Source organism: Pseudopodoces humilis, chromosome 1 (genome assembly GCF_049639895.1).
Source record: "Pseudopodoces humilis isolate 2021_Gansu_Grassland_sample_001 chromosome 1, ASM4963989v1, whole genome shotgun sequence".
NCBI classification, from domain to species: Eukaryota; Metazoa; Chordata; class Aves; order Passeriformes; family Paridae; genus Pseudopodoces; species Pseudopodoces humilis.
Genome location: NC_142200.1, coordinates 69021804 through 69079541, shown reverse-complemented (window position 1 = coordinate 69079541; position 57738 = coordinate 69021804). Strand labels below are relative to the sequence as shown.

At 36.5% G+C, this 57738-nt stretch overlaps 1 protein-coding gene across 1 annotated transcript; it reads left to right on the top strand.

The window, feature by feature from the left end:
• The first annotated feature begins 17289 nt into the window (after positions 1-17289).
• Positions 17290-57067, top strand: SPMIP7 (sperm microtubule inner protein 7). The gene is given in 7 exon segments (XM_088051533.1): positions 17290-17443; positions 37535-37636; positions 37639-37852; positions 43152-43239; positions 44248-44340; positions 44778-44845; positions 56956-57067. Coding segments are annotated over 7 exon segments (831 nt in total).
• Positions 57068-57738: the final 671 nt, after the last annotated feature.

Genomic DNA, 57738 nt, shown 5'->3' with positions numbered 1-57738 from the left:
CTACCTGTTAAGGCAGTGGCTAAGGCTAAAGAAATAGAGATTTACTTTTAATCTTTTGCTGGAGAGAAGATTTCATGAAGCAATATCTGAAACCAGAAGACTATTGCTTAAATGCCTTACTCTTTGCTAATTTCTCCTATGGTATAACCTGGTTATAGGCTTTGAATCCATACAAAGCATGACTTTCTACTGGTTCTGAACACTAAGGGACTTCTGCCAGTGACTTCAGTGGATCCCAGTTATTACCTCATGTATTACCTTATTTTGATCATATTTTTATCATTGTGAGTTATTTGGGAGTTAAGGATGTATGTTTTGTCTAAGACTTATGGAAGAACACCAATCCATTTCATAAGAATCAGTAGTCATATGACAGAGGGGTAGCTCCTAAGTCAGTCAGAGCCATGCCTCATGGCCATGTGGGCTTCTGCTTACTGAAATCAAGTGTCTGCAAAGCTCTGAGAGAGTGTCATGAGTGCCAGTAGTCTTCCATACATGAATTCTCAAGACAAGTGGAAGTACCCATGTAGGAAGCAGCCGTGTAGCTTGAGCAGAGAAGGTGAACTTGCAACTCAGCACAGGATTGCCTTTCCAGCTAGGCTTTTTGGTGTCTATAAGAGACACAAGTGTTTTCAGTGAACTGTGAGAAGCTCATTATTTGTGTCTTTCAATGTATGGCCATAATGAGTAAGGTTTTGGAAATCTCACTTCAGACTAGTCACTCTTTGCTTCTCCTTCACTAAAGGTTCTTGTTCTGCCTTATACCATTTCCTAGGTAAATTTCTGTTCTTTTAGGCAGTTCTCTTTGTTGAAGTAGTGAGTACAAAGTTAAAGGGTTAGTTTCTAGTGTAGTTTTTATAAATATTTTCTATTGCACATTTTTTCAAAAATATTTTTCTGTCTTTTAGTCCTGGTACCAACATATTAATGCAGTTTTTACTGTAGTAATAGGATGGTCCTTTCAGTTGCAGGTGAAACTTCCCAGGCATGTTCATCTTGACATCCAGCATTGTGAGTGGTTTCTGAAAGAGATGGTATTTTGAGTTATGTAACGTCTTCTTTTTATTTTTTTTTTTTTTTTTTAAACAAACTTCAGGTATTTTCAGATATTTATTTTTTTTCTTTTTATGGAGTAATGTAGAAGTTATTTGAGTTTTTTACCTTCTTTATTCCTAGGTCATTGGCCACATCCAGCTTTGTCCTGTAGTATTACCACATTAGAGGTATGTCCCTGAGATCGGGAAATGGGCTGAGCAAATCTTTCTGAGCAGATCTCACCAGTCCACAGCTGGCACACAGTGTGCTGTGGGATAGCCCCAGAAGGGAGCTAAGCACCACACAGCCACTCATTCCCCAACTGCCCACCCAGGTGGAATGGGGGAGAAGAAAGGAAGTGTAAAAGCAAGAGAACTCATGGATCAAGGTGAAAATAACTCAGTAAAGAGAGAAGGGAGAGAAGAAAGAAGAAACAAAAAAGATGGCAATGGCCATCACTTGCCACCTCCCATGGGCAGGCCAGTGGACAGCCAGTTCCTGAGCAAAAGATAACCAACTTTACCTTAGCCTTGCTCCCCTCCTGTTGAGCAGAGCACTATATGGCATGGAACATTTCTTTGGTTACTTAGTTCAGGTTACCTGCTGGTTGTGATCCCTCCCAAGCTCTTACACACCCCTTTCTACCTACAGGGGATGAGTGAGAAGCAGAGAAGACCTTGACACTGTGCACGCCCTGTTCAGCAATAGCCAAAACACTCGTGTTTCAGCATTGCTTTGGTCACAATTCTAAACCACAGCACCCTACTGGCTATTATGGAGAGTTTATTCCATCCCAGCATGTGGTGATTCCACCAGCAGCCCCACACAGGCACAGAGGCAAATGCACCAATAGACCTCAAAAGCCAGACTCCAGCCAGTGACTGCACCAAGCAGCGTGTGGCAGCAGAGTTTGGGAGCTGAGATTTGCAACCTGATGTGTAATGCCACTTTACGCAGACAGGCTTAAAATTTTCTTGTTACTGAGGTTGATAATGAAAATAGGGAAAGTAAAATATTTAAAGTTAGTCATTATAGAATGCATTTGGGAACCATTTGCCTTTAAACTAATTTAATCTCAAAGCAATAAAAAAACCATCCCAGAACTGCTGTGGTGGCCACATGTACTAATCTAAATGTTACACTTTGGTTATGTAATATACCTGTTCATATGTAACATTAAAAAATAGGAGAAGAGCCATCTGCGCCATTTCCAGTGAGCTAAACTCCAGAGAACATTGTCTTTCCTACTGAAGCCTAGATACTCAGCTGGTTTTTGCTACAGTGCAAACAGGATTATGGATCCCTCCATGAGGAGTTCTTCAGCTTTGCACGTGGATTGTGCATGTATTTCCAGACACACTGATAACTCATGAATAACTTTGTATTTGAAGGTCTGTTGCTTGGGTAATGAATATTCTTCTCAGATGTTCTCGTGTAGCTGCATTGGCATGAATATGAGATTTCTGCTTCACTTGCTTCTGCTTATTTCCCAGTTGAAATCAAGACAAGCCGATTTTGTAGGAGTGCATCATAAATGAATTTGTCTTCCAACCTGTGTAAGCAGGTGCCTGAAGAGATTACATTCTAGATGGTTTCAGGTAATTATAAAATTGCACAGTTAGTGTGCAGTAGGATTCTCTGTACTACTCGTTTAAGCCACAAAAATGAAAGAGCTGATGTTCACTTAAATACTATGTGACATTTAAGAGGCAAAATGAGAAAATGAGGAAATATGAGAGACTGAGCATTACAATAGGAATGTTTTAAAAAAGTAAAAATAGCTTTGTGAAGAATATGACAAGAAAAGTAAATGAGAAAAGGATTTGGGCACAGATTAAAATACAGGACGTTCTAGTTGGCAATGAAAAAAAAATTATACAGTAAAGGTGAATGAATACTAGAGGATGATTCCCAGAAATATTTTGGACTCTCTATTTTAGAGGATGGGTAAATTCAACCAGGCACAGCCCTGAGCAGCCTGCTGTAGCTGAACTTGCATTCAGCAAGGTATTGGATGGGATGATCTCCAGAGGTACAAAATTTAAAACCAGGTTCTAGTGCCATTGTATTAAAGTCTTTAATACATGCAAGAAAGAAAAAGATATGAAAGGTTCCTTCAGTTTGGAAAACAGCTATTCTTTCCATCTGGGGAACTGTACTATCATGCTTGTAAAGTACTTGATCTTACTTTTAATAAATAAAATGTCTTGATAAAGACAGTAACATTAATACCTAAGTTATCATAGCTCTGTGATACATAGGAGGCTTTTAAAGGCACACATTATTTAAGAATCTAATGTAATCCAATTAAATGCTCCATTTATTCCCCTTATCAAGCAATGAGTTTTCTTCACAGCCTGTGTTAACATGGGTTTTCTCTCTGTGAAAAATACAAATTCCTGCTGCATTAGAAACCAAATTCAAACTGGGGAGACAGCACTGAACTGAATATCACAGACTATTTTCCTGACTATTCAAGAATTCAAATTTTTCATTACTTTTTGGTTGAAGTTGAGTGCTACTTTAGAAAGTACATAACTTGTTCAGTTTTGAGATGACAGCCACTCCTTCCCAGAATCCTCTTTCCTTTGAAAATACATGTAGGCATAACCACACTGAAAATGAAAATTTGTAGTCTCTTCCATAGCAGGCAAAAAAACCCCACAATTTAGTATTTTATTTATTTATTTATTTACTTACTTGCTTATTTAATATGCCTGTAAAAGAAGTAAAGGAAAACTCCAAACTAGTGTGTCACTCACTAGTTACAGAGAAGTGGAAGTAATTATATGGAACATTAAATTATCAGTAATAGGAAAAAGTTATTTTCTCAGCTAAGTCAGCATAAAACAAGAGTATTTCAGAGTCCCAGGTTAATACTGTTAACAGATCAGGATTTCTTCGAGAGGTAGAAATAAAAAAGTCTCTGTACTTGACTACAGTCAGTGAATGAGAGGGAACATTTACAAATCCTGTGTAAAGTGCCTTTGTTTGAAGCAGGTAGAATTAAAGACAAACCCTTATAATCATTTACTTTGCTTTTCCCAGTAAGTCCTAAAGGGTGTGCAAACTTTGTGAAAGAAAGTGAATTTCACCTATCAGGAAGACCACTATTTCTATACTCTAATAAAATCCATAAATGCATGGAGAAGAAATTCAATATTCTGGTGTATATAGTACCCCGGTGAAAAATACATCAGCTTTATTATTTTCTATCAAAGTATAGATGCAAATCTGTAAATGCCTTTAATTGATGAAATTGACTGCCAACCAGAGCTTTCAATTTCTGATATAAAGGAAGACAAATTATAAAAATGTCAAAGTGCTGCTTAACTTAAATGGCTGTTTCCTTAAATAGCTGCATCCATTTCAGAGGGAAGTACTCAAATTAGTTTGCTGTCCATACCTCAGTAAGGTCCATGTGCTGTAGTACTTGTTACGTTTTTGTTTAACAAAACCAAAGTCTGTATTTTCACAAAAGCATTTCTGCATATTATGTTCTCTCATTAGCCACTGATAATTGAAATGAATGCTAACTAATTTAGTGCTGTTGTGAGTGGGAAATCATGGAGATAACACAGACATGCAGTGCTTCTGCCTAATGTAATAACACAGTGGCTGTTCAATTCTGGTTGCCACAAGAGAATAAGGTGACCTTTAGTCATTCTAAGGGTTACAGTAAAAGAGAGTTCAGTTTCTTAACTGCCAAACATTTTGTAAGGTTCTTTTCCAGATATTTATTTTCAAATGGTATTTCCTAGAAAGAGTTATTTTATATATTCTGCTAGTTATGCCATTTATACTAATGCTGGGGCCATTAACAGTGTAACTCTGGAAATGATTGCTTTCCATTTTCTTCCATGTGCCTTAGTTGCATATGTTTTGTACAAAAAACTTATATATACTTAATTCCAACTAGAAAGGCAAGTAATACAGTCTTAGTAGTTCCTTTCAAATGTATTATTTTCAATTTCTGTCCTTCAAATCAAAATATATTTGGAGCTTCAGGCTATGTGACATTAACAAGCTATTAGTGGGAATCTTATTATATAGTATCTTAAGATAATGTATTATATTGAGAAATTACTTCTTAGATGTAGGACAGTATTTCTTCTTAGTCCATTTTTTCAGAGTTTCTGAAGACACATACCTACCTCATTGTCCATATTTATGCTTGAAAAAATAAATACCTGCAAACCTCATTTTCCAGATATGACAAAGAGGTAAAAATGGTGTCATGGTTTCACCCCAGCCATCAACCAAGGTCTGTGCAGCCATTTGCTCACTGCCCCACCAGCAGGATTGGGGAGAGATTCGGTAGTGTAAAAGCTGGAAAACACATGTGTTGAGGTAAAGACAGTTTAATAGGGAAAGCAAAAGCCACATGCACAAGCAAACCAAAACAAGGAATTAATTCACTGCTTCCCATGGGCAGGCAGGTGTTCAGCCTTCCCCAGGAGAGCAAGGCCCCATCATACATAAAGGTTACTTGGGAAGACAAACACCCTCACTCCAGATGTTCCCACTCCTTCCTTCTTTCCCCCATCTTTATATACTGAGCATGATGTCATATGGTCTGGAATATCCCTTTGCTCAGCTGGGGTCACCTGTCCTGGCTGTGTCTCTTCCCAACTTCATCACCATCATGGCAGTGTAAGAAGCAGAAAAGGCCTTGGCTCTGTGTAAGCCCTGTTCAGCAATAACAAAAATAACTTTATCAGCCGTTCAGCATAAATCCAAAACACAGGCCTATAAGAGCCACTGGGAAGAAAATTATTTCTACCCCAGCCAAATCCAGCACAAATGACTTTCACATCTAGGTCATTATTATACATTAACTAGATGGAAAAAAAAGAGTTAAGTGGAAGATGATTATAAACTCTGTAATATTTGTTAAAAACCAAGCAATTTGTGAATACAAAACAAATAAGATTTTAAATAGGAGTCCACTAATGAATATAGTCTTGGTGAATGATGATGAATGTGTTGAGTCAACCAGTCTGTAATTCTGAGCAGTCTTACAAAAGTAAAGAAGATGAGTGTCAAGGAAAGTATCAAAGGTACTTCATGTAGCTGTTTGTTTCCCTCAGGTTAGAGTAAATGTTTTGTGCTCAACCTGGTCTCCTAAAGATGGACAGATGACTGACTCAAGTGGACTGTTACATCCTTTGGGAAGAAGTTACCAATGGGTCAGTAGTGATAATGTAATTAACTCTGAAAGAAAGACTTTAGGATGTTTTTGCATTGGAAGCTACATGGCATCATCATGACCTTTCACATATACTACAAGCTGCTCACTCTAATCCTCTTAACCTACACCTGAATGGGCAGGGAGCTGAAAACTACAGTACAGACTCCTTACATGAGCCCACATGGAGAGAACTAGCACTAGGATTAAGTAAGCAAAATACAAGCTCCGCTTTTGTATTCAAATAGCTTTATGATTCAAATACTTGACTAATAGTATTAACCTAGCAGATATTTTGAAGACCTTAAAAATTAAGTAGTCGTAAGTGGCATGACCTGAAATATTTTACCAATATGATGATAAATCATTTCTTGAAAACATATGTATTCTATTTATATGAAAAAAACAAACTGTACACATTTAAAAATATTTATATTACTACATTAACATACATAAGAGCTTGTCTCATTAAAGGACTTTTGGATTGGGTTCTTTTTCCTTTTGAACTGAAGATTGACGAGAGGGAGGCAGTTTTCTCTTGTTCGGTCTCAGTAGTTTATATTTTCTTATCAGCATTACAAGGTACAAAGAGCTACGTGCACTAAGATAGAAAAGGGGTAAAATGGCCAACAAAGATCTTCTTCAAGGTCTTTTATATGTCCATTTACCCAATTAACAGGTGCCAACTAAATTGTTTTTCTTAGTGACCCAATGACCCAACAGCTGTGTGCTGCACTGCGGCATTTTTTACCCAATCACTTACTACTACCCAAAAACCCCTAGGAGAAGAACATGAAGAAGAAAGAAGAAGGACAAGAGACAACATCCTAAATCCTCCATCTTGTCTCCTGTTCTCTAAACTACTTTTTCACCCAGTGATTTAAAAAACTTTCTAATTTACACGCTTACACTTTTCTTATCTAACTTTAGCATTTGTTCTCATGTATCACCATGAAAACATGCTCATGAATTTCATATTATATGAAATTCAGTGTTTTTTTGAATTCTATAACTAAGTATTAGAAACCAGGGCACACACACTGTATCTCAGACTCCAACAAGACCTATTGCAAGAGTGAAAACCACTCAGATGTTAGTTTTGTTACTCTGTATGTCAAACCACCGACACACTGAAGACAGTGAATTCCATTACTGCATATAACTATGGTCAAAAAAAAAAAAAAAAAAGAGTGGAATTTCAGTGACATTAATAAATAATACTTACATTTAAAATGTTTAGAACTCATCTTTTTTGAAATAGGTTTCTTCAGCATTCTGAGTTGATGATGAAAAAATTGTATATATTTTATACATCATCCATTTCTTAAACCATACTTTTCCTCACTTTTTGTTCCATTTACATATGGGGGATATGTCCATCAATTACATTTTAACATAGCCTATATGCAGTAATATTTTAAATACACTTATATGCCTCCTTATATAAGTACAAGACAAAATAAAGCTGAAATTTATGTTCCAGTAAGTATTAAGAAGTAGTACAAAAATAATACATCAAACCAGAAATCAATGTATGATGCAGAACAAGTGTTCTGAATGAAATATTTTTCTCCTGGTCACTCATGTAATGCCATTTGACAAAGTCTGCACAGTCACCTGCAGAATGACTTCACTGTAGAAGACTAACTCAGTATTGTTCTCTTGGCAGAAAAAAGCAGGGTTTCACTGCATGGTTATGACTCCTGAATCATAACTCAATTTGGCAATAGTAGCCTTTCTTTGGGATAGACTTTTAATTAAGAGCATTAGCATTCAGTATGCAAAGATAATTAAGGCCTTTGTCTTCTTCTTCGTCTTCTTCTTTGTCTTTGTCTTTGTTTTCTTTGTCTTCTTCTCCTCCATCTTCTGCTGCTTCTTCTTTGTCTTCTGCTTCTTCTGCTGCTTCTTGTTGTTGTTGTTATTATTATTACTATTATTATTATTATTATTATTATTACTACTACTACTATTATTATTATTATTATTATTATTATTATTATTATTATTATTATGCTGCTGCTGCTGTTGTTGTTGTTGCTGTTTTTCTGTGGGCCCCTGCACCCTCTGTCCTGCCAGGATGTGTACCAGTGCCAGCCACCCAGATAGAGCTTCTGATACATCTTATCCATTGGCCTAAAATTTCTGCAGATTCCTGCTGTTCCAGCTGAGTGTTCCTCAGAGCCCTGCAGGAGCACCGGGACTGCCCGCCCGAGGGGGTTTGTGAAACAAAGCCTCTCCTCCATCCCGTCTCGGCCGACAAAGCTGTCACGGGGTCCCTGGTTCTCTTTTCTTGCTAATGCTGTAGTTATTGTTGTTTGCTTGCCTGGTTATACATACTAGTAGAGAACTGTTATTCCTATCCCCATACCTCTGCCTGAGAACCCCTTGATTTCAGAAGTATAGTAATTTGGAGGGAGGGAGTTTACATTTTTCATTCCAAGGGAGGCTCCTGCCTTCCCTAGCAGACACCTGTCTTCCAAATCTAGATAGAATTGTAAGAGAGAAGGAGTCCTCTGCAGGTAATGTCAGAACCTTGAAGTTTACTGTACATTAGTACAGGCACACCAAGATGGCTTAATTGGAAAGAGAAAGCTTTACAGGTAACTAAAGTTATTTTCTAACCTTTCAGTCTGAAAAATCCATCATCTTGTGTACCAGAGGAATAATTTTTCTCTTTTTATTGAAGATTATAGGTACATTTCTAGCAAATCCTTCAGAATTTTCAGTTTATTTAATTGTAGGAGGATGGATTTTTCTTACAATGGGATAAAAACTTTATTTCTCAGAAGTGTCATCTGTTTGCTATCTGTCAGAAAGCATGAAAAACATAAATGAATCTGAAGTAAGGACCAGTAGTATACTTAGCCAGCTACTGGAAACTTTCTCTAACTGTTAAATTGTTTCAATCTTTTCTCTAATGGAAAAGTCATATTTCTCTATATTTACATTGAAAGCATAAAAATCTTAACAATATACTCTTTACAGCATATTTTACATACTTGCCATATCACACCTCACAAACCAAAATGGACACATCCTAATTTTTTCTTGTATCCTATAAACTAAATAGTATTTTGCACTTTCTTCTGATTTTTAAGGCTGTTTCAATATTCTTTTAATAATGCTTTTCCTTTTGAGCTTTCAAGTTACTATATTTCTGCAACATAAATAATCACCATACTAGGAGAAAGAGCTGAAGAAAACCAAATTAGAACTGACTATTTAGTATCTAGTCTACTAAAAATACCATGGAAATCAAGCTCTGCAGAATAAAAGTATTTCATTAAGTTACTACAGCATCTCATATGAGATTGTCTCTCCAGAGAAGGCCTAAGAAACATATGACATTTTGTACTGTATTAATCTTGCAGCTGCATATGATTAATGTATATATATTTATAAAGCATAGAAATTATATTTAAAAGTTTTGATGACATGAAAGTGAGTCCATTGCTTATTTTAAGTAAAATGTAACAGTGGATCAAAAACGTTACCAAGATATTTAATTAACTTACTCTGAAATAACATTCTTTATTTAAGATAAAACAGTATTTTAAAAGCAGAAAAGCATTACAATTAATACAAAATTATAAGAAATAGCTTCTCAGATTTTTGTGCTGATCAATTCGTTTATTCAAGAGTGCTTTACTGAAGCGGAAGACTAAATGGAATTACTAATCATCATTAACTCTATGTCTTTAAGACATTGCCTCTACAAAATTGCTTAGTAAAGGGTTGGCCTGAGGCTTATCTAGTACTGGATGAACAAAACTTTGATATGTTTTACCACCTGTGTTTTCTGCCAAAAATATTTCTCGATAGATAGGTACAGCACACAATGGCTAATTGAGATAACACATTTAACTAATTCGGAAAGAGATTTAGACTATAAAGCAGGAGTAGAAGTTGAGACAATAGTTCAATATTTCCTGCTAACTATGTTAGTAGTAAACCAGAGATGGAAAAACAAATCAGGATATTGTTTGATACCGAAGAGTATGAGACTGATGAGTGAAGAAAATGAATGAAAGTTCTGATACAAAGATTTAGATTGGCAGATGATGCAGTAAGTGAAAAGGGTTTATACTTAGTGCAAAGATTGTGTGACAGCAGTGTGAAATAGACGATGCATTTCACAGCAGAGCACTGCACAACGGTATGCAGGAGCAGAACTACTGAAACACCACATGGAAAGAGATATTCTAAAAATCCTAGAGGAAAGAGAACAGGTGTAACTGAACACCAAGCTATTTTTCTGTATTAAGAAGTAAAAATAGAGCACCCTTGGTTATGAAACCTGCAGAGACTATGCATAGTTTTTTTAATTTTTCCATGCTCCTGGGCCTACTCCATGACCTCTTTTGTTCTGTCATTTCCTTATCAAGACATGGAGACTAGAAACAGATGCATTATTCAAACTTTAATGTACTTTAGAAAGTCTGAGTGACATCTGTTTGCATGTTCCAAAATAGAACTGACCCACAGATGATAATATGAGGTTTTCAATGTGTATGTGGTGATAGTCTATGACTGGTAAGAAATGTAGTATAAACTTTTCCAAAAAGGGAAAAATCCAAGAAATCACAGACCAGCTGATCAGTCTTGTATAATATGTAAAGACTTCATGAATGAATGCTGAAAACCATGCAGGTAAGCATAAAGCAATACAGTTTGATGTCTTTTTTAAACTAAGATAAACATGTAATGAATTTGAAGGTGCCCAATATGGCAGCACATGCAAATCTAATTAACTAAAAAAAGACAATGTTAAAAAATATTGCAGAATTTTTCTAAAAGGGAAATGAGAGTTAGAGAGAATTTGCTAAAGGGCTTACTCAGGAGCTTGCATTTAGAAAGACTTACTAAATATTTCCACTAACAAGATTATCAAAAAAAGTCCCAATGGACAATGCTGACAATGGAAGTGTGAGAAGCCATGAATAAAGACAATGTGTAAATAGGCAGGAAGAAACAGAAGAATGAGAGTGGCCTGTATATTTGTTTGATTAAAGAGGACTCTGAGCACAAACAGTCCCAATGGAGAAGTGTGTGCTGTGACATCTTTTGTGGAAGAGGTTCTTTGGACCAAAAGCAAAGAACTAATGATGTAAAAGGCACTGGTAAGAGCTCATATGAAATACCATGTTAAAATCTAGTGACTCTTCTGTAAGGATACTAAAATAAAAAATGACATGTAGGACAAAGGTTGCTTTCCAGTGGTGAGGATATGCAGTAGAGTTTTATTTCCTCGGGAGTCTGTGTAGCCTCAGGTTTTTAAAGATTGTGGAGGATGCATGTCTCAGATATAACTGAAGCTCATATCTTGCCTTGAGGTAGAATGATAAGCAGAGGATGATAAGCAATGTGATTGGGATTCTGGGAAAGGAAATTCCTGATTTTACCAACAGGTAAACCAGGGAAACTAGTGGATTTTTGAGCATGCTGACACTCAAGCTATGGGACATCCTCAACTATGGGAAGTAGTAGCAGTTAAGTTTCAGGACTAACAGTTTCAGATTCTTGGGTTCTTCAAATGTGAAAACTTGCCAAAGCCTCTCCCAAAGATGTGTCTAGTCCCTGCTGAACAGGGATCAGCTCCTTGAGCTGATACTGGTGTAGGGCTGTGTAATGTTTCTGTCTCTGGTGCAGGAGGTACCAGAGCATAGAAGCTAAGAAAACAGTATTATTTTTTGCCACTTATGTTAAACAGCCACCAGAGCTAATATGAAAGTTGAGTTTTGAAGAAAAAATAAATACAAGTTAATTTAGTCTCAAGTAAAATATTCTGAGGGAAAGACCAAAACAAAACTGAAGTCCATGCAAAACAAGTATCCTACTTTTTAAACTTGACTTTCAAATTAATTTTGTTTTTGCAAATTTATACAGAATAATTATTATACCTATTATCCTTACTTTACTTAGATTTGGAATGGAACATTTGAATTTGTAATTAGATGAAAACATTGCATTATCATGACCCCCTTTACAAATTTAAGAACAAAAATAATTACCTTGCTTGTCTGACTATAAAAGAGCCCTTGAAACATACATTGTCAGATTACAGATTTTATATCCTAATTACAAAACCCCACCATTGCTACTTAAGAGGTCTGAACTCAATCTATTGCTTTTAATTTGAATCTGGCCATAGAAATTTAGGGTCTGGCTTGAAAGCTAAATCAACAAGGTCTTATTAAATTTCTAGCTAAGTACTAACCTGATCTAGTGCTTGTTACCTTGACAGACTTGTCCAAAAACTGTCTGGCATAATAATCTTATGAAGTTAAATATCAACGTACTGAGTCCAATCAGAGCAAAAAGCATTGCAGTATTTAGTACTTCATATGATAAATTAATTTGCCACTTAAGACAACAGTATGGATGTATTAGAGCATTCATTCCATGGATATCCCCAGGATACTTCTGGGACAGTAGCAATCAACTCATACCATTCGCAGAGTACCTTCAGTGTGGTGTATTACAGGGAATATATCAGGACTTTCCCTTCTGACTTCAGGCAGTTCCACAATGAAAACATCTATACAGTGTTTTGCCTAAATTGAAGCAAACAGGTTTTTTCAGAATCTTTGATTTAAAGAGGTCAGAATACAAGAAAAGACAGAAGCATGTAGGTACGAGTTAGGATTAAAACATAAACAATGTACCACTGAATCTTTGGGCTGTAGCTAAATGGAAACAGGACAAGTGATATTCTTGGATATGTTTGGTTTAGTTTAGATAAACCTTGTTCAAGTAGTTCAAGTCTTTGATAGTGTTCAGGATTATACAAATAGAACTTTCAAGGCTAATCTATGGCAACTTTGCCTGCACTAGACAGCTGTAGTACACCCTCAGTAGACTTGCAGCTTTCTCATCTGTATTAATACTGTTGTTTATGTCCAGTTATATTTCAGAAATACTTTCTATCTTTATTAGCTATTTCTGTTCAATGAAGAGAAAATGCCAAATGTCCCTTGAAGCCAAGTTAAATTAGGATGATGATAATGGTGATGATAATGGTTAATCAGTCAAATATAATCATGGAAGACTAATACCCTTACTCAAAAATATTAGTACAAAACCAGTTCTAGATAGGAAAAACATTAATTTCAATCAGAGTAGAAAACTGCAGCACAGAATCACAGAAATGTTGTAATACAATGGAGCTCTATTCCATCTTCCTAGCCAAGGGCAATGCTTGTTTTTAAAAATGCTTTATTTTCTCATGAATTTTGGACTATTTTTATACACTATTTTTCATTTGAATATTAAAGGTTTAAAGTCATAGCAGTTAAATTTGAAGATGTGACTTCTAACTGGCCAAAATACATAGGATACAGAAAAAAAAAATAGCAATCTGACAAAATTTAGCAATAAAAATTGTCAGTGCTTCATATCCACACTGTGGATATTTGTATAAAGGATCTAGTTATACAGAGAGAAAGCTAAGAGGAAAAAGAAAAAAAATGTCTTTATAATGCTTACAAGGTTCAGTACACACACAAATTGGCAAAACAAAATTTATTCATGGTCTCTTAACTTCATCCCTTTGTATTGAAGAAATGCACTTTGGTCATGAGCTCTCCCTGCAAATTCGGACTTTTTTCAGTGGATGAGATAAAAGCTGCTTAATGACTACAATGTCATTTTATACTCCCTCACCTCTCTGTTGGAATCCCAAAGCACAATAGATATACAGAAGTATACTTCTTTGTTGGTATTTCCCCATACTTTCATTTTGTCCTTTCCCCTCTAAGAATCTTTGAATTAACAGTTAACTTGATAAGCAGGACTCTGGCTTGTGATTCTTGAGTGTAACAGCCAAATGCCCTCAGGCAGCTAAAATTCTTCCCAATTAATAATAAAATCACTTTGAAGTGATGGAAAGGCACTCCCATTGCAGAACAGCATGTTGGTTATTTATAAGATAGCACATGTTCAAAGTTTCCTGGTTGGCTTGCCACTTTTCATACTCTTAATATAGATTGAAAGTGTGATCTGCCTTACGTGTGATGACAATAGATTATTAGCAATTGTAACTGATAAAATTCTGTATCCACTAGGACTTTTGTATCAATTTAATAATTTACTAAACAAAGTAAGTTTCATTTTTTTAGTGCTCTTATTCTTTATTGTGAGAGTAGCTTATTATGTTAGGTGTTGTTTTATTCTTCCATCTACAGTACCTTCCTTAGTCTCTAAGGTGCATCACAACTGCTCTGCTGACATAGGCTGATTTTTTTTCTCTCTCTAAGGAAGCAACTATAACAAAATATAATCTGGTTATAGAAGAACAAAGTAAATGAAATAATTTATTTTTTTATTTGCTTGTTCAAGATTCTAGTCAGCTTTGATGCAAGTATTCAGGGAATTCATCCCTCTAGTAAGTATCACACATCTACACCTAATTTTCAGTGTACTTAAATATTTCATGGGAACTGTCATTTATTTGCAAATTCTAATGGCAAGGAACAGTATAATTCTGGACTCTTCCCAAATTCATACAATCAGAATTGCTTAAAAAAATAAGCTACTCCCTCTCAACTTCCCTGCTGTTGGGGTTTTATGAAGATTCAGCTTTATAAACAGTCATACACGAACCATAACAGTGTCAGCTCCTGGCTGTTTCTGTTATGGACTTGAGTTTTCCCTCAAGAACAATCAATCAGGTTAGTATCTAGTGCTTTTAAAAACTTTAACTGCTCCAGCCCCCTACACAAACATTACAGTTCTTGAGCCTCCTTCACTCAACACTTTACATTCTCCCTGGAATGTCTCTGATACATAGGAAAAAAGGGAGATTTCAAGACAGACTGAAGGAGAAGCATAATTATATTTTAGTAATCCATTTGCATGGGTCCACACTCCTTATCAAGCCAACTAGTTCCAACATGTTGTCGTCAAGACCTGGGGAATTATTAACTAAGCTGCTGGACTGCTCTCCAGGACTGACATTAGAGTAAGCTGTTATATTAACAATAAAATAAACTGTTAGCATTGTGTTATAGATATACAGCATAATATTGGCTTTTCGCATGTATTAAGATGAATGCTATATGTACAATGTTAAAATGGCTTTGCTGTAATAGTCAATATAGTATGTTTGAGCTGTCTGCTTAGTTAGGATAACATTCAATGAACAGACGATGAGGACCCTGCTGATTATCAACACTTGCCGTCTGCAGAAAGAAAGAGCCAAGGCCCAAATTAAAAGGTGATAAGAAGAGAATTAAAACCACAAGCCAAGAAACATGCATGCTCTAAAAAGGTGGACCTAAAGAGTGGCCATGCTAAACAGTTCCTGAAAAGTGTAAACTAGTTAATATTAAAGTTTGAATATGCATAAAGTCTATGAATATGCATCAAGTTGATGCAATAGAAATGGTATTTAAAGGGTGTTTCTAAAACACCAGGTGTGCTCTTGGTAGAGTGCCCTTTGCTTTATTGTCTTTGTTTCCTATTGTCTTTCATATTAAACATTTTAAAATTTACCAGAACAGTCAACATTGTTTTTCACAATTTCAATTTAACTCTTTATATTGCAAGCTTTACCTACCTCTGTCATGGAAGTTATTCTGAAACACCAAATGCTATGTAGAAATCAAAAAGTACTTTCTAAGACTTGAAGCTGCTTAAGACCATGTAGTTTACGACTGGCTCATATCGAAGTTTACATTCATTAAAATCTCTCACTGAAGAATTTCTCCTACTAACATTCCAATATTCTATAAAGCCTGCACATTGGCCAAATCTCATTTATGTAGTCTCAAGAACCTTAGAATTAACTAACTACATATGAGAGGAAACATTTTTTGGGTACATCGGCACCATCCACTACAAACACAGTTTTCAAAGAAACACAATAGACTAAAGATTTCATTGCTTTAATAAAAAAAAGCATAATTGGTACACTTTGTTCAGAAAGAAATCTTTTCAAATTGCGTGTCTTGATACATAGTGACTAATCTAATACAACACTGGGAAATAATGGCCTTTTTAGAACCAAAATAATTAGAAACAGCAAGTCCAAGAAAATACTGCAGATGTTCTTATGTACAGTCAGTTTAACAATTGTAAGTAGCACCTCCTTGGGGTTTAGATATCTCTTTTAATAACAAAGTACTTCAATGAACTGATTGTATACTGGAACTCTGTTATAGGTTTGTTGGGGGTTGGGTGTCCTTCCTTTTGTTCCGTCTCTCCTATGGAATTTTTTTCCCATTAGTTGGGGGGAAACCTGATGGTACTTGTTGGATGCTTGAGAAACACAGGGAGTTTGGCTGGGCCCAAGGGGGAAGTGGGGGCATGGGAGGGGAAGGGTAGAGACAGCTGGGGCTGGCTGGTTTCTTAGGCTTGAGAGCGAGACACTCTCGGAGCTGTTGCGGCTGGGAGAAGGGAATTCGCCATCACCCAGACGGAGCTGCTGCTTCTTCTCCTTCTTCCCTCTTTGTTGGTGGCCTCGCACCCCCTGTCCTGCCGGGACGTGTGGCAGTGCCAGGCACCGCCGCGGAGCTGCTGATACACCTCAGCCACCGGCCCAGGATCTCTGCTCATCCCTGCTGTGCCAGCTGAGTGTTCCTCAGAGCCCTGCAGGAGCACCGGGACTGACTGCCCGAGGGGGTTTGTGAAACAAAACCTCTCCTCCATCCCTTCCCGTCTCAGCCGAGAAGGCTGTCAGGGGTCCCTGGTTCTGTTGTCTTGCAAATGCTGTAGTTATTGTTGTTTGTGTGCCTGGTTATATGTGAGATGTTACATAGTGATTCGTGTCATTATGGAAACACACCATGGGATCAGTATACTGATCTTAAAGATCAGTATAATATAAGATATAAGAATACTGATCTTAAAGTAAAACATGGACATGAGACAAAGGAAAATATGATTTCATTATTTTTGTTTAAATCCCTTTGCTGTGAATTGCTAGCTTTTGCTGTTATGTATTTTTGCCACTATGTAATTGCTTTAATTATGAATACTCTTTATGTATAAAGAAACAACGGGCTTGTGCGAACATGCAGAAACTTGTCACTGCTGTGACCTGCTTGCTAGGAGTGTAAGCTGACCACATGTTGGAGCTTTGTCCAGAGCTGGGCGGGGCTTCCAGCCACTGCTGCTTAGGAGATAGCCAACATGTTCGGGATTGCCCGGACTTGTACCCCAGCACAGTAGGCATGACACAGCCCCACAAGGAACTGCCTATAAAAGAGCCAGTGACCAGGGGTAATGCGGACGTGTTGGTGGAGCTGAAACTCCCCACGTCCCCAGCACTGCTTGCTCATCCCTTATCAATGAATTAATAAATTGCCTTATTGATTAACCAACCTGATTGTGGTGAGCTATTTTTAACATTATACATACTAGTAAAGAACTGTTATTCCTATCCCTGGATCTCTGTCTGAGAGCCCCTTGATTTCAAAATTATACTAATTTGGTGGGAGGGGTTTACATTTTCATTCCAAGGGAATGAAAACTCCTGCCTTCCCTACCAGACACCTGTCTTCCAAACCAAGACAAGATTCCGTCAGAACTAACAGCATAAATGACACTTTTTTTATTCCAGTACTCAGTATTTAGAATGAAGGGTTTAAGAGCAAATCTCAGGGAAAAAAAAAATCTCTTTTGGATTGACATGGCAGTGAGATTTCTAATTTCCACACTTCATGCCTTCAGTGAAAATCTGGTAATGAAAATATTTTATAAAAGAAAATTCATTTTGAAGCAAAAATGTATTTTTAACAACTTTATCAAAGGAGAATAAGTAACTAAGACACTGACGTTTATGTGTAAACTCATTCATATTCAAACACCTAAATATCTGGATATCAAATATAAAGTTTTATAATTAATACAATACACAATGACGATCATTAAGACTCCTTAAATATTCTGTTATTTGATGGCCTGTTCCCAAGAGAGCTAATCACTTCCTATAAATCAAGCCAAGTCAACATTTCTGGCAACTCAGTTTTACCCAAGTCCCCTTTAGGCTCCTTTTGTTTTAAAGAAATGTAAAATTATAAAATATCTCTCTTTGACTGTTGCCACTTAAAGAAGGAAAAGAACTTAGGTTCATTTCATTCTACTTTAGTTCTTGAAAATCAGACATTCAGCCTTAGTCTGTCATTTGGAAGCTGTTTATAAAGACCAAGGCACATCCATGGAGTGATTTATATACCTGCTGTATGTGGCTGGATGAAAGTTATCGGGGCAGTTAAAGAATGCACTGTATCACTTTCCTTCCTGTGTTACTGTGCAACAGGGGACATTATAATGGTTTATGATACAAAACTAAAAACGTCTTGATCTATCTGGAGCTATAAAAAGTTCTAAAGCTATTTGAAATAATGTCAAATATGCACTTTTGAGTAGATCAACTATCCTTTTGCTATTGACATGAATTTCATATTTAATACTTGGAAGCACTTTTACAGTTGAGAAACTTTATTATTAAATCTTTACGTTATTTTCTGCATGTTAGCAGTAAATACTTTTAAAAATGAAAATTCTAATCATGCTTTTAAAGCAAGGTGGATTTTTACCTAAAGATGTAAAATTCTGTAGACCTCTCTGCATTTTTACATGATGGCAAGTTGACTCAATGAATGGCCACTCACAAAGTTCAGAAACTACTTTCCTTAATATCAGCAGCAATGCTTACTCAGAAGTGTTACAGAAACTGTTGCAGGGGCTGTTTGATAACAGGTTATGAACTCATGGTAATTTTTAGAATCAGATTAAGCTTCAAGAAAAAATATGGAAGATGATGAGGAACATCATATAAATATCAATATTATATTTTGTTATAAAATCAAAAGAAGAAAAGTATTTGCATATTTGAAAATAAAATTTCCAGTTTGTTTGTTTGTTTGTTTGTTTGTTTTGCACCCATACAGAATTTTAAATTATGAAATAGCATATGCTGGGTCAGTTGGAAACGCTAAAGAGATTTTTATTCAACATTTTTATTTACATCCATAAGGAAATCTTGCTCTTTATTATTGTATTTTTTTTTAATAATTTTTAAACTAACAGAAGATTACAGTTAGAGAATCAAGAATATGAAGGTTAAGAAGCTCGAAGGTTAAGAAGCATACAAAATACGCTTTACTGTGTGGCACAATATTTCATCTCATATATTTTGGCCAGTTTTAATTATTTGACTACATTTTTAGTCAACTATCACAAAAGTATTTTCAAGGGTGTAAAAACAGAATCCTATTCCCCAGAAATCAAGAAGATGAACTACTAGATGAACTAATAGATCAACAGGAATTCCTTCTCTGTGAGCAGAAGCAACTGAAAGAGTTTCTTTATAGTTAAGAAGTTTACTTTTATGGATGGATTGACTATTTCACATTTACTGTGAAGCTAAGTGCACATCTAAGCGTCTTTCACAAGTAATCCAATGTACCATGTACATGTTTCTAGTTATTTCATGATAACCACTCTACTTATCCAAAGCTGAAGATCAACAGAACACAATGTTAAATAGAAAATAGGAATAAAGAAATGAAGCAGAGGTATCCTAATGTGGGTACAATATCAAAAATGAGAAGGTATGGCAAGGAAGAAGGAAGGAATAGAAACCAAAAAGGAGAAATAGAACACCAAAAATATAGTACCAAATTAAGGCAGCTCATTAGAACCTCCATCTGAAATATTAATGTTTCAGAATTTTTTTTGTATTTATGTAAACTGTAACTGTTCTGTCAAAACTATTTCAAAGAAACCTTTTCCTTCCCTGTTCTGTCAAGGAAGCCAGGTGCTAAAAGTCATGATTATTCTGACTGAAGGCTACACGACCAAATTTTGAACTTTCTCAGAGGTTAACTAAAGTTATTGGGCTGTCCCATGTTTTTAAATGAGCACTAGTATGCATTGTAAATTCAAGAACTGATGTAGTTCCTGGAGGGCAATACCTGTTGCCTACATCACCCCAAGAAGAAAATATATTTTAAAGAAAACAAGAAGAGCTAGTAATTAATAAATAATATTGCCTTTGCAGTCTTTCACTTTATCAAAGACTTTTTACCTACTGACAGAAGAAAATGTAATCAGAGCAGGAAAAAAATAAGCTACAAGTATTACCTCATAAATTATATGTTCTTTAAAAACACAATCAGATAATAAGGCATTAACATGTGTGAAATAAATTCATATGTATGTGCTAAAATTAATCTCATAAAGAATAATTTTAAAATTACAGTATTTTAATGTTATTAAGGATTACTGCTTATTCAATTTGCTACATTTAATGTTTTCTCTTTCTTTTTTTAGTCAAGAACTGTATTGTAAGTTTCTCAGTCAGCCACTGAGCTTAAGGCTCTGTAAATGGCATTGAATTAACTGCCTGGTAGTGACTAATATTAAAAATGATTTCTCAGAGAAACAGAATATTCTTATCTCTGTATATTAAATTCTAAATAAGTCCATTAATTTAAAATCAGCAAGGCATATTTTAAAAAGTAAAACTTGTTCAATGCAACACCACCCCACTTACCTGGAGTCAGGAACTCAATATAAGCAAAGTAGTTTATTAGGAGGGTTCTATCTATATTAACTGTTGTTAATTTATAAATAATGGGAAAAAAGGCAGACTCTACTCAAAAATATTACTGGAAAAAGAGGACAACATGTGTAAATAATCTCTTTTTATACCTCTGTATAGTCAAAGAGACTAACAACCTTTCAGTCTTCAGAACTGCTTCATTAGCTAGCTGCTGGTGGTGTTTAACATGCAGTAAACCTCAAAGTAAGCAAGACAGGAAGTTTATGTTAAGCAAGTACTGCACAATGGACCTTCAAGAATTATATTTCTATGCCAAAATAGGAAATGTGTTTAATATTATAAAATAATCCTTCTGAAGGGAAAGCTATGCATTATCATGATGGCCAAAGTCTTTAACACAACTCCTGAATTTAACACTGAGTGGAAGTAGGCTCTACTTCAAAGGACAGGTCATGAGCATGGCTCTTAAACTAAGTTTTTTAATTGAAAGAAAAGCACTACTAAGGGTCTGGGTTGAGCATTGCCCATGACCCAGAGTCTTCCCATGCATTCTGCATGTGGGTTATTTGATGGCAGTTGATGGGTCCTTTCCTCAAAAGTCTTCAGGCAGTAACCATAAAGGGTTTAATAATAATGATATGCAGTCCATCTTGTGGTTGAAAAAAGCCTGTATAAAACTGACTATCTTAGAGTCAATTGTAATAGATTTCAAGGTAAAATTCTCACTTCGATAAAATATTTTGAGAAAAAATATTTTGGTTCCATTTTCAGACCAAATATCTGCAAGACATTTAATGATCTAAATAATTCACTTTTCTGTAGACAATGCAAGCTTAGACAATTAGTGTGGTTCAAAAGCAGCATATTTTTAGACTGAAAAAAAGAATCAGTAAAATATCTGTATTACACACATCTTAGGGTTTTTACTTCAGACCACTCAGTTTTACAGGCTGAGCAGATATGTCTGGAAGCAAACCTCTTCAATAAGCTTCATCCAAAATGAATCCAGCTTATGCACTCAAGAAACCAGACAATGATCCAAACAAATTGTGGTAAGTGGGTACAATCAAGCAATTCCCTTCAAAGTCACACTCCTATTCAAAACAACATATTGCTGTAGATGCATGCTGGTTTTCTTGGTTTGTGATTTAAGAAAGATATTGAGGAATAAAAATAACACAATTGAAGTGCATCTCTTTACATACTTTGCAGGAGGATATAGGACAACTTTGTTTTGCAAGAAACTAAGCTTTTAATTAATTTTGTTGTATAAGTGACTGTTTTAAAAAAATTGAAGTGCTAGTGAAAAGGAGCACTATTAAAAAGAAAATGCAAATTCTTTGGCAATATTGGTTTGAGATTCCATATTTACCTCGGCTCTTACAATAATGGTATACTGTCCTTCATTTTTTGGATGATGGTTTGGTTTTTGTCTGTGAACTAGATATCATTTTCTCCTGTGTGCTGCAATAGCTAATAGATAGATTAACATTGTCAGAAAAACTGCATAGATTTAAGAACTACATGCAGGTCTGATCTTTGACATATGCAACTGTCCTGTGTGGGCCAAAAGCCAGAACACTGTTAGTTGACTGATGGCTGGAACACCTTTAAGATGTATCTAGGACAGCTTTGCCAGATGTATAACATATGTTACTGAACTGAAAAATTACAAGAAGACAGGAAAAGATAAAGCTTGGAAATCCAGTGAAGGGATCTGATCAAAAATATTTTTTCAAAGTACATCAGCAGCAATGGAAAATTAAAGTGTTCTTTTGATGGACTGAGTCACTGACTTTATTGTAGAACTTTAATCCTACCTAGAAGAGTGAATATATCATATACCAGAAAAGATCAGAATTTCTACATGGAAACCATTAATTATTTTAAGGGTATGTCTGAGTGTAAGGAATTTCCTTTCAGATCATGTAATCATGAGCCAGTTATATTGTTGGTTTATGTGGATTTTTCCACCAGTTCTAGAATAGAAAGCAAAACTAAAATGCCTTGCTCCATGGGATTATCTAAATGAATACTGCCTACTCAGCTGAATTTGAGTTATCATACAGACAGTTATCTTCAAAGCAATTTTTTTAAGTGACTAATGTATCCACCCTTCCCTGAAATCTAGAATTTTTTTCATGTTACTTTTCTGCAGCAGGTTCAGTAAGACAAGTGAGCAGGTTTGTGATGTGAATCACATTATATATTAATCAATATGTTGGATGGAAAGTTGAACATGAGTCAGCAGTGCCCTGGCAGCCAGGACCAAGCCTGTCCTGGGGGGCATCAGGCACAGCATGGCCAGCCAGGCAAGGGAGGGGATTGTCCTGCTCTGCTCTGACCTGGGGCAGCCTCACCTTGAGTGCTGGGGGCAGTTTTTGGCTGACAGAATATAAAAAAGACATTGAGAGCATCCAAGAGGCAGCAAAGATTGTGAAGGGCCTTGAGGGGAAACCGTATGAGAGCAGCTGAGGTCATTTGGTCTGTTCAACCTGGAGGAGACTGAGGGGAGACCAGGGGAGACCTCATTGCTGTCACGATTTCCTTGTGAGGCAAAGAAGAGGAGCAGACACTGATCTCTTCTCTGTAGTGATCAGTGGCAGGACCTGAGGGAATAGCCTGAAGTTGTGTCAGGACCTGAGGGAATAGCCTGAAGTTGTGTCAGGGAAGGTTTAGGTTGGATATTAGAGAATGGTTCTTCACCTAGCATGTGATTGGGCACTGGAACAGGCTCCCCAGGGAACTGGTTACAGCGCCAGCCCAAGAGAGTCCAAGAAGTATTTGGACAATGCTCTCAGGCACATCGTGTGACTCTTGGGGATGGTCCTGTACAGGGCCAGGAATTGGACTTGAGGGTCAGTTCTAGCTAAGTGTATTCTGTGATTCTGTGATGCTGTGAACTGTAAAACTAAATGAGGAAGGGAGTAAAACAATTTTTCAGCACTTGTTGTGCTATGGAAAATAGGGGCACCTACTGAAAAGTAAACAAGTTCAAAGCAAACCATACCTACTGTTTTTTAATATTATACGTACTTGAATAGTGGGGGGGTTGTTTTGTTGTTTGGTTTGTTTGTTGTTTTTTTGGGGTTTTATTGTTTTTGTTGTTTTGGGGTTTTTTGGGGTTTTTTGGGTTTTTGGTTTGGTTTGGTTTGGTTTGGTTTTGGGGTTTTTTGATTTTGGTTTGGTTTGGGGTTTTTTTGGTATAGTTTTGTTTTTAAAGAACAGTTAAAAATTATAGAAGTAATGTCAGAGACTAATTTCAGAGACTTTGGTTCAGAGTGTCTCTAAACTGCAGATCGCCAAGAGCAAGAGTCAACACCAAGACAACTTTATTCCATTTTTGGTCTGTTGTTAATTTTTTCCCTTAACAATCCTTTATTTGCTACTGTAAGAGACAGAAAAACAAAACTAGAGATCCATTAATCTCTGGCTGTTCTCTTAGGTAAACCTGTCTTGTGGTTTTGAGGATTGCATGTAGCTTCTCATTTGCTGTAGATGTCAGGGAAAGGTTCTTCACCTGGAGAATGGTCAGGCACTGGAACAGTGGGAAGTGTTCAGAGCACCAGGCATGACAGAGCTCAAGAAACATTTGGACAATGCTCTCAGCACATGGTGTGATTCTTGGGGATGGTCCTGTGCAAGCCCAGGAGTTGGACTTGGTGATCCTTGTGGGTCCCTTCCAACTCAGATTATTCCATGATTTTGTGGTTCTGTGAATATGTCTGTATTGCACAGGATGCCTCTCACATGCACCATGGACCAAAAGCAAATTCAGAGGTTCCCTGGAGTCAGTGGAAATTGGCATGTTTTAAAACTGAATTTCTTTGTAAATTAATGATAAGAGAGGGAGCTAAACCATTTTCCAGGACCCTCTGGAATTAGAAAGATGCAAAGAAGAGCTATTTCTGTGAGAACTATGTTGCAGATTCTGAATCCCACTGAAAAAATATGAATGATGTATCAAGCAAGGTCTATGAATCCCTTAACTTTGTATAATTTTCTTTAAAGCTAATGTTCCTATTTTTAATTTCTCTGTTTACTAAATTTAAAACCAACAGATTCTTCTTCCACTTCTTTAAATTTTTTCAGTTCTTTCAGCTCTTATTCAGACCAGTTTTACAGTAGATCAACTTCTTTATTTTGAAATTATACAATATGAACAAAATTAAAGGACAGCAGAATCATGCTGATCGGCTTTTCAGAAACAGAACTTTCAGGCAGTTAGAAACAGCTATCAATCCAAACCATAAATTCAGATGAAACTACTGGGAATGCTCAAATTTAAATAAGTAATATATAAAGATGTCCAAATAGGGAAATTCAGTGCTTAATTATTCATGTACAGAAACAAAAGATAACATATATTGTTATATATGTACAAATAAAACTTATATATATATGTACACACATACATGTATGATAAACTTGAATTAACTGAAAAGGTTCTTAGGAATGAAACATACTGTTTTGTAGGACTCTGATGGTCTTATCAGGAAGTAACTCATGTACCATTTATAAGGATCAAATGAGTATACAGAGACACATCTGCTAAAAGCTGTTCATATTTCTCCTGATTCTCTTTTCTTTCCTATCCACAGAACTGTTTTATATACCAATAGAAGGTTTTAGATGTCTGGAGTTTAGCTTGTACTTGAGAGGCTGAGTACAGGTATTTAATTTCTCGTCTACTCAGTTGCTTCGTTTTACAAAATTCTAGGATGCTCTTTTTTCTGTGTAAAAGGACAGTCACAATCTTGCCACATATATATATTCCTTCTTTGCATATATTAGGGGGTGATGTGTATGAAAAGAAGTTACTTTCCTATAAATCTAAGTTCCTATGTTCATTTTCACCCAACTGGAAAAGGCCTATTCCAATATTTGCATTTGGAAATAAATATTGAAACAGTATCTTTTTTTTTTTTTGTTCTATTTGGCTGCTTAGAACATCAAAAATTCTGATTAATGCAGTAAAACTCTAAGATCCTGAACTTAAGAAGCAATTATTTTGAAGAGTTTTTTCCCCCATTCAAAGTATATTTTAAAAACCTCTTATTCTCAGCCATCCCAACAGCTGCTCAAAAACTTCAAAGTACAATTTTCAGATCTCAGTACAAAAGAGCCACTATGCCAACTGAAGAAAAATGGTTTGCTAATTTTAAAGCTGTAGTGCTTTTAAATTAAAGTTTTTGCAGTATTTAATTTTTCATAGCTCTATAGGTGGACTGGAACAATCTGTGAACAAAGCTGCTTGTTCAAAAAACAATTCGGTTTTAATGCTACAGAAAGGAAAGTGCTTATTGCACTTTGTGGGCTTGTACTGTATTCATGATGCTTGAATGCATGTAGCTAGACAGACTTTTGGGACACAAAAAACCTACTTAGGGAGTGTGTGTGTCAAGAGCGAATATTTCTGAAGAGAGAACTGTTTTTTCTAACTCTGGCAGATAGTGCAATGAAAGATAGGCTCTCTTCCTGCAGACGTTATGTTTAAACAATTGCATTTATTTATTTTAAAGCATCCCAAGAAGAGGTATTTTATTAATATTTCCTAAAACTTGATACACAATTCATCATTTCCATTTTTTCTTTCCTATGACCACACTGAAAATGAAATGGTGTATCAAGCAAAGGTTATGAATCCCAATTTCCCACTTTAGTGGAGACTTGCTATGACACGTATTAGAAGACTCAGTAGTCACATAAAAACCCAGGTATTTTTTAGTGTGTAGAGAGGATTACACCCATTGTTAAAGGAGGCCAAATGATCAAATTCTTTTTACACAGCAAACATTTAATGAGCTAGAAATTTTAAATAGCTCTTTGTCTGTTTATATTTTCTCTGAATAATAAAAAAAAGTATCACAGCTCTAAAATAAGGAGTGTCTCTGTGGTATTTAACAAGTTGTGGTGGCTGAAATTAAGTCTTTTGATTAACATTTTTAAAAAATTGTTTTTCCCAAACTTAACTCATCCCTATACAAAGTTAAATCAAGGAATCATAATTTTTTTTCTCTTACTGAAATGGTTTTTGCCCTCCTGCTGCTGATTGCAGTATGCCTGAAGTTTCCACAGTCCAAGAATCCCTGCCACCATAGATTTTTTGCTAGTGAACCAAGGTTGGCATAGCAACTTGGGATACTACTCAAGAAATCTGCCCTAAGGGATTTAACCCTATCAGCTGGAAGAAGCCTGAGATTGCTATGGTTTTCTGTTCTACAGAGATGAAACTGCAACTTGTGTAAATAGAATCCAGAAGAGGGAAACAACATTTTTTATTAATTGTGAAATGGAGGTTTTCTTCTGTCAGATCAGATTAGGTTCAGTACTTAGATATATGACAACACTCCTGGTACTCTGTCTGTCATGCATCACAGAGTGGGCATCAAAATATATCAGTTACAGTGCAGGGCACTTAGATAACCAGAATATATGCATCCAAAGCTTAAACTACAATGACATTGCCCACAGCCTTAAATACAAAGAAAACCACTTTGAGGCAAAGAATGCTAAAAATTCAGAGGGCAATGTCCATCATCAGATTGAGAGCAAAAACACAGGGCAGTATTAGATAAAAATCACATAAATGAGAGATGCTCTACCATGAAGGCTGGCATGTAGAGGACTAAGAATGAAGAACCACTATGATATAAATGGTATTTCACATTGTGTAATAGGAAAATATCAGACCAAGGACAGAGTTCTGATAGATGCTAGTATAGACTAAGAGGAAAGCAAATAGGATAGGATTTGCCTTGTAAAAGGATGAATGGTTCACAATATAAATTGTAAAATTAATAAGATATTAAACAGGCTTATAATTTGATCATAACACTTCTTATTCTTTTTAAAAATGAAATTACACTCAAGGGTAATTGAGACATACATAGAAGGAAACAAAAAAGCAGAATTTGGGTTCCCTGCTCAGTCTTCAAAAGATATTGTTGGTGAGCCAGTCATGATCTCTAAGCAATTCCTATTATTTGAGAAAAATAACATATGTACAAGTAAGCAAACAGACTCCATGTAGAAACAATGATATGAGGTTTTCATGCCATACTAGACTATTCAGACAATGACATCATTAGAGGCATCTTTCTGAAAAAGAATTTTGATACTCTTAAGATCAATGGGCCATACTAGATAATACTCAGATTTTTTACAATACTGTATAATGCAAAAAACAGCACACTATACATTTTCAATTGTACAATACTATATCATGGAAGTAAATGCCATTTACAGGTTTCCGTTTTTAACCTTGAAGCATAAAAATTAATATGAATTCTACATGTTAATGCATTTTCCCGTCTGCTTAATCATTTTCCATTGCAAATTTTAATACTTTTTCTCAAAGTTTACTAACCAGCAGGTTTATTAGTAGTTTATTGAGGCAAAATTTTATATGTTGCACCTGTTTACCTCTTCACATTTTTTTTTATTTCCTCAAAGTCACTTTGTTCTCTCTTTGAGCAATAGGAAAAAAGCCCTATGTATCCATAAGTAACAAATTTATCATGTTGTTATCATCATTACCTGCCAGTGTGGTAAATTCTATCATACCACTGTAAATTTCCATGACAGTTTTGTAAGCATGTGTCATAGGATACAGAAGGGCATCTGATAGAAAATGAAGGCTGAGAAAAATATCTGCAACTTTTTTTTTTTTCCTTTCAAAAGAAGGTTTTACTCTTTAATTAAAGTTCTTTGCTATCGCTCTTATTTGTTAATATTTTCTCCACCATAAAAATAATTACCTTAGATTAGATAGTGTTCTAAAAAAAAAAGAACAATGCCAGGTATTTTAAAACTGCAGGATTTAAAAAGTGCAGGATTGTATTTAACCAAATTTTTGTGTGGAAAAAAGGAAAACACACCTTAAAATAAAGGTGTTGCCCTGCATCTCAAAAGAACACTGGAGCCAAACCTACTATACTCACAATGGTCTGTGCCAGATATAGTGAAAATATTCTTTCTTAATACTATATTGATTAGAAACACAGTTGGGATAAAACATTTAAAGCTTACCTTTTAACTTTCAAATTTCACTGAGCCATTCAAGTAGTGGTAATGTTTACAGGTATTAGAGTCAGAAGAGAGAAAAAGTACACTAATAGGATGAATCTTTATACCACTGAGAGCCATTATTGAACATTAAGTAATATTACAAACTAATAAAAAAATTTTATATTATTTCTCAGAATTGCTTCACCTTTAGAGAAAAGCTATCCCTCATGTACCTCAGTGCTGAATAAATACATACCTACTCTTATAACTTACTCTGTGGGTTATAGAGGTTTCTTTCCGCATATCAGCAATGCAGCCAATGCTTGGAGCAGCACCAAAGAGCAATGGGGACAGAATAGTGGCAGCCCAGCTCCCAGCAGGGCAGAGAGGGGTGAGCCCAAGATCCAGGCACCCGATCAGACAAGGATATGTCCCTCATTTAATGAGGTAGATATTAATAAGGTCTCATTACAACGCTGCTCGTATGAGCAGAGGCTCACCCACAGAAAGGATGAGGCAGTACAGGACTGGGCTCTGGTGGTGAATTCTCTTTGCCCTAAGCAGCAAGTTGCCTGTCTTCCTCTGAAACCCAAAGCAAGAGCTTCCCTGCAGCTCCCCTACCCCTATCGTTTTGCCTGTCCAAATCTACAGGTATCCTCTCCTCTCTCCCCTGAGTTTGGCCACTCTTGTTTTTCTTAAGTACCCATAATTGCCCAATAGTTAGTTTCCTAGCAACTTATGGGAAAAATTCCATAAGTACAAAAGAAAGAAACCCAACCTCCAACATAAGCATACATCAGCCAGTCCAGAATTGTAATTAATCAGAACATTTAAAAGAATTTAAAACCATTCAGTAACAAGGGATTTGAAAAAGAAGAGCCTTTTCTTTGAAAAATATTTTCACTGAATTTGTTACTTTGTATTTAGAGAAAAACAGTGGAAATAAAACATATCCCACTATTTTAAGCTGTTTTGTCTTGGTGCCACACTTAAAAACTCTTTAAGAGTTGAACCTGGAAAACAGAACAATGACATCAATACAACTACTTAATTTATAAGAAAAATCAAGCAGCATACCTTGTTAATCTCTGCTCTTTAATAGTTGTTTTCTTCAATGAGTATTCAGTTAATATCTGCTTAATATCTTTACAATCATGACTCATTACGACAACAAAAAACAATGCCAAAGGCCTAATACCAAAAAAAGCATCCTCATTCTAAATAGTTTGTTATGAATACATATTATAATATTGGCTTTTTGCAAGTATTAAAGTGGATAGTATATGTATAACATTAGAGTAACTTTGCTATAAAGTTTTTATTTCTGCTTAGACATATTAGTGAAATAGCTGATACAGTTATACTTGTGGTAATTGAGCTGCTTGTTTGGTTGGGATAACATCCAGTGATGTAGATGAAGACCCCTGCTACTGATATGCCAGCTCTCAGCACTTACCGTCTGTAGAAAGAATGGACCAAAACCCAAGCTGGAGGTCATAGTAAGAGCAGAGAAAACTACGACCAAGAAATGCACATGCTCTAAAAACATGGGCTCAAGGAGGAGCCATGCTAAACAGTTCTTCGAACATGTAGACTAGTTTGGGGAAAAGTTTAAATATGCATAATTTTTTATGAATATGCAATAGTCTGATGCAGTAGAAAAGGTAACTAAAGGGTGTCTCCAAAATAGCAGGTGTGCTCTTGGCAGATCGCCAAGCACCCAGCCACTAAACTTCACTTTATTTTTTCCTATTGTCCTTTATTAAACTTTCAAATTTTACCAGGACAGTGAACCTCATTTTTCACACACTTAAATTTAGTTTTAAATATTTAATTTAAATGTATTTATTTAAATATTTAAATTTTAATAATAAATATTATTAAATATAAACACATTTTAAATTAAGGCTGTCCATAATGAGGAAAAGGGGAATAAGCACTTTCCAAAAGGTGGATAAAATTTAGCTGCCTTGTTACAATACCCTCAGTCAGCAGGTCAATACATATATACATCAACCATCAATGAAGCAATGAATTTGCGTTCTGTCATGACTGTGACCTTCTTAATTTCTTCATGAGATAAAATATGAGGTATTTTATTTCTTCTGTAATTTGCATTTATTTTAAATAGAAATTAAAAACGTTCATTAAGGTTGCAGAGATTTGCGAGATGTTTAAGGCTTCCAGAAGAAAACTGAAGTTTCATTCAGGTGGTATTCTAGTACAAGTCAGACCTGAGGTTCTCTGACAGAGTTTTCTGAGGTACAGAACTGAAGCCAGCAGGAAGAAAAGGACAGCGTTCAGCCTCTCAGCATTTTGTGTTCTTTGTCTCCACCTTCTGATTGGAAGGAATGTGAGTTACAGGGAGTTAAGGCATTGTGATTTCTAATTAATTTGGAGAAATCTGGGAATAAAAGTAAATAACAATGGAGGAGAAACTCTCAAATAGAAAAGGCAACAATAAAATACTGAACATATCATCAGTACAATTATTTTATGAAGGCACGTTATGTGACACCAGATTGGTGCTTGTTGCTAATTTAGATTCAGTAGTCAAAAACTAAAAGCAACAATAAATAATCACATGAACTGGTTATAGATTGAGATATTTGCTGGGGAGAAGAAGAAATATGGGGTCGAATTACAACATGAGCTTGATTTATCTGGATTTAAGCAATAGTTTAAGCAATAATGGGTAATAATCAAGTCACCCCTATTACAAAAATTGCAATCGTGCTTCTCTACAGTGTTGGTATGAAAAACAGAAGCAAGGCAAATTCTGTGGCTCTAAGGACAAGACAGGGTAAATTAAAAGGACTGCCTGTACTTGTCACATCAGAATATCAGCAGAAGATACTTAGAAAGAAAATAGAAAGTGGGAAGAAATTTATTTGAGGAGAAAAGAAAAAAAAGGTAGAGAAGATACTGATAAGAGTATCTCATAGGTGATGGATTTCTGTGATTAACAGTTTAAATTACTTAACAATATTTTTTTCTTATGTACCACTTTCACAACTTTGTTTGAGGAGCAAAATTTTTCAAATAATTTTATTTTCCCCAAAGACTTTCTGAAATAATTAAAGGCTTTTTATTGAAAAATAAAATAGATTATTTTTTTTTTCACTGTAATATTTAAGTGTTTTAGAACTTTGCTGCACTGGCAGAAAAAAAATTAATGTTTCATTAAAATTCTGCTCCCAAAAGAATGTGAACAGATTCCCCATTGACAAAAATCAGCCAGCATATGTTCTCATTTTAATAAAAGCATACTAATTTCTAAAACATAATAAAGCCTACCTGAAAAACAGCCTGTTTTAAAATTCCATCTGCCATTATTTTCTGTCATGGTCCATAAATATTTTATGAACTGTCAAGCTGATTTATGTATCATAATTGAAAGGGAAAACTATTATCCAGCAAAACTGAGTAAGTTAATGAAAGAAAAAACTGAAAATAATGATATTAAAAAGAGAGTATTAAAAATTTATCAAAATGCAATGGAACAAATGTGTCTAGAAATGTTAAGCACGGCAAACTGACAAGGTATGTGAAGATGTATATTACATAACTTGTAGGAGGTTTAGGTACTACTTAATGCAAAAAGAAATATTTTTTTTTACAATAACACCTTGAACCCGAAGATGGAGCTGTTGAACTGTTTATTTAAAAAGAACTAGAAAAAGTGAGAGCAATACAGTTACCAAAGGAAGATACTGTATTTCTGGATTTTACTTTCTTAGTATCTTGAATGGCATTGCATGCTATATTGTGAGAAAGTCACTTTAAATGGTCTTTCATGTGCATATACATTTCACTTGCTTATCAGCCATTTCACTCCTCAAATCTTCCTGTCCACAGATGAACTACAACTCTCAAACACTCCTTTCCTCACATTTGAGACAGTCTTTCAAAATGTTTTCAAAACCTTTTTTTAGATTTCTTTCTGGAAATCCTTTGGAATTGAAATAATATATTCTGCAGCAGTGTCAAGTGTAAACAATTTTCCCATTCCTTCTCTCTATTTAAAGAGTGTGTGTGACCAGGTTAAAGACACACATTTTATAGGAAAAAAAAAAAGTATCAAGAAGTCAGTAAGTCACACAGAAAGAGCCACACAAAATGAAGTACGAGGGAAGTGCTTTAATCACATTTTAAAGTAATTAAATATATTATTCCATCTCCATCCTTAACAAGCAGTGAGAAAAATCCTTTGTTTCAGTACTTTCTGAGAAAAAATAAATTAATTCTGCATTAACTCCCTAATTTAGTTTTTTAATCATCCAAATACACTAGAAATACATAGCGTCTGATTCCCCACTGGCTTGTATTTTTTATAGGCATTATACAAAGTATTAACATTATGCAAAGTTCCTTTTGCAGAAGAACACAAATGAAGAAAAATAGTTTACATCACTATCAGACACATAGAAGTCTGGGAACTTAGAGACACATAGAGAATTCACTCCCAAGTCCTGGGTAGTTTAAACCTTCCCATTTTATATGACCATGCCCTCAGAAGGTGCATTTGACATATAAATTTTCTGTTGTTTGAGGATTCCTTGCTCAGCTTTAAAATCAGACTGAGCTAATTCAACAGCTTTACATAAACAGGGCAAAAGAGCCTGCAATGAGTTAAATTCAAGTGTAATATATTTACATCCTGTTCAGTGCATTTAAAATCTACTTGGGCAGCAGTGCAGATACTACTTAAGCACAGAGAAACTGAGCTCTTGTAAATACAATAAGGGGTTTTGCCTATTGGAAAAGTGTCTCGGTTCAAGATGAGAATTAGTAGGTGGATTGTTCCCACATAGGAAAACAAACCTTCCTGCTCCAGCCTGAGGAGGAAGATACAATAGACTCAGGTAAAGAGAGGTCTCTTCCCACTTCTTGTCCAAAGGAGGAACCAGGATATATTAGATCAAATTAACAATATTCCTATGCCCACTGAGTTCAAAGGAAATGCCATTCACTCCCTTAAAGTTTCACATCAGGTACATCCTACTATTTCATAAAATATTTTTTTCCTGAATCTTTCAGCCTTAAAATCAGCATTAGTGTTGCAAAATCAAGTTTCTTCACATTAATTTATCAGAAAATTAAATTAAGTCTGAATCTTGTATTGGTCATGAGCAGTTTAGAATGAGCCTTAAATTATTAATTAATACATTGCTGTATTATTATAATGTTTAATTGGTATAGTTTCAATTAATTTATTTAGAAATGAAAATTCTATAAAGAGATAGGAAAATATTTAAATCATGGCAACTGCTAAACATTTTTTAAAAGTAATTATATTTTGAGACAGTTTTTGTAAAGAGATTTCTGTACCAAAAGATTATATAAATAGCAACTCTTTTTACTTAAATTATTTTTCTCAATCATGCTAATAGTCAAATGGTTTTCTAAATCCAAGTATTTTAATGACAGGTTGTCGCTGTAGGACACAGAATGATTCACATGGACACAGTTCAATGTATGATAAGGAAAAGGATGATTTTATTTCGTGACTCCAGTATTTATAGATTCTTGACAATGACCAGGGATTGGATAGTCAGGTTACCACCTTCCCAATCTCACTGGTTGTGAGAAACGTCCATCAAAAGACATTTCTTAGAAAGAATGTATACACATCTATGTTTATAGTTACTTTCCTGGGAAAGTGGCTCGAAACTATGAAAACAAGATCAGAAGGTTTAATTTTCAAGGCGACAACAGGTGGTATTTCTAAACTGCCTATTCATGGTAAGTACTGTGCAGAAATATTACCATTTCTATTACTCATAATTTTAAAGTCATACAGGAGAAATAATTTCAGTTTCTAGTCTATCCCATTTAAGTGCAACCATTTAGACAAAAAGTCTGCAAGATACAAACTATATTATGTTTTGCAAGTGAATCTTTATATTTTATTTCTGACAACTACACTACTCGTGTTTTCTAAGTTCAAAAAGAAACTTCTGTATCATATAGCACACCAAAGTTAAAAATGCAGTATCTTTTTAGTGAGCTGGAAACTTCTTTCAGATGATTCAGAAAACTCCAATGTAATTAAGACACTTCAAGAAATATGCTCCACATTGTAATTAAACTAAAAAGTTTCATTAATTAGTTAGGGTAAAATATAGTACCAAAAAGGTCAATAAGTATTAATAAGTATTAATTAATAAGTAAAAAAAACTCAAGAAAACAAACAAAAACAACAATAAAAACCCAACAAATAAACAAACCGAAATGAAAAGTCTCACATTCTTTACATTAGTCTGAAACTCAGATTGTACAAATAACACTCCAATGCAATAAAATTGAAGTGTCTTTTTTCGAGCAGACAATGTCTATTATGCCTACTCAAACCAAAGAAATACGCTGATATTTTAGTGACTATGTACTAAAATACTGCATATGGGTTTCCCTTTTTTGTCAGAGTAGAACTTTGAATTTCATCTTTGATCACAACCAGACCATAGAATAAGAAGATCCAGCATGTATGTACAGCAATTAAATAACCTAGTTTAATACTCTCAGAAAGCTGAAACAATTTACTATGTTCAAATTTCGAAACCTCACTATCCCTACCCTGGCATTCAACTTTTTTGGCATATGGGAAGGTGAAACACCCCTCTCTCCAGTACCCTCTGCTCATTTTTGTGGGAGGAAAAAATCAAATTAGATAATCCTTTAGCTTTCCTGCATCCATCTGCAAATTCATAGATGGAAAGGAATTTCAGTTCCACTGGGTGAGTGTAGATGGGTAAGGCGCTGGCAGGTGTAAAACAAAACGCACAGGGGAAAGCTCCTACATTATGGAACAGCATGTCCCAGACGGCAACACAAAACTACCAGGCTGCGAAGAGGATGCTTCCAAGTAACCAGCAACAGGACCAGAGGAAATGGCCTCAAGCTGCACCAGGGGAGGTTTAGACTGGATGATAAGAAAAATCTCTTCACTGAAAGGGGCTGTCAGGCATTGGAACAGGTTGCGTGTGTTGCCCGAAGGAGGGTGGGCAGGAGGAAGAGGAGGAGGAGGAGGAGAGGGTGCCCCCGCCAGGTACCTCTGGGCACATCGTCCTTCTCTGCCCTGGAGCTGCCCGAGCAGAGGCGGTCGTGGGGCTTTCCCGGCCGCAGCGCCCAGCTCAGCGCTTGCACCTCTGGGGAAAGCAGGGAAGGGAGGGGAGGGGAGTAGGCTTTCACATCCTCAAACCCTGGGGAAACATCTGCTGCTGCTGCCGCCGCGGTGCCATCCGAAATCGTCCTGTCGGTGTGTTTGGTTAACTAATCCCAGCCCATCCCCGCTCCAGGGACAGCTCCTCTGAAGCAGCCAGGCTTGCGGCAGCGCGGACTGTGCCCGGCCAGAGACACGGGGAACCGGCATCGTGCTCACTGCAGCTCTTCCTTAAAAAGATAAAAACCGCTGAAGTTCTGGCTGCAGAGCCAAGGACCTAAAGGACTAAACCAAACACTGTCGTGGGCATCCATAGCTCTGCTGCTGCATCCGTCTTCACTGCACTACTAGAGAAAGACAAAGCGTCTGGAATCCGAGGGCATTTGCATGCTCCTGTGGCATTCGAGTATTTAGAATCTGTGCTGCTGTAGAAAAGGGATTTTCTGAAAGATGGAGGGAAGGAGAAGAGGGGTGAGACACAAGGAATTCTCTGGGAAGCAAATAAATTTTCTGCCAGAAAAATAAAGTTTTGATGGAAGATTTGGTATATTGTTACTTTTCCAGAGAATTAAAGCAGTTGTTTTTTCAAAGAATCAAGAATGATCCACAGAAATCCTGAAGCAAAGTAAAAGGCAGATGTAGCAGAGAGGACTAGCCTGGACACTAAACCAATTCATCCATGTGCTTCTTTAGGCATGGATCACTTCAGAATGTTGACAGTAGACACTCAGCCTTCCCTGGCAAATTTACTTACCAGGATAAACAGGATAGAATCCCTGTCAATAAAATCCAAGACAGTTTAAATTGCATTTCATTCTACAAGATGAATGCAACAAAACAAGGGTCATCCTTGTGATGTCTTCCATCCTGTGCCTTACCTGGGTTCCATGTCTTTACCTCTCCCGTCATCTCTTTCTAAATCTTTCCAGGAGAAGGCAAGAAGTTAGAGAGGAGAAAGTCAATCTGCACCACTGAATGTAGTTACTAGTGTGAAACATTATATTTGATATGGAAATTACTGAGAGTCAGTAAATATAGACACCAGTATGGCATTTTAAAGGCTTGTTACTGTAGAAGCTAAATTTTGGAAGTTTTTTTTCATTCAGGTAAATGTAGAGTTATGATAGAGTTATGTTATCAGACAGAGTTCTGTGTTTTCAGTGTGTTGGCTTAGCCATACAGTGCCCACACTGCATATAAAATATTCTCACTACTACTACTAAAATAGCTCTCACTACAACTTGCTATGTGTGTCCTCTTGAAGGGCTGCGTTACAGCGGTAGGCATGAACCAAGTTTCGCACCAGGAGAAATTTTATTAAGAGGTGCTCTCCCTTATTACTAAGCAACAGAAAAAAATTGAGTATGCAATGGCCATACTTGATAAATCTCTTTTCAGGAAAGAATTCAGTACTTAAACACTGCCATGCTCTTCTATGCACTGCTTTTTCTGGAGCATTACCTCTACTCTTACTGTGATTTATAGACTGGGACTTCAGAATCTTGGAGAAACAGGAGCAAATTGCATCTTTTAAGTTTACTGCCACACAAGGACAATAGAAGAGAATGACTATTTTCTGATGGACCTGAAAGGCAGACAAGTGCTTTTTAAAAGTCAACTACCTTGTCAGTTGAACCAGTTTACCAACGATATCCAAGTCTGTTGAAGAAGATGTGTATGGCTTTTATGAGGAGCCTTGAGAGTAATCATGGTTTTGCCAGCTTTGAAGAGAAAACAGTAATTATTTCCTTAAATTCTATCTATTCACCCCTCCAGTAGGGGAAAATTACCCTTTATTTCCACTCCAGGATATTGTGCCTTTAATATATCCCTTCTCAGGTTTTCTGAGTCCAGCAGCAGGTGCTGAACAGCAGCCCAGTGTTGGAAAAACTATTGAATCCCTGGCAGATTACAGTGAGAGGAAACCTCACCAGCATCCCCATCGCAGGTGAGAGAGTGCAGCCTGACCATGGGAGACCTCCTGGAGGAAAACAGCCAGGACAGAAGGTGGAAGTCCAAGGTATGACTCAGAGGTAAAGTAAACTATTTTTTTTAATCATTGAAGAAATTTAGGAGGTGCTTAACAAATAAATAAAATGAGTTTCTGAATTCCATCCCCCAGGGTCCTACAGGAACAATCTTATAAAATACATTTGTCCTGGATATTTGAACAGAATATAACTACTTCAATAGAGTGTTTGCATGATTCATTGTTCCTGCTGTAGCAAAGAGGTACCAGTCAGCAAATTCTAATGAGAATTCTAATGAGAATTCTAATGCTAAAAAACCCAAAACCAACTTTGAAGGTAATTAATGTGTTTGGTTTTTTTCAATCTATTTATGTAAAATGTGAAGTTATTTACCATAGTTCTAATGAACACCGATTTTAATGCAAACCAAGAAACCCAAATCACTCCAAAGTCAGGAAATCCCCTGGATATTTCTGTGTATATTAGTATTTCCTGACAAGTTGCAGTACAACACATTTAGAGACCTGTTCCAGTGTCTAGTTGATCAGAGAACAGAAGTTCTTGAAGACTGCCATCACATATTGGTCAAAGTACCACATTATCCTCTTATTTTATATTAGTGTCTTACACACAAATTTGAGTCTGATAATTTTGTAGTGATTGCAGGACCAAAATGGAAATTCACTCCTTATAACATGAAGTACAATTAGCTTGATAGTTTCAGAATTTTCTGATAAAAATTGTGGAAAGCATGAATACCTGCCCAGTGCTTGTAAGGATAATTAACAATAAACAATATGTTTGAAGCTAGTTTCAGTGACTTTCATAGAGAAATAAATAGAATAAAATTTGATGGTATCTCATGCTACATGCTCATAGATGGAGACATTTCTTAGAACATGATAGAGAAATGTAAATAAACTCCTAGTTCCATTCTGCTATGATGTAGTGCAGTTACTGCACAGTTAGCAAGACTTTATACATGTTATTGTCACTAAAAAGTCTCTAAGTGTCATAAATTCTGACAGTAGTTCTGGTTCCTGCTTTCTGTCTTCAAACTTTGCATTTTAAATCACTTCTTGCTTACTACAGCCATATAAAAGAACTGTAAGGAACCCAAGAAACCACAAGGGATAAGAAATAAACTATATCATTTTCCTTCTTTTTTCTTGCCCATACCATGTAATTTTCACTCTTATTTCTCATTTGCTGGTTTTTTCATTTTCATATGAAAATTAGACCTCAGACATCAATCAGAAATGTTCAGCTAGCTTTTTCTGCAAGCCTGTGGAAAAGTGAAGGGGAAGGAAGATTTGAGATAAACAATTTTATCTGCCCATTGATTTTTCCAATGCAAAGAAAAGCAGGCAGAGAGAGACATACTATGGCGCACAGAGACACACCTGAAATGAACACAGACAAAATCTGAAACTGAATGCCATCAAGTTAGAAATCTGGATTACAGTCAAGAAAGTGCTCTGAAATGTACAGTAGTTCCAGGAGGCAGATAGAAACTGTCTGATGGCTTTCCAATTTTATTTTGTTCAGGAAAGTTCACTATTAGACTAAAATGCTGACTCTGCTGAAGTTGTCAGGGAAAGTCAAACTGAACTCAGGGACAAATCTTGAAACAGATATAGTGCAGCATAAATTTCTTAAGGAAGCGGTGTGTGTTCTCCCAGACCTTGCATTTACAAGTTTTACTGTGATGCTGAGGTATTAATTACAAATGTGTAAATATTGATATGAAAAGTAGATGAGTTTTTAGGTACTATTTTTAATGAGACTGCAGAAACAAATTCCAAATTTTAGTTGTATGATTCAGAGCCCAACTACCAGCCCCCAGGCATGTGATGTAAATTGCTAACCTTTCTAGATATCAGTCCCAAGACATTCCACAGCTAAGTGGAGAAGTTGTGTTGAAAGAGAGATCAATCAGACAATTTGCAAGCAAATTCTACACTCACTTTCTCCACTGTGTCTGGGATGAACGCAAAAAAAAAAAAAGAGACAGAAGCAGCCTTTGAGACAGTTGAGCTGTGGTATATAAAACAACTGCAGCAGAGAGGAGCTTCTCTATTGTGAGAAGATGTAGCACTATGGCTTTGGCAGCCCACAACTTTGAACTTCTCTAGCAGTCTTTTGCATCTACTGAGCAAAGCAAACTCTGTGAAGCTCTGTAATAGCAAAGCAAATGTGAGAAGCTGATGATGAAAGCCATTCTAAGACTGAAGAATCAGAAAAAGAAAAACAGATGAGAAGCTATTCTCCATGTATTCTTAGTCTGTATAGGGGAGCTGCTCTGTGCTAGAAGACCAGGCCTTCAGAGTGTTTGCCTGTAGAGTCCCCTTCTCTCATTCATATGACAACAGAATTTTATATCCTTTTCTCTGTGGTCTCAAGTCTTCCTTGCAGTGGTTAGGAGGATGACCTCAGAATTTGACCATACAGGTGTATTTGTAATGGGGACCTGGTGATGAATAAATATTTACCAGTTTGTAAATATTATTCTATTTGGATGCCTTTACGCAGAGGTTATGGGGATTGCAGAACAAACTAGGTTATCTGACAAGTCTGATAAAGAAAATAGGTGATTTCTTGCCCCTGCTGAAAGCTAACACAACTGAAGACAGTTTTTTCCAAAGCTGAGAAATGGAAAATAGGAAATTCTATAGAGTTAACTTACAGACTTGGTCATAACCATTTTTAAAAGAAATAAGTAGTTTACTCATGCTGCTAGTAGGTTTTTTGATTTCTCCAAAAGCCCATGTAGTCCAGCATTTCATCCAAGACTGTGGATAGTTAGTAAAGTCATCATGCTTCCTCTGAGTATTTTCTCATCATGTGATGATTTGTTGATCAGGGATTCATGTCCAGGAGATTGTGTGTTTTAGTTAACAGTCATGGATTCACTGATTTGTCTTCATGAATATATACATTTGCTTTTTGAGCACATCACTTACATTTCAACTCCCTACTTACAGCTAATTTGTCAATGTGTTAGGCAAAAATATCCTAGGCTCAGATGGTTTATCTGAAGGTCTCTCTACCAGTCACCTCAATCCACCTGTAAAACTGATCATTTATTCCTTCTTTCTATGTGTGATCTTCTAACCAATTATTTATCCATGTGAAGATCTTACCTTTTTCTACTGTTTCTTTAAGAGGCTCACTTGAAGTATTTCATGCAGAACTTACTGAAATAGTTGTGGTTGCATTATATTAAATTCCCCATGGCTTTTGTATAGGAGAAGTTCCATCCCCAGTGGTTCCTCTGCTGAAGGAATAAGCATTTTCTCCAGAGTAATCATTACTCTGGACAAATAATCATCCAGGAGTAATGCAGTATTAAGTATTAAGCAGCACATCGAGTGAGAGGTATCTCAATATAGGATTCCAGCCTCTTCTACATTTCAAATATTGATGGAAAATTACCTTAGGCAGTACTTCGGTACTTAGTAAGGTAAAACTTTTAACTACCTGTAGAAATAGAAAGAAGAAAGTTTAATCAGAGGCAACAAAGTGTAAAGCAATAAGAAATGTGCAACTTGAAAAACAACAAATGAACATTATAGACATTCAGACCTTGACAAATTAGATGTCTGGACAATTACCAGCCAAATTAAGTTCAACAAGGTGAAGTGATGGAATCTGCACTCTGGTTGTATGAACAGACTGGGGAATGAGATGCTGGAAAGCAGTGCCATGGAAAGGAAACTGGGGGTCCTGGTTGAGGGGAAGTTGACCATGAGCCAGCAGTGCCCTGGCAGCCAGGAGGGCTAAACGTGTCCTGGGAGGCACCAGGCACAGTATCATCAGCAGGGCAAGGGAGGGGATTGTCGTGCACAGAGGTGACCTCACCTCGAGTCCTGTGTGCAGTTTTTGGAGTCACAATGTAAAAAAGATGTTAAGTTATTAGAGACCATGCAAAGGAGGGAAGCAAAGACTGTGAAGGGTCTGAAGGGGAAGCTTATGAAGAGCAGCTGAGGTCACTTGGTCTGTTGAGCCTGGAGGAGACTGAGGGGAGACTTCATTTCAGTGTGTAGCTTCCTCATGAGGGGAAGAGGGGCAGACACTGATCTCTGTGGTGATCAGTGACAAGACCTGAGGGAATGGCCTGAAGCTGAGTCAGGAGAGGTTTATGTTATATATTAGAAAATATATATCCAGAGGGTGGTTGAGCTCTGGAACAGGCTCCCCAGGGGTCGCAGCACCAGCGTAAGAGACTTCAAGAAGCATTTGGACAATGCTCTCAGGCACATGGTGTGACTCTTGGGGATGGTTCTGTACAGGGCCAGGAATTGGACTCAGTGATCCTTGAGGGTCCCTTTCAGCTCATATTATTTTGTGATTCTGTGGCCTACGGCATACCCAAAAGTATCTGTGCTATTAAATACACATAAAACAATGAGATATGTAATATCATACTTCCTAATAAGCTAATTATAACTTAAATAATGGAAATAATGCAAAAAACTTGAAATAATCTCTTTAAGGCTGTCATTGAATAAAACAACTGTGGTTTCACTAAGGGTTAGATTGTTTATCATGCTTACAGTTACGTGTTTCACTTTCCATTTGCTTTTCACTTGCCCAACAGTGGAATGATTCTTTGTTAATTCAACAAGTTCTGTTGCTTATTTCGCCATGCATGTCCTCTCCAATATAAACTGGTGGGGTTTATGCTTGGTTACAAGTTGTTTTCAGGGAGTCATTTGTAGCCTTTTCTTTCAAAAGGCTAAAAGAGGGACAAGAAGTAATAGCAATAGGTTATATTTTTCCTCCATATATAAAGAGAAATAGAATAATTAACTGAAGAATCAAGTGATAAAATCTGGAAGAGTTATTTGAAAATGTTTTATTTGGCATTAACTGTTGTGGGGCCACTAAAGTCAGTATTCCCAATTTTAAAATATAAGGGGTCAAAACAATTCACAGTGTCTACAAGTCAAATACTAGCATGGTAGTATTTGAGCTACCATTTCTTTTTAACACAGTTTTTGCTTTTGTTTTGCTTAATTTTTTCATATTTTTGCTACTAAGGACCTTCAGATAGCATAATATATAAAAAAAAATATTTTAAAGTAAAAAATAATTTCCAGCAATCATAATTTCTGCTGTTTAATGGCATTCAACATAGGATTAATCTCATGAACTTTAATTATCTAGAAGCTTGTATATAGTCTGTGCCTTTCATCTCCACTTCCCTGTAGACAATGAAGAGAAACTGTAGTTTCCAAAAGGGCATGCTGTCCATCTGTCTTCATCACCTGTCAGGGGCACGATGTGCCTGGTGTCCAGTCTCCGTGTCTCCTCTCCTGTAACTGATTATTCAAATTCAGACAAAATTAATTCCCTCACTACTGTAAGTTTATTGGAGGAAAAGCTACCTCTTTCACTTAGTGAGACCATTTTAAAGAAGATAATCCTGTGAAACTGTGCAATAACTACTTGTTCAGCAGCAAGCAGCATATAATCCCAGGCTTTTCATTTCCCATTAAAAAAGAAGTCTATACTTTTGTTACTTTCTACATCTACATCGCATAGTCCTTATTATCTAGCTACCAACATCATTCATTAATGATTATATGGGAACTTTTTTTCTACTTTTTTTTTTAAAAAAAAATTATCTAGAGCTTTGTCGTGGTTTGAAAAGACAGGTGTCTGCTAAGGAAGGCAGAAACCTCCCCTGAAATGGAAAAATGTAAACACCTCACCCCCCCCACCCCAAATTGTTATAATTTTGAAATCCAGGGGCTCTCAGGCAAAGATATGGGTATAAGAATAACAGTTCTTTACTAGGAAAATAAAAATAAAAATGCAGTATTACAAAAACCAACCCCCCGCGCCCCAAAAATAAACCCACTGACAGAGTCAGAATACAACCTGGCACCCTGTTGGTCAGGGTGTTGGTAGCAGTCTGATTAAATAGTGGCTTCAGTCCTCCTGGAGTGACAGATGTGGTTCTGTTGAAGCAATGATCCCATAGAAGGGTGTAGTTTTCCTCTGGAGGTCCAGTGGTGGTGTGGATGGGTCTGGTCTTTCCTCTGGGAATCCAGGGGAGAAATGCTGCCTGTGGTGTTCCAAGTCTCCGATTATATTCAAGTAGGAATGTTTGGCTCCTCCCCCTGGGTGGAGCATCTCACAATGGGATGATGTCATTTTATCAGTCATGCAGTGAGACTCAATGGCCCATTAACAGAAGATATGCCCCCGGAGGGAGGATGGGTTGTGGAAGAGATAAAGAACAGTGCCACACCTGGCTTTAGCAGCTGGTAATAGAATAAATACTTTTTGTTACATCTTTCATTGCAACCCAAGACAAGCTTAAAAAGGAGTTCCTTGGAATAATATGTTTCCTTCCAAAATATAGCCTCCAAAATCAACAGAGGGAGGGAGATTAGCTGATCCTGTTTCCCAGTGTTTCACAAAAAGAAGATACAATCCCAAACTTAAAATAAGCCAAGTCAGTGAACAATTTCTTGCTGATTTTAGGTTTGTTAATGAAAGGGAGCCTAATTTTTGTGTAGGTCATAGACCCACAAAAAGGTTTTCAAGTAAATACAGTCTCAAATGCAAAATAAAGGTCACCACCACATGCCCATAACTGCCTCATATTATTTCATGTTTCATATTTCTTTCCTGGCGCTCCCTGTAAATTGATACGGAAGATATGCATGCAGAATGTGAAAACAAAGTACAAGGATATTGATGAAAAATTGGAAAGAATGATGCACTACCTTAACAAATCTCACATTAAATTAGTTTATTTGTGATAATTAACTGTAACAATTATTATTTTTAATAAACTAAAATTCAGTTTTGCAATTGCTGCCTGAAAAAATATTAAGTCATATTAATTAGCAAATGTTGCATACAAAAGGCATGTAATTATGATTTTAGGTTGCTGGAGGCCTCTGGGACAGATTTCAAACAAGATCTTTTATCTCTCCACAGAGATCTGGTGCTTTGTAAATTTCAGGTTTTGTGAATATTGGAGTTGTCTTAACAATCCTTTTCCGAAGTCTGTGGACAGTTAATTATCTCAGAAGACTAAATCTTCTGAGATAATTAACAAGTTAATTACAGAAAGCAGCCTTCTGTAACTAGATAAGTTAAGATAGTCAGTTAATAACTATATCAAAAATATGTCCTGCATGCGTGAGAGAGTTAAATATAAAAAGCAGAACAGAAGAAACCTGTAAAGGGAATGATTGTAATGATTTCATACATCTGATGTTTGCATTAAGACATGACATTTAGAAAACACCATGGTAATCATACCCATGCACAAACTCAAGGGGTTTTTTGTTGTCCGTCCAAAACAATCACCTCTGCATTACTCTGTATTTCACCTATTCAAACCTATCTCAAAGTGTAGCATTTTAGATGAGTCCAGTAAAAGGTCATGGGAGTCTTAGTAGGAATCAAAGAGTTAAGTTGAGACAAAGAAAGAAAAGTTGGTCAAAGTATGATAGAAAATAAGAACATGTCTCCTTTCCAGACTATGAGCCAGAAAGTTTGCTCAGGCAAACTCAATGGACAGGTGAGTTATTGGGCAGTCAGGCATACAGTTGGAGGGAGAGATACCTCAGAAGGGTGGAAGAAAAGCAAGATAGATAGATAGATAGATAGATAGATAGATAGATAGATAGATAGATAGATAGATAGATAGATAGACAATGCTATCATGGTTTCTTGAATGATGCTCTTTCAAAGGAATATAGTTGTGGATGGTGAGAGTTGATTGCAGGGACAGACCAAGGGAGAAATTCTGACCTGATGTTAAATTTTCCTGTGTTCTCAAGAATTCAATGAAAATCAAAGTGTTGCTATAAGAGAAAGAAAAGAAAACTTGCTTATACTGTCCTATGAAATTCACTTAAGTCCTAGCATAAGAAGAGGTTAACAGATTAGATTCTGCATACTCAGCTGGTTCATTTAGCATATATGCCAAACTAATCATTTGCAACGGTCTTTTACCAAATTCAAATGAGCACTGCATTATTCCAAGAGCAAAACTTTGACTTGTTACCACCTGTCTTTTGGGACCTCATAAATATTCTATCACAATGCTCTGTCTGGTGAAAAAAGAAAATGATTGATCCATTTTGTCTTTAAAAGTGTAAGCCAAAGCTCTCAAATCTCAAATATCCCTTTGTATATGTTAAGTACAGTGTCCCTGAGTTGTCTTAAATTTGTAATTTTTGATTAAGCCCAAACAGTCCCTCTCTCATTTTCTGAAACAAGAATTGTAGCTGGCCTATTTTATTTAATCTTAAGGCATTTTCTGGTGCCAAAGGAGAGTGTATACTGAGTCACCTTTGCTTGTGGGTGTCTCCAACTTTTTAACTGTAAACTAGAAATCAGAATCTGTTATGTCCACTTTGTCAGAGTATCCCAGTCAGATCATAAGAACAGCCAAAAGGATGTGAGATGACACATTTCTATCTTATGTCCATTTTTTTCCCAAGCCTCTCTGCACATATGTATTAGAGCTGTCATTTGTTATGTGCTGCAAGTTCAACAAATGATTGTTTTCATCTTGGGATACGCCAAGCAAACAGGGACATTCATCTCTGTGTTTTTTTCTTGTGGACCATTTTAATAAATAACTAGAATTTTGGAGCATGCAGTGTATTGTTCAGCTGCCTCCGCCAGCTGTCTTATGAATAATGTACATATCTTCTATTTACTTTCTATCTGCTGTGTTGGTGCAGTAAATTTTGAAGACAGCACTGGTGTAGACTTAGTCCCACTTAACCACATGCAAACTTCAAAGCCTCACTACACAAGCACTGTGCACTATGTTTCACTTCTTATGATTTAGATACTGCCTTTTGAGTTCTTGTTATTTGGGAAAAGGGAAAAAACTGTTAAAAAACTGATCTTGGGTGAAAAGAATGGAAAGGTTTATTTTGAAACTACACCATATTTTCATACTTCAATTTTTTCCTGTTCTTTAGTATTAATGGTCTGTTCCATGTTTGATGAGTAGCATGATTTAAATATTGTCAAGCCTAAAGTATGTTAACTTTAGTCACTAGATGGCCTTTGAGTGTGCAAAAGCTCCCTGAATGCTATTGGAAAACTATACTTTTAGCTACATCATTAACTATGAAGGTTTTCACTTTAAGCCATTCCTAAACCTGTCTCTAGTAGCTTGAGCTGATATTAAGAGCTTATTTGCAAACTTTTGAGAAAGGAAAATGGTAAAAGTAACAGTTTAATGATACAAATTAAGATAATAAAAGAGGAACTAAACTGTCCTTTTTACTTAAACAGAATTTCTCTTTGCATCAGTCTTCCCCATGATTCCTTGAAATGGTCTTCCTCAGTTCATATTTGGAAAGTACAGAAAGGATTTTTCACTAGTGAAGCAGAGGGTCAGAAGCTGTAGAAATATTGCCCTCCATATTCTGAAGAAAAGACTTGATGCTGGATGTTACTCATGTCAGAGTATGTGCTAAACACTCCTGGTAGTTGTCTTGTAGTTGCTGGTAGCTGTCTTGTGAGTAGCTAGAATTTCTGAGCTACAACTTAGATCTGTTCATTTATGTTTCTTACACCTGTTTCAGGATAAATGTATATCCTTTTGCAGTGTATCACATGCTGTTACCTTGTGGGGAACAGCACATCATTCTTCACACAGAAGCAGGTTCACAGGTAAAGTGAGGTGCTAATCATTGTAAGGTCATCACATTTGACCCATATTACTGAAAACAAGCCTAATTCCAAGATTTTATGACATGATGCGCCATTGTGATTATTTTATTTCGCCTTCTGCACAAGTCATCTAGCTTCTCAGAGCCTGCATCTAACTTTTCTGCTTGAATTATAAAAAAAATTGTAAAAAATATTTATTGAGAAATTAATGTGCTTTCAAAATACAGCACATACAGAATACAACATACTGCTGAACAGAGATGTCTGAGTTGCAGTGAAGTTACAGGATTGTTAACCCTTAGTTCTGCGAGATTGTACTGCTGTTATGGTGGAGCTTTGAAGAAGAGAAGCAGATGTGTGCACTCAGCTGCAGGCAGACATCCTATCTGGGACTATTTGCATCATGTGGTATCATGGAGGATTTGTAAATTTGAGCAATTGGTTCTTTATTGCCTTCTCTGGAATGCTGCATCTAATTTTTCTGGTTTTAATGAGTGAAACTATGGATTTCATTGATTTCTGGCAACAAAGAAACCAAAGTCTCTGAGATTTAAAAGATTCTGACATCTCAAAGATCAAAAAACCCTAATTTGTGAAAAACTCAATTCCATCTGGAAGATTTTACTAAGTTTTTCACACTTACTATCTGTCTGGGACTGTCAGACATCAAAATTGCTATAATTTTGAGCAGAAGAAAGGAGAAAGTCAGAAGGCATAAAACTTTGCCTATAATTTGTTTTTCTCACTTTGTGTGTTTGCCAATAGTTTTGGAAAGGTGTGTATAGGCCATTAAACTTGACCGAAATCCTTGAAAAGTTAGAGATATACTTTAGATTGAGAAGCCTAAATATGATTTGTAAGTATAAAGGTAAAGCTCTCTTAGTAAATAGTCACTTTCACTCTCATGGAGTAGCAGCAGCACTTCCTGCTTGCAGCACTTGGCAACAGCATCAGTGTCCGGGCATTACTCCAGAGTGAGACAGTGTTCTTCCCCAAACCATGCAATAAAGTGGTTGCCATTCAAATGATTAACAAACCTGAAAGTAACTAAGACTCATCTGTCTTGTAGCTGCAGAGACAAACAGGAAGAGTGGTGAACCTGGGCATGTTTTTTATGTTAGCCTTGTACCCACCCTCTCTTCCTTTTGGCAGAACAGGAAACCATCTTCTGCTTTTCTTCTTTTTTCTTAAGGAATTAGAAAAAAGATAAAAGTCTTGACTTATGCTGTAGTTGAGCCTAAAAGCCCCTAATACAAGATCAGCATTGTGAAGACCTGCTGTGCATATATCCAGCACTCTAGATATTTTGAAGTCCTTACCATGCAACTTGGAAGTTTTATAGATGTAAATCCAGGTGCAATGTGGTAAGATCATTCATCAAATTCCCATTGGGAATGTGTAGCACAGTTAGGAATGAAACTTCACATATCCTGAACCCAAGCATGTGCTATTTTTTTAACTGAACTCTCGTTTTTAGAGTTTTTAGACTCGTTTTTTAGAGTTTTTGCTCAAACTTGGTTTCATATAATATTAATTAAGACAAAGTGATGGTCATAGTTCTTAAAAATTAGACTGAAATAAAAATGGAAATTTAGCAATCATAATCATGTGTTATCCATATTTCCTCAGTGGTTCAGATATGGAATAACTGTGTGAGCTTTCAGCACATATAAAAGGCCATGTCATAAATGTTGTGATTCATCTAGAAGTGCTAACTTTATGAATATGAACTTATTAATAACTGTGTGTGTAATCTTGTGGCAGTCTAGAATGATCAGTGAAAATTGCCCAGAGAGAGCTATGAATGTGCAGTTTGGGTCAGATATCTTTGCACTTGACCAAAAGTCCTGGATCACAATTCAGTTCTCATTCTCTTTCAGGCTTTCATTAAATCTGCCTTTGGGGAAAGTCCTGAATGGCATACTCTCCTGAGGTCTGTTCCAGCCCTGGAATATAGCATCATTCTTAATATCCATGGTTTGTATATGGACTCCTGAATTTGCTTTAGAATGAACTTGTTCCTCTTTTTCATCCCCAGATATGTTAAAATGTATGCCTAAAAGCTGGAATCTTCTACCATTTATTTGCCAAGGGTAACATAGAAATAATTATTCTAAAAAGTGACAGTCAAAAAATTAGGAAGCTGTTGTGGAACAGTATTCTGAAAATCTCTCTCTCTGATGCAGTCCTCTTTCACCAAGAGACCTCATAAAACTTTTCATAAAACTTACAATCTCATTTTACAGCCTAGTGCTTCAGTGTGGACCACATTGGCAGAATACACGTGGTGTAAGCTTGAAACTTCTCTTTTTATTCTACTACTGAACAAGGTTCCAAGTTGAATGCATTGATGTCTTTTTGTATTTTCAGTGTATGTTGCTTGTGTGATTTTTTTTTTAAAGCATACTGGATAACAGTTGCTCAGTGACTCAAGTGGCTTTTGTGGTATTTTGAAATGTAACAACTTTTTTCTGCATACTTTCTTTTTCTTCATTTTTCCCCCTACCTTCTCTACTTGTCTGCTAACTGTAAACTCTCTTATATTTGCATTCTTGCTTTTTCAAACCCATTAAGTTTAAATTCCATTGGAATCAGTGAGTTAAAGTTATCTGCTTAACAAGATTTCCTGAGCAGGGATAGGACTGAGAATCTGTTCACATATTTTGCAGAACAGACTTCTGGGACTTCTTTTACAAGACTTTAAATTCTGAACTGTGTCTGTTTCTTTTGTTATTTTTGGTTTGTTTCATAGTGGTTTGATTGTTAATGGTTTCGTTATAATATTAATTTATTTGTGGAAGATGAATACAGCGTTTGGCTTTATATGTCATATAACTACCCATATATTAGGTAGATAAGCAACTGAGTGCTAAATGAGTAAGTTTTGTGCAGCTAGCCAGGCTTTCAAAAATAGCTCAGCAACCACACACGAAAACCAGAATTCTGAAAGAGTTCACATTCTGGGTGCATGTTGATCTCTAAGCTCCTGTGAAGATCTGGCCACAAACACCAAATGCCACAATCTGATCTCCTGTGTCTAACTGCTGCTCCAACCCACGTACCAAGGAAGAGGACAGTCCAAATACTGGAAAAACATTGTGTGTTCAGAGGAAATTTTGCAGCAGAGGTACAGTGACTTCCAGGAGGGCTCAGACTGATAAATTCTCTGAGCACTTTTGAGAGGTGCCAGGTTATTAAAAAGTGAAAATAAGTAATGACCCAAATCATTGTTTCTTGTTATTAACAACTACTTTGAAATATTGTCTTTCTTATTTAGAAATGCATTTCGAACTCAACAGTTTTGAAAACTGTAGAGAAACTGTTTTTATTGGATCACATGGGTTTCCAAAACGTCATACACTGTTCCTTTTTTCTTAAAAGCCTTTATATGTATATTTTATTTTGTAAAATTCTACTTCATCCCTAGCCACCAGCTTTTATCCTCTGTTGACTTCTTCCCCAACAAGCTACTGAAACAAGGTTATGCTCTATCTGGTATTTTAGATTCTGCAGGTGTTTTAAGGGTCAATGGAAAAAAGCCTCCCACACTGGTGATGGGGACTTCCTCTGTAGTATTCAGGGGCTGGGCTCTGGTCTGACAGCCACAAATAACTCCCTGGTATTGTTAGAGCTCCCTTACACCTTTAGTGAGTTGGCAGAACTTAATGCAGTAATAGTGTAGCACATTTAGTGCATTCCAGTGAATGCAGCAACAGCTCATATCAATCCAGGTTTATTTCCTACATCTGACTTGTGCTTTTCTTTTTAGTGTGTCTTTTATGTTATAACACAACAGCTTCCTAATTCACTGCAGTGCCTATTGGAATCTGCCTCTTGACATTTGACTGAAACAGTTAGGACAGTGATTGTTTTCTTGTTCCACGGTAAAAGCCTCTGCCTCCTCAATGTAAAAAACGTAAAAAGTCAGTAAAAAATGTGGCAGTCATCAGATTTTCAAAACTTTATACTCATCCCTCAGCACTCCTAAACCACAGTAGAGGGCAGTGCTTACACAATGCATGTGCATTTTCACCAAGTATTAGTTACATAATAGCACTTTTGAAGCATCAACTAATGCACTGCCAGAACACTGGTATAACAAGTTACAGTACTGGTTTTTGACAGGTACAGACCAAGAAGGCTGAAGTGATCTGTCCAATGCCAGAGGTGTTGTGTGTGTGAAGAAGACAACAGGTCAAAAGAACTTAACTGAAATGGGAAACATGCAGTTGCTAAGAAGACAAAGTCCTAGATGTTTCAAGTTCTGCAGTTCTTGCACAAAGATATTTTCTGAAACTACCCTTTATTCATGGCTTCTCAAGCACATTGAGAAAATGCTACTATCACATCAGTATATCTGTAGTGACTTCACATATTTCTTCAGTGTAGTCTTTTTCCAACTATGTGCATGCATCCCTTGGAAATTCAAGTTATTAGAAACTTCACAGACCACAATTAGCTGGGAACAGGACCCTCTGCTGTCTTGCACCTTGCATAGTAATTTCCAAGGACTGCTGTAGAGCTTTCTCACAAAGTATTCTTTCTTCAGAAACTGACAGCTTGTCTACCATATATGCCTGTTCAGTGGTTCTCCAGTTTGACTCATTCAGGGGTTGTGGAGGGAAGTGTGTGTTAAAATATCCTATTTTGGCATTTTCCAAATGAGATTTTATTGCTTGAAATGCTTTATTGTGTCTGAAAAATATTACCCCATACTATCAAGGGGGACTGAAAAATTTCAAAGCAGAATAAAATTGTTTGAAATTGTAGAAACAAAATTTTTCAGTTCAACATGATTCAAAATGTTTGGGGGAGCTGCCATTTTGATGGTTTCATCTTTTCAGGAACCCCAAACCCATTTTTAAGTATTCATCCCCTATCCTTCTTTGATGGCTGGGGGAGATGGGTGTGAAATGAAAGCCAGAGTGTTGGTCCTATTTTTCTGCTCTGCTTTTAAGCACTTTATTTTGCCTTCACAAGTAATCTTAGGTATATTCTTTCACAATATGAGGGAGTATATTAATTTCCTGACTCAGGAACACAGGATTGTGCCTGAGACAATTTTACCACAGGTTGTTCTGTTTGGCAAATAGGATCACAGAGGCAAAAAGGATGTAGAAGGGAACAAATGTGTTACAAGTCAGCCTTCCTGGACAAGAACTTGAGGTGGAAACCAGTTGCAAGCCTTATATAGTGTGAGTGAGATCTGAGAGGCCTATTTTATAGTAGTAATAACCAAAAGAGTTATAATAACTTCATATGGTGATTTAGTTCTATTGCATTTATACAGGAGTGTTTATAAGAAAGAGTAAGATGTTAGGAACTCTTTGCTTGTAAGTGTTAAGGTAACAATCCATCAGGTATCCCACTAGATGGAATTTTTGCACGAAGAACTTAGATACCTCCATTGCTGAAGCTGAAGTGTTAGATCCAAGGCTTTCAAGAACTACAGATTATTTGAGGGAAATATAGATTTCACTCCCATATAAATAGGTGATGAAGAAGTTATGTGGCAAGCCTGGGCACCCAATACCCTGGAGGGACTCTAGACCATCAGTTCCAGCTGCTGCTTCTCAACATTATGTATCCCCCGTGAGTCCTGCATTATAGGGAATTATCTGAGATGCCTTAAGGCATCTCAAATAGGTCTAAATATCAGTATGGAAGGCCTACTAAATTAAGTCTACACTGACTTTACTGATCATTGACAGGAAATAAAAATGTACAAAGATATCTCAAGATGGTGAAGTTCCACCTGAAAGCCCCTGTCCAGTTCTGGACCCCTCACTACAAGAGAACATTGAGGTGTTGGAGCATGTCCAGAGAAGGGCAGCAGAGTTGGTGAAGGGTCTGGAGCACAAGTCTTATGAGGAGCAGCTGAGGGAGCTGAGGTTGTTTAACCTGGAGAAAAGGAGGCTTAGGGGGAACCTTATCCCTCTCTAAAGCTACCCAAAAGCCAGGTGGGGTCAGTGTCTTCTCCCAGGTAGCAAGCAATAGGACAAGAAAAAATGGCTGCCCAGGGAAGTGGTGGAGTCACCATCCATGAAGATATTTGAAAGATGTGTAGATGTGGCACCTGGGGACATGGTTTAATGGTGGACTTGGCAGTCCTGGGTTAACAGTGAACTTGATAATCTTAGAGGTCCTTTCCAACCTTAGTGTTTCTATGATTCTCTGGACATAAAAAGCAAAGGCACACCAATGCAGAGGCACTCCGAATCACTACAATTCACTTGAAAAATCTTACTGCCTGCACAGATTCAGCTGTCAACACTAAATATTTGTTACTGTTGGGACTAAGAGCTGCTAGGACATACAAACAAGAAAGATGTCATGGTTACAGAAAGAAAGCTTGATGACGGCAGTATAACCACAGAGGAGTTTTGTGTGTTGCCCAGTGGTAGGCTGGCACTTAGTTGTTTTCTTCAGCAGCAACAACATGGGTTAGCAGCTCATCAGAGAAAGCACACAAGAGCTAGACATCTTGATCCAAAAAATCAAAAACACAAAAACACAAAGGGGTACTTTTTAAACCTCAGTTTCTTCTGCTCTATCTGCTTCATCTACCTACATAACCACAGCACAGTTTTGCATCTTCTTTGCAGGTTCCCAGGAGAGCAGCTTCTTTACTGCAGTGTAACCTTGCTTACTTTCCTGGTACCTTTAGCTTCTTTCTGTTCAGCTCTCTTTTACAGATCTACATTCATCCCACTTATTATGAATGTACCAATTTCTGTCAATGGTTTCTAACAGACAGTCTAGAACAAGTCTTTATCTTGAGTCATTTCTCAGATCAACTTTTGGGTCGTGTTTGCCCATTTATGATGCTTTTATATTCTTTTCTACTTTTGCAAGTTTCAAAGGTGAGAAGATTTTATCAATCAGATACCTCACAGTTATATAGTAGTTATGTGATTTAACTTCAAATAGGCTTGTAAAGTGCTGTGAGCTAATATAGGATTTCTTGTTGTCATCTACTTCTCTTTATGACGCCCTTATACCTCCATGGAAATCACTGGAATTTCATGACATGTGACAGATGTATATTGGTATGTAGCCTATCACCAGGGTAATAAAACTGGGTTCACAGTTTGATTCCCTCAGAATGGCATCACGTATACTTTACAACTTCTTGAAAGGTGGTTGTGTTCAAGTGAGGGTTGGTCTCTTTCTCCAGGCAGCAACTGACAGAATGAGAAGACACCGTTTCAAGCTGTGCCAAGGGAAATATAGGTTGGATATAAGGAAAAAGTTTTTTATAGAAAGAATAATAAAATACTGGAATGGTCTGCCTGGGGAGGTGGTGGAGTCACCATCTCTGTGTGTGTTTAAAAAAAGACTGGATGTAGCACTCGGTACCAGGGTCTAGTTGTGGTATTAGGGCATGGGTTGGCCTTGACAATCTTGGAGGTCTCTTCCAACCTAGTAATTCTGTTGTTGCTGTTGTTGAATTTTCAGTTTTGGATGAATTCATGTGCTTACAGTCACAACCACCCAATAACCATTGTGTCCCTTGCTGTGATCCTTACATACAGAGAGAATTTTCTACAGAGACACCTAATGTGTTCGTAACTTAACAGTTGTCTACTTTGACATGAAAAAGGAAATTCGAATGCAACCCATTTTGGCTAATTCTAAAAGATTTTCAAGCCACTTGTTGACCCTGAACAGCTGCTGTCAAGACAGAGAGCAAATTTGTTCCTTGCCCAGCCAACTACTTAGTGATTCCCTAGAGGCAACAGCTTCCCAAGTGCTACAAAACCTCTGTACTGATTCTACAAAGCCATTTTCTCTGGAGAATTGTAGAGGAACATGGCCCAGGGAGTGTAGCAGTGTATGAAGGTATGGGTTAGTGCAAGGTTACTCCAAACTAAGAATTAGGTGGTCCTTCAGCTAACTATGTCTGCAAGAACTACAACACACCACCAATGCTCCCATGCCAAATACAGTTGACTCAGAATCCTGTGTTATAACTCTGATGGTAGATACAGCATTTTGTCATTGCCTCTGCTATTCTGGTGAGGAATTTCAGAGCCAAATTTCCCACTACAAAAGTCAGAGATACACAAAGTCTGATAAACTGTATCTCTCACATGTGTGCAATTTTGCATCCTGTGCTGAACTTAGTTGTGGAGAAGGAGCTCATCAGCTGCATGATACTAGTTAGTAACTCTATGCATTTTATTATTAAAGAAACTGTCTATTTTTTCACAGAGTACAGAGGAAACAAAGAACACCTCAGAAATTGTTTGAAAGGAGATACTGCTCCCAGTTAAATGGTGTGAAGACCCACAAATTACTAATAGAGGCAAGGTGTATAATCCCAAATATTTAGTTGATTCAGCAGATGAAGCAGCGTATTGTGAGCCTTCACCTCCATGTGTATGGGCGGCCTGGATACATATGCATAATTCATGTGTGTCCTATGTATAATTGTATAATTCAACAATGTCCTACTTTGAGATGTCAATACAGAACAATATTGATTGATATTCTCTGAAAAACTGAGTTGCCAAAAAAAGGTATTATATTGGGGGTTTATATTGTTTTATTTCTAATACTCATGGATAATTTATCTGAATTCATATTATTACCTACTTTTTCTTTCATTTTTGTCCATCTCTGCTTCATCTTGCAACAACTGTTATCAAAATTTTCTTTATACTGCTTCAGATAAGTAGAGTTTTTTTACTCCATGTCTTTAAGGAACTCTGATTTTCATTTTCACATTAAAACAGCATCAGAATTACCAAAAAGCTTTCATTTTCAACAAACAAAATGTGATGCATACTATCTCAGTTCAGTGGTGCACTCACACTAGAATTTAAGTTGGTATCTAAGAAATGTTGTTAATACTACATTTTAATAAATTCTGAGGGATATTTAGAGAACCTTAGAATAATTTGGAAAATCATTTATGTTTTAGCCCATGAGAAATCACACCTGTTGGCTTAAAATCTGCTATGTAAATTCCATATTTGAAGCTGGAAACTAAATATGATCTAAATCTGTATCACCTTTTAAAAGAATATTTCCTTGCTTTTTCTGCTCTATGTAAACTCTGTGACTTCATTTATTCTTTGTGATTAAATGTTGCTTCTAATCATGAATATCATACAGATAGTAAACCCAAACAGATTGAAGAAAAAAAAAATTCTCCGAAGAGCTCACCTTTAGGATGTCTAACCACAGATTTTGGCCCAGATCATCCCTTAGATCATCATCTAACCTTAAAGAAGCTATGACAGTTTATACATTCTAAGCACTTCTCATTTTATTATTAAGAGATTTTACCCCATCTATCTTTGATAAAGCCTATCCATTCTAGAACTTATCTATAAATCATATTTCAAGCCTATAGTCATTTAATTTACCCTTTCTCCACCGCCATCCCCATTTTAACTGTTTCCTTTAGCACTCCAGATATTCCTGGATACATTGGCAAGGTTCATTGATCAGCAACTCACCCAGCAAATTCTAATCTTCCATCAACAGCCCCATCAGTAATTGCAGGAATGGATGGGTAGGTATGAGGTATATTTCTCAGGTTGTTCAGAAAAAAAATTATTTAGTTAAGGAACAATTAAATGTTACACATAACATTCTATTGGCTTAAAAAATACAGAACAGCTGGGGTTGGATCCCACCACATTATTGTCATGCTAATCTGAAGTCCTTTTGAGGTTTTAGAATTTTTCTGGCATATTGTATGTTATGTGTTGGAAAGATGACTTTTTTTAAAAACAAATGTCATTGTTTTTTTCAAAGAGGCCCATGAATGTCAAAGTTATCAATTCCCAAAAGAAAACTGTGTTGAGTTTCTCAATTGGGTTTGGCAGACTTATGAAACAGGTATTTGCTATGAAAAAATGGTTGTTAAAAATGAGTGGGTTCACTTAAAAGGCAGTGAGAAGCAAAGTCATGCCATGCCACCACACTGATGTAGCCTGGAACTCTGTGACTGTGAAATCATTATAGCTCCCTGTCACAGTATTGCCATAGTACAGCTGGCCTGGACTGGACAACGTAAATCTGACCGTAACACAAATTCAATTTGGCTAGCCTAGTTCATGCCAGAACAAGTCCCTGGACAAGTTACATGGGACCCTCAGCCATCCCCATTCAAACTTAGTAGAGAGCACATCACTGCCCAATGATCTGGGCAGAGAGATCCCAGCCAATGAGCTATCTAAGCCTG